The sequence below is a fragment of the Lytechinus variegatus genome, chromosome 4 (genome assembly GCF_018143015.1).
Source record: "Lytechinus variegatus isolate NC3 chromosome 4, Lvar_3.0, whole genome shotgun sequence".
NCBI classification, from domain to species: domain Eukaryota; kingdom Metazoa; phylum Echinodermata; class Echinoidea; order Temnopleuroida; family Toxopneustidae; genus Lytechinus; species Lytechinus variegatus.
The window spans coordinates 55,680,636-55,733,601 of record NC_054743.1 but is presented as its reverse complement, the minus strand read 5'-3'; the positions used below and the strand labels follow the sequence as shown (position 1 = coordinate 55,733,601).

Sequence of the window (52,966 nt, the reverse complement as noted above, 5' to 3'; positions counted from 1 at the left end):
GGATTAGAATATCCAATAGGCATCATTGCATGAACAGTTTAAATATATCCCTTGTGTAAAGCATTTGCAGTGTACATGTACTGCCATCGCACGTAGCATTCAGCCAATTAAAACAGTAATCAACTGTTACTTTAAATTCATTGAAATTCTGCATTGCATGACTATCTTAGCATAATATTTGGCTTTAAACTTGCTGACAAAGCACAATCAAGCTTCATCTGCCACGGTACCCCTTTCCTTTCCTGTATATAAATATCAGAAAATGTCTATTTTTTTGAAAATTCCCAACATTCTTTAAAATTCCAGTAAATTGCCAAGAATTCCCAAAATTCCCAATAATTTCCAGTTTATTCCCATGGAAAGTTTCCACTTCGAAAATTCCCAAGAATTTTGCAACCCGACACAGTGACCTTTATACACTCTAAAAAATGAAGTGCTGATTCAGCTCTTAAAGAGCGTGTATAGTGACTGCACTTCGGAGTGCTGATTTGTCTAGTTCAAATTTGCACTTCATTATTTAGAGTGTATTAAATTGGATTCAATTGGGCATATGAATATGAAACAGGCCCAAGTCCTCAGAACGTCATTTCGAGAAAAATGGGGAAAAATACTGGATATTTCATTTTGGGCAATTAATGTAGGCCTATATTTGACGAAATTACAGAACATCATAAAACAAATTGAAGTATCATATGACAAATTAAGTGTATATTTTTGAGGAACATTAATGTTCACGATATTTGTGGGTGGGTTCTTTTATCTGGTGAACTTGGCTTGCTTTACGAACTTGGGACATTCTTACATTCATATACGTGGTAGAATTCTGTAGTAAGTAGTAAAGGAATCAGAGAGGTCGCTATGATATGAATGTAAGAAAAGCCCATGTCCTGGACTTGGGCTTTTCTTATTCTCATACCAGATTTTTCCTCCTTTACTTAAGACATTTCTGAGATGATTTTAGATTTATCATTTATACACAAAATGAGTCATTGTAATAATTTCCCATATGTAACTCAATTTCACCAAAATCAGACTTGTGTTGTTTTTATATCCAGATAATATATTAAATTCCTTATTCTATTTCCATTCGAAAAATAATGCTAAGTAATATAAATCCGAAACAATGTTACAGATGAACATTCTTACTTCGCAAAAAAATGCAATTTAGCATATAAATGGAAATAAGGGGGGGGGGGGTAGCTCCACTAAAAGCAAACCTTGTAATGCGTGAATCCTCCTTGGAAATGAAAAAAAAATATTATAGACATATTTATGTATGCGTACATATTATAAAGGAAAAAAAAGAAATGAAACAGAAAGATGGAAATCAGATTTATGTAAACATATTTTAAATCACTGACCAAATAAAAAAGCTAGTCACACAAAGAGGTCTCCGCTGAGAAGGATATATTGCGCAATTAGAGAGGAGAAAAAGAAGAGAGAGTGAATTACAAGACAAAGAAGACAAGACATAACAAGATGCAGGACAAGACAGGATAAGAACATCATAAGTAAATAAGAAAAAAATTGAGGAACGCAAGTTGAGTGGGGATTATTTATTAGGACAGGTAATTTCGATTTAGCGTGTGTATAGTGAGTTCAGTAAATCATCGTGTACCATGCTGGGAATGTACTCATTAATAGGTTCACAACGTGATCAGATGAATATATTTCATCACTGACTAAAAAAAATCATGTTCGATTTCCAGATACCGCATTGTAAGCTAACGATGTATTCTTTGCATCATCAGATGGTCTCGTTATCATTATGGTCAAGTGATCAAGTTCTTTGTTGAATAGTCATTTAGGTTCATGAAGATTTCAACTATGTCTAAATAACCATGATAATGTAAGAAAGTAGCAGTAGCCATGCCAGGGGTGAAAGAATTTGGTTACTTTAGCTAATTTCAGGTATTTGTTTTGCCATTGATTTTCAGTTCGTATTTTTATTCCTGTCTAAAAAAAAGTATGGGAGATCATCTTAATTTCAACTCTTTTAAACACTCTAAACTTTAGTCAGCTCGTGTTATTTTTGACTACCCCCCCCCCCCCGAATGCAGATTTACAATGTGATTTCTCTGCTTAAGACTACGCGACCCAAAACACATATATTGCTTCATTATAAATATTCGAGGGCATACTTTCTATCAGAATATTTAATATAAGGAGATTAGATGGAAGAGCACAATGCAAGAATAAGATTTACTTTGCATACTATATTTGGTTGTATATCTGAAAAAAGGCAATGATGCTTGCCATATATCATGGCCAATTGTGAATGGAGACAGAAAATTCGTATATGAGAAACAAACACGACAAAAGACACCTAGCTAATTCCTCTGTATAAGAAACTTGAATCTGTTGAAAAAGTGGAATGTTTGATAAAACGAGGTCTTATGACTTACCCAACTGGGTTACCATGTTCTATCTCGACCTTTACCTTATGATCATCATCGGAATCAATACTAGAACGATCTAAACTCCAATCTAATCTCCAATCAGTCCCACATCGTATGAATCTAATAGTATTAACGTGTAGAGAAGAAATATTTTGTGTATCTTATATGGGGGAAGGCTGGTGTTTGGTGGGTCTGCTCTGGGGAACGCAAAGTAAAAACACCGGCAAAGGCGGAGACAAAACTGATAAGTTTAATTATTTGTTGCAGGGATTAGATTGTAACTACAAGGAAACTAGATTTACAACAAATGAAATGAAATAAAATGTTAGAGCAAGGTATTGTCGTCCTTAACCAGAAGCGCGCTTCCCCATGCATGCCCATTGCCCATGAACACAAAGTGAAATGTAAGACAACAAATCATTACGCTAATTCAAGTATGGAAACATTTGGTAGGATCTAAACTATGTTACATTATAATAATCATGTCAATACGTGGGGTTCCACATTGTAGACAGACATGCCAAAGAGGGATTTAATTTTAAAGTATCATAGCTTTTATCTCTATATGGTATAGAGCAGCATGGCGCATTTTCGGGTTTTTTGCTCTATGATGAGCATTTATTTTACGTTATACATGCACTGTATATGCATGATGTATTATATTCAAAAGTACATGTTTAACATTGTCACGGAGTTCCAAAAGGGGTTCTTATTATAATTTCAGGAAAAACCTACTCTCCACAATAAAGAATCAAACCTTGAAAAATTGAAAATGGTGCACCTATATATCAACCGATAAACGCTCGTCATGACCAAACGGAGTATCAAATAAACTGAATATATCATACCTTGCGCTCTTCAGAAGTTTGAGGTCGTCCGATGATCTGAAAGCTTGAATGATGTTTCTAACCTCACTATTACCGATGTTGAGATCTGTGAATGTGACCTTGACAAGCTGAAATGAGACTTTGTGAAGTGCATTGGGTAGTGAAGTGGGATCATCGTGGAGAGAAGCCGGTTCCCAAGCATACTCATATGTTTGAATGGTGAGCTCTGTCGCTGCTGGAAGATGGATCCTCTGGATGACGTCACATCTGATTGTGCGCCGTACCTGTATGGTGATCCTCTTCACATTGTCAAACATCGATCCACAATCCTGCCTTTCGTTTAGTGTCCTATCAGTAACGGTCAGATCACTCACATTTGAGCTCGTGTTGCAGTTACCCTACAATTGATGAACAACAATAATAAAATGAAGCTTGTGTACATGCCGTGCAAATACATTATTAAAGGAGACACTCGAAGAATCCAAAGTATTTTATAATGCCTTTTTGTGGTCATCATTGTAAAGGGGAAGTATTACTAATCAGATATATAACTTCACTTTTCAAAATAGTCATTAGAGTTTGCAGAAATCAGCTCTCAAAAATGATTTATTTTCATGCCATATTTCTGCCTTCCATCGGTCCTCTTGCGAGCTCCAGCTGAGTGACGTCACACAATGAGCGTGAGCAGCTGAGCTGACAGCAGCCCATTGAAGACGATCTTTCCAATCAGCGTTTTTTGCTCTTAGAATTGTTTATTCCTCACAAGATTGGTCTTGTTATATAGATAAAAGTTTGAATTTACTGAACAGTGAAATAAAGTGCACATTTAACGTATTTTGGTAACCGATATTTAGCTTAGAAAAAATGATTTTTTTCAAGAAATATATTTGAATAAACAAAGCATATTTTCACTTAGAAATCACACTTGCGACAAATTGATATTATAATCAATATAAAGCATAGACATTCTTCGTCACGACTGAAAAAAATTATGAAATTTCATTACGTAACAAAGTCAGGAACCACAAAATAACATGGCAATATCCATCGCGAAATGATTGAAATTGCAGTTGAATTGCCGAAACATGATTAGCCCACAGCGGCGAGCGGACTTTGTTTCACATATCTTAAAAGCCCATCTCGATGTAGGGAATGGTCTGTGGCCAAACGTATTGGCCATCGTTTTGTCGTGTGCGAGGACCCTGGTTCAAACCTCGGATTCATCTGGGTATTTTTTTTTTATTCCTTCTCGTCCCTACCCAGCTTTTTTTTCTTGTGAAATCCCATTCAGACCTGTATTTATCAAATCTTATTTAATTGCTGCTTTTGATTTTCAAGTTCTTGATTAGATTCTACTCTTATTTGGGATGGGAGGGGTACAGGATGAGTTAAAAGTCAAGTCCACATCAACTAAAAATTATTTGAATAGAGTAATTTCCCTTGCTGGTTTTACTCAAAACAGTCACAAAACAATGATATGCAAATTAGTGTTGTCACTCACATCACATTCGTTTCTAATTTTTTTGTGGCATTTTGTGTTTTAATTCTTTGCAGATTTGAGTATAGGAATTTCTTCATCCGAACACAATAGGTTACATTTACCGAACTGTAACTCTAAATGTTATTTGGAGGAATTAAAATCCCTCTGAAAATTTTTCAGAAAATAAATAGAAAATTAAATATCAAATCTACATGTCATGTAAATATATCAAACAACAAAATACAAAAGAACTTAGTGCGTGTGACATAACGGTTAGTGTAATTTGCACATCGACACAGATGAGCATTTCATCGTTTTATAAATTAGGCAAAATTTCTCAATGTTAGAGTAATAATTATATAAATTTGAATCAAAGTTTTTATGAAATTTCCTGCAATATCTTATTTTTCTTTAAATTCAAATGAATTTTTGATTGTGTGGACTTCTCCTTTACTCTTAATGTAGGGAATGCATAGCAATATTTATCCAGAAACAAAATTGTCTTAAAATATGCAAATCTGTAATTGGGCACATGTTCACTTTTCTTTCATCCAGGCCACTTCCTCACACCCACCAGGCTTACAGTCTTAGAACAAAAAAAAATGATGAACCATCACACAACAGCACACAACATTCAGTGCTTCACAATAAATATTTCACTTCTGTTCATACATGTACATGCAATAAATATTGTGGAAAACAAATAAAAGGCGTACCCATATTCAAATACCGTTTAAAAGGACAAATATATTATACCTTTCGAGAAAAATCAGCACGTTAGATATCTGATAACAAAACACAAATATGGGGCACTGCAAGAAACTTATGTTCCATTGCAAATCAAGCGTAAGTTTTAAATTCAAATTCAAGCGTAATAAGGTCGAGTTGCAATAGCAGTTCAACTACATGTACATGTTTGTCTTTAATCAAAGGACTTACCCTTGATTTGGGACGTGTGATTGATTAGAAAATTTCTTGCAAAATGCCCTAATAACATTAAAATTGTTTTTTCGTTTTAAGTTGTGTGTTCTTATTTTCGACAAGCTGTATTCCTCTCCAAGTCAATTTTTTAGTTCTCTCCAAAACTGTGCTCAAAATCGTTTCCAAGATCGATAAAGATAAATTTTCTGTTGCATCATTATCAGTCCAAAACTTGCACCGTAGCTCCTGGAAAGAGTGACGAAAAAATGGCTATATCCAAATCAGTAAGAGGACATGATGGAATCTCCCAGATTGAAGTAGCGAGCAGAGACCAGAAGTCACCAGAGTCAGCAAGTGTGCAGATCTGTGTGTAGAAGAGAGAAAAAATAAAGAAATAATTTAAATAATCAAATCAAAGTATGAATTTCATTATCTTGATGATTGACGACGTGCGGTGGCATGTAATTCCCGGTCAACAACAAATAATAGTAGGTTTAGACACCTGAAAAATTCCACTCAGAACACTGGTGCTCTACCTCAACGCTCAAGTGATGTTTGTGTAGGCCCCACTCTACTTACCGCTTAGCGGTAGTGAATCACTTGAGGTACGGTACTCTGTGTCATTACAAAGAGTGCATTTATCTTCATTGTTTTATGTTGAAGGCACTACGCATTCATATGTAGAAGCACTCTAATCAGAAAGAAACACCAGACTCTAGTTTTGGCCAGGAATCAGCATGATCAGGGTAACCACTGCTGTCTTGCTTCATGACATCGGCATTATGGTGATATAATTCTGTGTATCTGGATGTATACGATACAGGGCCCTCCTGAGCATAAACGCATTGGGTACTAGACCTGTGTATAATAAAAACTTAAACATTTGGCCTTATCGTGAAAACATTCGGCCTTATCGTGAAATTTGGTGTTTGTGCGCTCGTTGTGTACAAAGTCAATGGGAGTGGATCACCGCCGTTGACGAAATAAACGGCAGTGAATGGACTGGTGACAAAAACTACGATAATGCCAAACATTCCTCTGAAACAGCATATTTTCAGCCATGGTCCATGCCAGTGCTCATGCTCCTAAATAATTTAATCGCCTGAGTCCTGACCAGTTTATTTAGAAATCTGACTGAAGTCTTTGTGAAGAAAAATCTGCTGGAATTGTGCAAAAACATTATTTCTAAAATAAAGACTTTTTAATTTTAATAGTAGTCATGCCAAAATGCATGATTCTAAAATTATATCAGATCTGTATCTGTCATCTGACCTGAATGCATCGTCAGAACAAGTACAGACTACAGTTTCCAAACATGCTTACCTTGACTTTTGACTGGATCAAACAGTGCAGCGTTAAACCTGCATCGGCAGCAAGTGAGTGGGACCGTACAGCTTGGAATCAGAGCAACACAACGAAGACTGTCGAGTGGACAAAATCGGTCTTTCCAGTTCATAATTCAATAAAAATGGATAAAGTAACACAGTTCTGGTTCTCTTATAGTCTGAAGATGTCGAAATCGGATATCACAACACATGAAGAAAACGGTAAATTCGAAGAAAAATAGAGACCAGGAAGGTGTATCAGTGTATTATGCACAGAGAGATAGTGTGTAGTCGATCATGTGACGTCATTATTCTCGACTGTTTTCGATCGCGTGAATGTCTGCCTGGGGGCGGCTGGGGGGCTGAGAAGGGTCTCTATTAATTTCATTTCTTGCATTTCCACAACATCTGTAAGACTTTTTAGTGACATATTTGTGTATAAAAAGACAAGACCTTTCCATTCATATATAATTTGTCTATAATCATCACTTTCGTGAATTTTCTTTGTGTGTATCCTTTAAGACAACAGATGAATTATTGATCCACAAAGTCATGTAAAATGAACAATAGAATTTACACAACGGAGGAGAGAATGGAGAGAGAGAGATAAATTATTCAAAACACTAAAGATGAAAAATCATCCTTAACAAGTCATCAATGAAGTGTTTTCTTGTCAGTTTAATCATAATTAAACGAATGCATTAAAATTGATTCCTATTTTTCCTGCACCCATATTCAGAATATGCTTTCGAAACTGAAGGCTAAATTCACTTATAAACTAACATGTCTTGCAAATTATTTCATGAATAAGAACAGCGAACCTATAATTGCTCAGAAAATAAAGCGAGACAAATGAAAGAAATAGCATAGCACTGATGATTTCATCGAAATTTGATTTAAAATGAGAGCTTATGGCATAGATTTTTGTTTTGTTTTCACAAAACACACTTTGTGTAGCATACCGATATGCAAACGAGATAGTCGATGCTCCTAATTCACTATCCATTTCGTAATTTCTCGTTTTAAATAATATTTTTATTTTTACAGTAAACATGGTAAAGATACTCTACATCAAAACACAATGACGTTTCAACAATGGAAATTTACACTGTAAAAACTGCGGTGTTAAAACTGACACCAATTGGTGTTAATAGAGGACCACACCCTGAGGTGTTAAAATTACCCCCTAGAGATTAAGCATAACACCAAAGAGTGTAAATGTAACAAAAGGTGTTGTAATAACACCTATATGTGTAAAAACTAACACCACCAATTTGACACCGGTGTAAAATAGGTGGTGTGGTCCTCTAAGTACACCGGTTAACACCGCAGTTTTTGCCGTGTACTTGATTAGAGACAAATCAAATTTGTTTTACATGATGAGAAATATATCAAAATACAATTGTAAGTGGGTGACTTCATCGGTTTCCTCATCTGCTTGATAATTAAAATGTGTACATAACTATTTTATGAATTTGAGCAAAATCTCATTTGACATCCGGTTTTTGAACAAACTAGAAAGTTCTTTTTATTTTTATTTTCATTCAATGTAACCCTTCGAAGTGCAGCAAAATGGTACGCGGGCTCGGTATGGCTAACAACTCCACACCCTAGTACATTCATCAGTGTAATCACAATCTGTGGCTGAAAGTAATAAATATTTTGAGGGGCAGAGCGTGGAAAGAGAGGCAAAAAAAACAGCGATAGATAAGCAGCGAATAAATTTGTTTGCCTTTGTAATAAAGGAACAATCATGTTGTGATTTTCATCTGTAATTCGATGTTCATTTATTGCTATGCCGACGAATACATCTACATCTCTTTTTGAGCCTGATATGCCCCCTAGTGTATCAAGATTGTAGTTTAATCATAACAGCTGAAATCAAAATTAGAATTAAAAAAATAAACAAATCTAATTCACAGATCCCAATACAGAGGTAAGAAAACGAGAAATTGATTTATATAGAGGACCAGAACAAAAATGTCACGCACCACATTTTGGGAAAGTTTATCCTGCTAAAATATCCCGCATAACACACCTTTATTTAATCTGCTAAGTGTTAAACCTTAATCTGCATTACGAAGTGTAAGTGTTATATATCCAAAAGTAAATTTAGATAACAACTTTGCGTAATTGGGTAAAACTTACAGGCCTATTCGTCATGTGATACATATTTATCATGACTATACTAGTAATGCAGACGAGGTTAATGGGTCAATCAGTTTTAATACTCGATATGTTTTCAATAAAAATTTAGCTTTGATAAAAAGCTGTCCAAACCTCCGAAATTGTAAGTTTTCCATTGCATTAAAAAGCCCTCATCAAAAACACAATACGATTCGAAAATTAATAGGAAAAAACACATATATCTGATTGCATTATGCTTAAATCATCAGTTCATTATGTATCATTTGGTAGAGCTCAAGAATCAAATAAGGGGGCACTAATTCCTTACTCATTTGTTCTAGATTCTTTAACGAAAATGTAAACAATGGCCAAAAGACTTATACAATTTTCTACTGTTAACTATTAATCGACAATTGATATATTAACAATTCAGTAAAGATATGTACAATTTCACCTTACATGAGGCATCATTGCCCCATTAGACAAATTAATGGCAGCCGAATGACCAGCATGAACAAAAATCAGAACTTGTATTGTTTGCTTGTAAATGTAACTTTTTTTACATGTAAAAACCTCCTGACATATATTACCTTTGCAGATGATGCCATCGATGATGATGTTGAGTAGAAGTCATCATGATACCGACCGCAGAGTTTGAGGTTCTTCAGGTGATTCATCTTACAGATGAAGAGAGCGAGATCACGTGATGCAGACGGACGTTCACTGAGATTCTCTCTGAGATGAAGAATCTCAATCTGATATAATAGTAACATAAAGATGAAATCAAGGTTACAGTACATTAATTGGTAGACAGGAATGTGAATATTAAAATCCAAGTTATCATGAATATCACCCAGGAAACAACACACCAATCTAGTATGGCTGTAATCATGGTAATACAAAGTGATATCATAATATAAAATCTTAATCGAAATCGTGTTTTGCATAGCTGCTAACATACCACACTCCGTATTTTTGAAAGTATCACCCCGATTATTAACTGGAAGAAAATACACAATAAAAAAGGGTGAAATATATAGTCCTTCATTTAAAGCATAAATCTAACAAACTTCATTACTTACGCCATGAAAAATACCACATTAAAAACATACTGAAATTAATGATTTTCATACTACAGACTAATGCTAATATTGGACGAGTCTATCAACTTAAGCGACTTCAGTTCTGGATGTGTTTATCACATTATGTTTTATTTCACAGAAATGAAGCATATAGTGGCAAAGTGATATAAACTTTAAAAATAAAAGTTTTGACTGAAAAGTAGACGCAAATTTTACTTCTTGGGCCATTGTCTGAGGTACATTCATTACAAATCCTTATGCAAAAGGTAATTAGACAACATCATAATTTCATGAGATACGAATGCATATACATGTAAAGTTTCATTGAAACAAATGGAAAGAAACGAACCAGAGAGAAAAGAAACGAATTTTGTGTTCATCTTCCGTGCTCATGAACAATTCAAATGAAATGAGCTTTTTACCCTATACAGATTTTGGTTCATATTGGTAATGTAGAGAATGTGCTAAAAGAAATCTTTTTTCCCGATCGTTTTTAATTATTATTTTTTTTTACATCGATAGCACTAATCAAACATTTGCTGTTTTTTACATAATAAAGGACTGGACTAATGTTTGTCATTTCGAATATTGTATGCATCTTGATGGCTGTATATTAACTTTGAAATGACAAATTGCCTTTTTCATAAACCTTGCAAAATGTAACTAGATTTATTTTTTTTCAAAACACACAAAAAAGAAAGCTTTAAATCTAGATTATCATGATTAAAACGAAACCAAGGCGATCATGATTATATGCTTATCCCTAGACGCTTCAATAATTAGAAGGTAAAAATAGGTTTAAAGAGGCAAAAATATACCTTTCAGATAATGCTAAAGATTATTTTAACGTAATATTTTAGACATCACGTACATTACCAGACTGACGCGTCTGTCGTTATTTGTTCTTTCATCGTTTGTTTCTATTATATACGTACTTGTCAACAGGGGAAAAGACTAACAAGTAATGGTTCATTTCAATAAAAAAAATCAAATAAACCCCTACCTCCTGACCTTTGACAAACCTAAAATAAAAATGTTAATGGTCTAATATCATTCAAAAAGGAAAATGTAAAGTACATTGCGTCACCGAAAATAGGGACACCGGAATAAATGTATTTTTTGCCATTAGAATCGTAACTTCTCCTCATAAAATTAATGGAAAAATAATTATGCTTCAATTCTTTTATTTGATACCTCAACATTTATATAACGCATGCATGACTGAATTAAAACAATGGAAAATGGTGCTACGAATCTAATTTGCACGAGAAAAATTTGCAATTTTTAGTCAGTTTTTCTGGCTTTTACTATTTTAGAAAAAACAAATAATACATCGATCAGCCATCTTTTCCTCTTCCATATGAGACCAAAAGCGTAAAATATGATTGACGCAAGGTTAAGAAAAGGTTGGATAAAAACATGCTTGATTTTTACCTATTCAACGGATGGTTGGAAACATGGGCGGAAATCCAGGGGGACAGGGGGTACGTGTCCCCTCTACTCAAAATAGTAGGGGGACACAATATCAAATGTCCCCCTACTATTTTTGGTCTTTGGTGAGGCTAAGAGATATATCACTCAAAAAGGAATAAAACGTGCGTTTTGAGACGAGATGTCCTTTTTTTTGCTTGCTTGTCAAATACATTTTCGTCGAAATGACCTTAAATTTTAGGTAATAGCCTTTTCTTTTTTTTTTTTTGCTTGTCAAATTTTCCAGACCCTTGTCCCCCCCTACCTTTTGGGATAGATTTCCGCCCCTGGTTGGAAACAAGCATCCCTCCCCTCCACAAACACACACAAAACCGCAGACAATAGGCTAACGTTGAATGCTTCTCGGGCTGGGGAAAGAAAGCCCTTTTTTGTTGCAGGCTGGGTTATGTCACTATAAGATAGTGAAATTAAGATTATCATGACTGATTGATAGATTGACTGAATTTATTCTACTTCTCTTTCAATTCAAACGCAAACTACAATACAAAGTTAAGTAAAATATAAAAGAAAAGGGAATCCACTTTGAAGCAATTATGTCTGCTCATTTGGGTTCCCTGGAATAGCGGATTATGATGAACTTATAATAATTAAGAATGTTTAACAGAATAATATAATAATACAAACTGGGCCAAGCGCGTTATGCCTATACACAATGTTCGAACTACATATCGTTCCTCTGGTATATAACATTTGACAAATTTTAGTTGAAGAAATTTAATATCCTTATCGCTTCATACTGCAATAATTGGAAGAAAATAAGAAACTGAAAATATACCTTTGCAGACGATGCCAAGTATGCCAACGTTGAATAGAACTCGTCATGAGATGTCGGTCTGTAGTATTCATCACCAAGACAAAGTTCCCTGAGATGGGGCATCTTACAAATGAACTGAGCCAGATCACACGATGCAGACCGACGTTGACTGAGATTAATGTAATGGATGTCAAGACACTCAATCTGGAATAATAGTGACATAATGTTGAAAAAATACGTCATCAAACAAGGGTCTAATCATGCTAATTGAACCATTGAACTCTATTCTACATTCGGTTAAATGAACAAACCTGGATCATCGACTTATTGTGAATTACTCTTCGTCAATCACATAATGTTATGAGAATCACAGTAATTAGCTCTAACAGCGATGAATGGAAATATAATTATTCTTAATCATGATAATGTTTATCTAATCAAAGGCTGTCAATTTGGCATATTTCCTTTAATGAAAAAACCTGGTCGGTGTTACGTGAAGATTCATCATGCATTAAATAGGCAAGGTGATCCGGGTATTATGTATTCGTTATGCAACATTTGAAATTTCTAAAAAGACATTGAAAAAGACATCTAAGGTCATTTCATCTCGTAAAAAAATAATGGATATGTCGGCCTATATACTGCCTTCTTACAAATCGCTTATGTTTTTCAATATATTTATATTCATATTTCTATATCAGCTGGAAACTATTAAGATACCATCCTTTCTACCTTTGTCTCATCTTCTCTATGACTTTGCCAGTGTAAATATATTTCCTTGCAGTTTAAATGGTACCCCGGGGTGAAATAATTATATCTAAATAATGTGAAATTCAACGACCAAAAACTGTAAATTCCGGCAATATCTGATGTATAATTTAATTATTGAATTTCAATACTTATTATTTTGCGAAAACAGTCAATTACGCTGTCAGGAAGACAGTATGCAATTGTTGTGCTGATGATTTCAGTTCCCGGCTATCTTTTGTTATGATATCAATACAAAATTAAACATTTGGATATGGTATGTCTCACTTGCAACGAAACCAGTCGGAAAAATACAACAGTGTTGTTATAAAAATCTTATTTTTGTTCATTCACTGTTGACAATGCTTGAATTAATGTAATTCATACAATATAAAAATGATATTGAAATGTCATCATAAGCGTCTTCATCATGGTCATTGCATATTCATGAAGACATGTATTAAACTGCTTCACCAAATGTAATGCAATCTTCGTTATTCCATGTAGTTTAGATCAAATTATCAACATGTTATTTCTCTGAGTTTGCTTTATCAATTCAAATTATATTGCGTTCAGCATGAAACAAGGCCTTAATAAAGGAATAGAACATACAGGTTACCTTTATTGTGAGCCACTTAGGTTATATGTCATATTCATTTAAATTTCGATTAAATTTGAAGGTACAAGAATATTCAAATCGTTTGTTTTAAATAGAAGAAACAGCCTCCGAATATATTTGATGAAACAATTAACATTCGAATGGCACCTATAGGTTCATAGTTTATTATTTGAACGTAATATTTTAGACATTATGTACATTACTAGACGGATGCGTCTGTCGTTATTTGTTCTATTATTATTTAAGTACTTGTGAACAAGGGAAAAGAGTAAGAAATAATGGATCATTTCAATAAACAATCAAATAACCCTCTACCTCCTGACCTATGACATATCTGAAATAAAAATTATAATGGTCTTTAATTATTCAGGAGAGAAAATGTAAAGTACAGTGCGTCCCAGGAAAGAGGGATTAAGTATAAATAGCGGACTGGAGTGTGTGACTATAAGGACTATAAGTAGGAGAAATCAAAAATTTCATTATAGATTGATTGAATTCATTTTGCTGCTATTTCAATTCAAACACAACTTGAAATACAAACTTAAATAAAATATAAAGAACAAACAAGTGGAATGCCTCTGGCCGTCTCACCTGCATCACGTGATTTAATATAGCAGCAGTGCTGATTTTTGATAACTACTATAACTCACACAAGATGTTCAGTGATAATTGGTTACTCTTATTTCCACGTTTTATAAAGTTGACCAATACACTTATAGAGATATGATGGCAATTCAACAAATACCTCTAACGTGGCCAAAGTTCATCCACCTTAAATGACCTTTGACCTTGAGCATGTGACCTGAAACTCGCACGGGATGTTCAGTGATACTTGATTATTATAATTTCCCATAATAATTATTTCCAATAATAATGGTAATTCAACAGATAGCCCCGATTCGGCCAAAGTTCATTGACCCTAAATGACCTTTGGCCTTGGTCATGTGGCATGAAACCCATGCAGGATGTTTAGTGATACTTGATTAACCGTATGTATAAGTTTCATGAACTAAGTCTATATATTTTCTAAGTTATGATGACATTTCAAAAACTTAACCTTAGGTTAAGATTTTGATGTTGAGACCCCAAACATGGTCTAAGTTCATTGACCCTACATGACCTTTGACCTTAGTCATGTGACATGACATTCAGGCAGGATGTTGGGTAATACTTGTAAATTCTATAATCAAGTTTCATGAACTAGGTCCATATACTTTCTAAGTTATGCTGTCATTTCAAAAAACTTATCCTCAGGTTAAGACTTGGTATTGACGCCGCCGCCGTCGGGAAAAGCGGCCCCTATATAGCCTCACTCTACTATGCAGGTGAGACAAACAGAAAAGGAAATCAACTTTGAAGCCAAGTCTGCTTATGTCGGTTTCCTGGAATAACTACCGGATTAAAATGTAATTTTAAACTGTCAAAATGAAATCATGGTAATAGAAAAGAATGTTCAACAGAATAAAAAAATAATACAAATTGGGCAAAACGCTTTATGCCTATACACAAGGATGAAACTATAATAATATATCATTTCTCTGGTATAAAACATTAGACAAATTTCAGTTTGAATAGTGAATGTCCTTATCACTTCATACTGCACTAATTGGAAGAAAATGCTATGAAACATGAAGAGAACGACAATAAGAAACTGAAAATATACCTTTGCAGACAATGCTAAGGATGATAACGTTGAATAGAACTTGTCATGAAGTGAAGGACTGGTGGTTCCATATCTATCCCCGAGATGAAGTTCCCTGAGATTAGGCATCATACAAATGAACTGAGCCAGATCACGTGATGCAGACTGACGTTGACTGAGATCAATGCCATTGATATCAAGACACTCAATCTGGAATAATAGTGACATAATGTTGAAATAAAAATACGTCATCAAACAAGGGTCTGACTAACCCATTGAACTCTATTCTACATTCGGTTAAATGAACAAACCTGGATCATCGACTTATTGTGAATTATTCTTCGTCGATCACAAAATGTTATGAAAATCACAGCAATTAGCTCTAACAACGATGAATGGAAATATAATTATTCTTAATCATGATAATGTTTATCTAATCAAAGGCTGTTAATTTGCCATATTTCCTATAATGAAAAAACCTGGTCGGTGTTACGTGAAGATTCATCATTCATTAAATAGGCATGGTGATCCGGGTATCATGTATTCGTTATGCAACATTTGAAATTTCTAAAAAGACATTGAAAAAGACATCTAAGGTCATTTCATCTCGTAAAAAAATAATGGATATGTCGGCCTATATACTGCCTTCTTACAAATCGCTTATGTTTTTCAATATATTTATATTCATATTTCTATATCAGCTGGAAACTATTAAGATACCATCCTTTCTACCTTTGTCTCATCTTCTCTATGACTTTGCCAGTGTAAATATATTTCCTTGCAGTTTAAATGGTACCCCGGGATGAAATAATTATATCTAAATAATGTGAAATTCAACGACCAAAAACTGTAAATTCCGGCAATATCTGATGCATAATTTAATCATTGAATTTCAATACTTATTATTTTGCGAAAACAGTCAATTACGCTGTCAGGAAGACAGTATGCAATTGTTGTGCAGATGATTTCAGTTCCCGGCTTTCTTTTGTTATGATATCAATACAAAATTAAACATTTGGATATGGTATGTCCCACTTGCAACGAAACCAGTCGGAAAAATACAACAGTGTTGTAATAAAAATCTTATTTTTGTTCATTCACTGTTGACAATGCTTGAATTAATGTAATTTCATACAATATAAAAATGATATTGAAATGTCATCATAAGCGTCTTAATCATGATCATTGCATATTCATGAAGACATGTATTAAACTGCTTCACCAAATGTAAAGCAATCTTCGTTATTCCATGTAGTTTAGATCAAATTATCAACATGTGATTTCTCTGAGTTTGCTTTATCAATTCAAATTATATTGCGTTCAGCATGAAACAAGGCCTTAATAAAGGAATAGAACATACAGGTTACCTTTATTGTGAGCCACTTAGGTTATATGTCATATTCATTTAAATTTCGATTAAATTTGAAGGCTCAATGATATTCAAATCGCTTGTTTTAAATTAGAAGAAACAGCCTCCGAATATATTTGATGAAACAATTAACATTCGAATGGCACCTATAGGTTCATAGTTTATTATTTGAACGTAATATTTTAGACATTATGTACATTACTAGACGGATGCGTCTGTCGTTATTTGTTCTATTATTATTTAAGTACTTGTGAACAAGGGAAAAGAGTAAGAAATAATGGTTCATTTCAATAAACAATCAAATAACCCTCTACCTCCTGACCTATGACATATCTGAAATAAAAATTATAATGGTCTTTAATTATTCAGGAGAGAAAATGTAAAGTACAGTGCGTCCCAGGAAAGAGGGATTAAGTATAATTAGCGGACTGGAGTGTGTGACTATAAGGACTATAAGTAGGAGAAATCAAAAATTTCATTATAGATTGATTGAATTCATTTTGCTGCTATTTCAATTCAAACACAACTTGAAATACAAACTTAAATAAAATATAAAGAACAAACAAGTGGAATGCCTCTGGCCGTCTCACCTGCATCACGTGATTTAATAATAGCAGCAGTGCTGATTTTTGATAACTACTATAACTCACACAAGATGTTCAGTGATAATTGGTTACTCTTATTTCCACGTTTTATAAAGTTGACCAATACACTTATAGAGATATGATGGCAATTCAACAAATACCTCTAACGTGGCCAAAGTTCATCCACCTTAAATGACCTTTGACCTTGAGCATGTGACCTGAAACTCGCACGGGATGTTCAGTGATACTTGATTATTATAATTTCCCATAATAATTATTTCCAATAATAATGGTAATTCAACAGATAGCCCCGATTCGGCCAAAGTTCATTGACCCTAAATGACCTTTGGCCTTGGTCATGTGGCATGAAACCCATGCAGGATGTTTAGTGATACTTGATTAACCGTATGTATAAGTTTCATGAACTAAGTCTATATATTTTCTAAGTTATGATGACATTTCAAAAACTTAACCTTAGGTTAAGATTTTGATGTTGAGACCCCAAACATGGTCTAAGTTCATTGACCCTACATGACCTTTGACCTTAGTCATGTGACATGACATTCAGGCAGGATGTTGGGTAATACTTGTAAATTCTATAATCAAGTTTCATGAACTAGGTCCATATACTTTCTAAGTTATGCTGTCATTTCAAAAAACTTATCCTCAGGTTAAGACTTGGTATTGACGCCGCCGCCGTCGGGAAAAGCGGCCCCTATATAGCCTCACTCTACTATGCAGGTGAGACAAACAGAAAAGGAAATCAACTTTGAAGCCAAGTCTGCTTATGTCGGTTTCCTGGAATAACTACCGGATTAAAATGTAATTTTAAACTGTCAAAATGAAATCATGGTAATAGAAAAGAATGTTCAACAGAATAAAAAATAATACAAATTGGGCAAAACGCTTTATGCCTATACACAAGGATGAAACTATAATAATATATCATTTCTCTGGTATAAAACATTAGACAAATTTCAGTTTGAATAGTGAATGTCCTTATCACTTCATACTGCACTAATTGGAAGAAAATGCTATGAAACATGAAGAGAACGACAATAAGAAACTGAAAATATACCTTTGCAGACAATGCTAAGGATGATAACGTTGAATAGAACTTGTCATGAAGTGAAGGACTGGTGGTTCCATATCTATCCCCGAGATGAAGTTCCCTGAGATTAGGCATCATACAAATGAACTGAGCCAGATGACGTGATGCAGACTGACGTTGACTGAGATCAATGCCATTGATATCAAGACACTCAATCTGGAATAATAGTGACATAATGTTGAAATAAAAATACGTCATCAAACAAGGGTCTGACTAACCCATTGAACTCTATTCTACATTCGGTTAAATGAACAAACCTGGATCATCGACTTATTGTGAATTATTCTTCGTCGATCACAAAATGTTATGAAAATCACAGCAATTAGCTCTAACAACGATGAATGGAAATATAATTATTCTTAATCATGATAATGTTTATCTAATCAAAGGCTGTTAATTTGCCATATTTCCTTTAATGAAAAAACCTGGTCGGTGTTACGTGAAGATTCATCATTCATTAAATAGGCATGGTGATCCGGGTATCATGTATTCGTTATGCAACATTTGAAATTTCTAAAAAGACATTGAAAAAGACATCTAAGGTCATTTCATCTCGTAAAAAAATAATGGATATGTCGGCCTATATACTGCCTTCTTACAAATCGCTTATGTTTTTCAATATATTTATATTCATATTTCTATATCAGCTGGAAAATATTAAGATACCATCCTTTCTACCTTTGTCTCATCTTCTCTATGACTTTGCCAGTGTAAATATATTTCCTTGCAGTTTAAATGGTACCCCGGGGTGAAATAATTATATCTAAATAATGTGAAATTCAACGACCAAAAACTGTAAATTCCGGCAATATCTGATGTATAATTTAATCATTGAATTTCAATACTTATTATTTTGCGAAAACAGTCAATTACGCTGTCAGGAAGACAGTATGCAATTGTTGTGCAGATGATTTCAGTTCCCGGCTTTCTTTTGTTATGATATCAATACAAAATTAAACATTTGGATATGGTATGTCCCACTTGCAACGAAACCAGTCGGAAAAATACAACAGTGTTGTAATAAAAATCTTATTTTTGTTCATTCACTGTTGACAATGCTTGAATTAATGTAATTTCATACAATATAAAAATGATATTGAAATGTCATCATAAGCGTCTTAATCATGGTCATTACATATTCAGTGGAAAGACATGTATTAAACTGCTTCACCAAATGTAAAGCAATCTTCCTTATTCCATGTAGTTTAGATCAAATTATCAACATGTGATTTCTCTGAGTTTGCTTTATCAATTCAAATTATATTGCGTTCAGCGTGAAACAAGGCCTTAATAAAGGAATAGAACATACAGGTTACCTTTATTGTGAGCCACTTAGATTATATGTCATATTCATTTAAATTTCGATTAAATTTGAAGGTACAAGGATATTCAAATCGCTTGTTTTAAATTAGAAGAAACAGCCTCCGAATATATTTGATGAAACAACGTTCGAATGGCACCTACAGGTTCATAGTTTATTATTTGAACGTAATATGTTAGACATTATGTACATTACTAGACGGACGCGTCTGTCGTTATTTGTTCTATTATCATTTACGCACTTGTGAACAAGGGAAAAGAGTAAAAAAATAATGGTTCATTTCAATAAACAATCAAATAACCCTCTACCTCCTGACCTATGACATATCTGAAATAAAAATTATAATGGTCTTTAATCAATCAGGAGAGAACATGTAAAGTACAGTACGTCCAAGGAAAGAGGGATTAAGTATAATTAGCGGACTGGAGTGTGTGACTATAAGGACTATAAGAAGGTGAAATCAAGAATATCATTATAGATTGATTGAATTCATTTTGCTGCTATTTCAATTCAAACACAAATTGAAATACAAACTTAAATAAAATATAAAGAACAAACAAGTGGAATGCCTCTGGCCGTCTCACCTGCATCACGTGATTTAATATAGCAGCAGTGTTGATTTTTGATAACTACTATAACTCACACAAGATGTTCAGTGATAATTGGTTACTCTTATTTCCACGTTTTATAAAGTTGACCAATACAATTATAGAGATATGATGGCAATTCAACAGATACCTCTAACGTGGCCAAAGTTCATCGACCTTAAATGACCTTTGACCTTAATCATGTGACCTGAAACTCGCACGGGATGTTCAGTGATACTTGATTATTATTATTTCTAAGTTTCATGAATCAGATCCATAAATTTTCAGTTATGGTAATTCAACAGATAGCCCAAATTCGGCCAAAGTTCATTGACCATAAATGACCTGTGGCCTTGATCATGTGGCGTGAAACCCATGCAAGATGTTCAGTGATACTTGATTAACCTTATGTATAAGTTTCATGAACTCAATCTATATATTTTCTAAGTTATGCTGTCATTTCAAAAAACTTAACCTCAGGTTAAGACTTGGTATTGACGCCGCCGCCATCGAAAAAAGCAGGTGAGACAAAAAGAAAAGGAAATCAACTTTGAAGCAAAGTCTGCTTATCTCGGTTTCCTGGAATAACTACCGGATTGAAATTAAAATTTCAAACTGTTAAAATGAAATCATGGTAATAGAAAAGAATGTTCAACAGAATAAAAAAATAATACAAATTGGGCAAAACGCTTTATGCCTTTACACAATGATGAAACTATAATAATATATCATTCCTCTGGTATAAAACATTAGACAAATTTCAGTTTGAGAATGTGAATATCCTCATCACTTCATAATGCACTAATTGGAAGAAAATGCTATAAAACATGAAGAGAACGAAACTAAGAAACTGAAAATATACCTTGGCAGACGATGCTAAGGATGATAACGTTGAATAGAACTCTTCATGAAGTGAGGGACTGGTGGTTCCATATCTATCCCCGAGATGAAGTTCCCTGAGATGAGGCATCTTACAAATGAACTGAGCCAGATCACGTGATGTAGACTGACGTTGACTGAGATCAATGTACTTGATATTAAGACGCTCAATCTGCAATAATCGTGGCATAATGTTGAAATGAAAATACGTCATCAAACAAGGGTCTGACTAAACCATTAAACTCTATTCTACATTTGATTAAAGAACAATTAATTATAACCACTATAAATAGGTACATTGTAAATAAATGAAAAGCATTAGAAAAGAAGACATGGGAAATGATAAAGACGGCAATGGGAGGTAGACAGAGAAAGGTGAGTAAAGGGAAAAGGGTCATCAAAAGGGGATATAGATAAAAAAAAATACAGAGAGAAGATTGGGCCAGAGAGATGAAGAAATTTTAGCAAATATCAAAAACAAAAACAAATAAAAGCACGTGGAGACTGTATAAGTCTTTCTTGTAACAAAATAAGTTGCAAGTATACAGTGCGTATCAAAAAAGTTTACACGTGGAAACAAATCCTGTAAAATCACACATTTGTAATATTCTGAAGATTTTTCCACATCTTTACATTGGTTAAGCTAATAACGATATAACTGTCGAAAAAATTCAGTGTCTTCTATGGGACAAACACGCTGGGAAAATACAGAATAATAAAATAATACAAATTTGGTCAAACGCTTTATGCCCATACACAATGTTCAAATCATAATGATACATCTTTCCTCTAGTATATAACATTAGAAAATTTTCAGTTTGAGAAAGTGAATGTCTTTATCACTTCATACTGCACTAAAAAAATGCTAAGAAACACGAAGAGAACGAAAATAAGAAACTGAAAATATACCTTGGCAGACGATGCTAAGGATGATAACGTTGAATAGAACTCTTCATGAAGTGAGGGACTGGTGATTCCATATCTATCCCCGAGATGAAGTTCCCTCAGATGAGGCATCTTACAAATGAACTGAGCCAGATCACGTGATGCAGACTGACGTTGACTGAGATCAATGTACTCGATATCAAGATGCTCAATCTGGAATAATAGTGACATAATGTTGAAATAAAAATACGTTATCAAACAAGGGTCTGACTAATTTTATTGAACTCTATTCTACATTCGATTAAAGAACAAACATGGATCATCGAATCATTGAAAATTACTCTTGGTCGTTCACATAATGTTATGAAAATCACATTAATTTGCCCTAAAGCCTCCAACAACTATATGATAAATGAAAGGGATTTTTTTAATCATGCTATATTTGCTGGTGTAATCGAAGGCTGTTAATTTGCTCTTTATTCTTATTGATAAAAAGAAATATGGTTGAATTTCATAAGTAAAGCAGCCAAGCAGGCTGCCATAAATGCAGTATGCAATAGTTGTGGTGATGACTTCAGTTCCCAGCTTTCCTTTGACATAACATGATATCTAATCAATTCAAAATTGAAACATGTGGATTCAATTCAATTCAAACAATGGTTTATTAAACTTGCCCCGCATCCAAAGGCTGAATAAAAAACATGTGTCCAATTTACAATGACAGAATAATACTTACAGTACAAACATGAAGTGATATAATTTGAATGTAATTACTAGCATTTTTATCATAACACAAGGAAATAAATTGTTGAAAAAAAATCATACATTGTATTAAATATTTTAATGTTAAGTACGCACATTTAATTATAACCACTAGAAAGAGGCACATTGGACATATATGGAAATTATTAGAAACGAAAAAGAGATGGGAAATAATAAAGACGGCAAAGGGAGACAGACAGAGAAAAGGTGAGTAAAGTGAAAGGGTAATTAAAAGGATATATAGATAGATATAGATATAGATAGATAGATAGATAGAACATAAAGAGAGAAGATTGGGCCAGAAAGACGAAGAAAATTGTGGCAAAGATTCAAAACAAAGCAAACAAAATCACGTGGATGCTGTATATGTCTTTCTTGTAAACAAAATTAGTTGGAAATATACAGTGCGTATAAAAAAATACTCTTAGAAAAAAATCCTGTAAAATTAGACATTTGTAATATCCTGAATATTTTTGCCACATCTTAACATTGGTACAGAATACAGATACATTTAAGCAAATTACGATATAACTGTCAGAAAATATTTCGGCTTGAGTAAGCACCACTTACCTTTGAAAAAGTTAGTGAAAAATTATTTGCACAAGACTTTAAAATAGTTAGGTGAATAAGTGTAGACCATAATAATGAAGAAGAAAAAAAAATGATTTGAAGATATCTTTTACTATTTTTAACTTAACTAGTTTTATTGCCCAAAACACTTCAAAGGGCTTATACTATCACTCGGGTCGCGTGCGAAATCGCTTGGGTTTTGGATTTCTGGCGGGTTTTTTTTATTTCGACGCGATTTTTTTTCCCATCGGTGTCTTCAATGGAACAAACACTCTGGGAAAAGAAAATGAAATTGAAATTCGAGTTTCGTTTTAAACCGGCAAGTGCCTTAAATGATATATTACATGATTTCCTTTTTTTCTGTTTAACATATAGACGGGTCAATATACGACTTAACGCGGCCTTACCCGGAACAAATTGCAACAAATGATTTTTCAACGGTGTTCTGTACTATTCGACCTCAGGAATAATATACTAAAAATCTACCAAAACCGCATCCGGGAAAGTGGTTAGTTTTACAAGATGGCGTCCAGGATGGCCGCCATTCACTGAAAATGGATACAACTGACACATTATCCAACCTATAATCCTATTTCGGTTCATATTCCATGGTATGGGAGGGGGTTATACATTGATTAAGGGTAGAATGAATTATACATGTAGGCCCTCCAGTGTACCAGGCAAATCCAAGATGGCACCCGAAATGTTGCCGTAGGCTGAAAATCCACAATTCATCTAAATTATTTTATTTTATTCAGGGGTTTTAAGGGTTATATGCACATTGAAGCAAGTTACAAGGAAAGCTAGTGGTCCAGTATGTTCAACAATCCAAGATGGCTTCCAAAAAGGGAGTCGAAAATGGCTGTTGCTACTGAAAAAAAACCTACATACTTTGCTAAAGGTCCAGAAATATGATTGTTTGTGTCTATACCATGGATAAATGGGTTAAATAATACATTGTGACAAGTTACAAGCAAAATCAGTGGTCTGGTATGTGCAAAAATCCCCGATGGACTCCAAAAATTGATTCTGAAATGGCTACTAATACTTAAGCGGACATAGCTCATTTCATTTTGGCATGGGATATGTGATTTTGATGTCTAAACCACTGGTTTCAAGGTTCAAATAATATACAAGGATTAGTTTCATAGACGGCCAATGGTCTGGTATGTCCAAAAATCGAAGATGGAGTCCAAAATTGATCTAATCTTAAAAATAGGCTACTGATACTTAAAGCAGACGTAGCTTATTTCATATCGGCCTGGGAGATGTGATTTTGGTGTCTAAACCACTAGTTTCAAGGATCAATTAATACATTAGTGCAAGTTACGAGGACAGTCGGTCGCCTGGTCGGTAAAAAATAAATCTTAGTTGGCTTCCAAAAATTGATTCTAAATTGACTGTTGCTATTTAAAGCGGACATAGCTCATATTGGCCTGGGAGATGCAGTTTTGGTGTCTAAACCACTGGGTTAAGGGCCAAATAATACATTAGCACCCTTTTTACACAGGCTAAAATTCCTTAACCCCGTACTATAGGTGGGGCTAAATGGCAATTTAGCCCCACCTATAGTACGGGGTTAAGCTTAGCCCACTTTCTTTTTACACAGCATTTTTGCAAAGTGTGCTAACCCCACCTTTAGTACGGGATTATTTGGCCCTGCAAAAAGCAGGGTTATCCCACCAATTGCGGTGCTAAGAGCAATAGTACGGGGTTAAGATGATTTATTTTCTAACAGTAAATTTAAGCACTCATTTAATACACGTAATAAGAATAACGCTATCTTGCCACATTGTCGTATATATCTCACACAGCGTAACTCCATCATCTTTAAATGTAGTAAGTTATGGAATGCTCTTACATCTGAAATAAAAAATATACATTCACAATATGCTTTTAAATCTAAATATAGAAAAATTATTTTATCTGCATATTGATTCTACAAAACCTTCACAAACATTTTTTATTAATGTGTGTGTGTGTGTTTTTGTGTGTGTGTCTGTTGTTTGTAGTCTGGTTGTAATTGACCCATTGTAGATTTGATTGTTCTTTAAGTTCTTGATTTACCATGTCATAATGTATATTTTGTATGTAAAGGGATCACTGTTTAGCAAGCCATAGGCTTTTGTTGTGATACCCATATACATTTTATTGTATATATGTGCTTTGTATTTTATGAATTATTAATAAATTGAATTGAAATTGAATTGAAGATCGCATGTGTAAAACAAAAGTGGGCTAAGCTTAACCCCGTACTATATATAGGTGGGGCTAAATGGCAATTTGGCCCCACCTATCGTACAGGATTAAGGAAATTGTAGCGTGTGTAAAAAGTGTACGAGTGAAGTACTTGTACTACGAATGATCGACAAAAACCACTAGTCCGGGGTTAGCGAGTTTCGTGTGTGAAAAGCAAGCATTTCTTATCCGGGGTTAGCAATAACAATTTGGCATGCGTGAAGAGGAAAAAAATAGTACGAAGTTAAGGATAGTATGGGGTTAGCGATAGTCCGGGGTTAAGAAAATCCTGTGTAAAAAGGGCATTTCCTTTTAAGGCCAGTCATTTGTCTGGTATGACCAAAAATCCAATATGGCTTCCAAAACTTTTGCGTGCTGGAGTCTGTGACTATAAGAAGGTGAATTAAGAATATCATGATAGATTGACTGAATTCGTTCTGCTTCTCTTTCAATTCAAACATAAAATACAATACAAACTTAGGTAAAATATAAAGGACATAAAAGAAAATGAAATTCAATTTGAAGCAGAGTCTGCTTATCTCGGTTTCCTGGAATAACTAACGGATTATAATATAACTTTAAAAGTAAATCAAGGTAATGGTTAAAAATGTTCCACAGAATAATAAAATAATATAAATTGGGCCAAACACTTTATGCCTATACACAATGTTCAAACCATAATGATATATCATTACTCTGGTATATAACATTAGACAAAATTCAGTTTTAAAAAGTGAAAATTCTCATCACCTTATACTGCATCAACTGGAGAAAAATGCTATGAAACTTGAAGAGAACGAAAATAAAAAAAATAAAAAGATACCTTTGCAGACGATGCTAATGATGACAACGTTGAATAGAACTCGTCATGAGGCGAGGGACTGATGTTTCTGTATGTATCACCGAGATGAAGTTCCCTGAGATGAGGCATCTTACAAATGAACTGAGCGAGATCACACGATGCAGACTGACGTTGACTGAGATCAAAGTAATTGATAATAAGACGCTCAATCTGGAATAATAGTAACGTGATGAAGCAACAAAAATACATCATCAAACAAGGGCCTGACTAAACCATTGAACTCTATTCTACATTCGATTAAAGAACAAACATGGATCATCGAATCATTGGAAATAACTGTTGGTCGTTCACATAATGTTATGAAAATCACAGCAATTTGCTCTAAAGCCTCTACCAACTTTAAATGAAAGGAAAATAATTGTTTTATTCATGCTATATTTGGTTATGTAATCGAAGGCTGTGAATTTGCCCTTTATATCTTATTAATAAAAAGAAATATAGTTGAAATTCATAATTAAGCTTTATTTTGTGAAAACGGTCAAAAGCACGCTGCCATGAATGCAGTATGCAATATTTGTGCTAATGACTTCAGTTCCCAGCTTTCCTTGGACATAACATGATATCCAATCAATTCAAATTTGAAACATGTGAATTCAATTCAATTCGAAAATGGTTTATTAAACACGCCTTGCATCCAAAGGCTGAATAAAAAACATGTGTCCAATTTACAATGACAGAATAATACTTACAGTACAAGCATGAAATTATATAAATTGAATGCAATTACTAGCATATTTATCATAACACAAGGAAATAAATTGTTGAAAAAAAGCATACATTGTATTAAATATTTGAATATTAAGTACGCATATTTAATTATAACCACTAGAAAGAGGCACATTGGACATAAATGGAAATTATTAGAAAAGAAGAGATGGGAAATAATAAAGACGGCAAAGGGAGACAGACAGAGAAAAGGTGAGTAAAATGAAAGGGTAATTAAAAGGATATATAGATAGAACATAAAGAGAGAAGATTGGGCCAGAAAGACGAAGAAAATTGTGGCAAAGATTCAAAACAAAGCAAACAAAATTACGTAGATGCTGTATATGTCTTTCTTGTAACAAAATTAGTTGCAAATATACAGTGCGTATAAAAAATACTCTTAAAAAAATCCTGTAAAATTAGACATTTGTAATATCCTTAAGATTTTTGCCACATCTTAACATTGGTACAGATACATTTAAGCAAATTACGATGTAACTGTCAAAAAATATTTCGGCTTGAGTAAGCACCACTTACCTTTGAAAAGTTAGTGATAAATTATTTGCACAAGACTTTAAAATAGTTAGGCGAATAAGTGTAGACCTTAATAATGAAGAAGAAAAAAATTGAATTGAAGATATCTTTTACTATTTTTAACTTAACTTGTTTTATTGCCCAAAATACTTCAAAGGGCTTATACTAACAGGGCCGTCGCCAGGGGGGGTGCGGAGGGTGCGAACGCACCCCCCTTCAGAACAAAAAAAACCGGAGGGGGGGGGGTAGTGATACTTGAGGGCTCTTTTGAAAAAGATCTGGCCGGCGGGCTATATAACTGCATGAAATTGAGTTAATACGTTGTTTTTTGTGTTTTTGTGTTTTTTTTCATAAAAAGCACCCCCCCCCCCTAGAAAAAAGCTGGTGACGGCCCTGGACTAATCACAATTGTTGCGCGCGAAATCGCTTGGGTTTTGGATTTCTGGCGTGTTTTTTTTTAATTTCGACTCAATTTTTTTTCCCATCGGTGTCTTCAACGGGACAAACACTCTGGGAAAAGAAAATGAAATTGAAATTCGAGTTTCGTTTTAAACTGGCAAGTGCCTTAAATGGTATTACATGATTTCTGTTTTTTTTCTGTTTAACATGTAGACGGGTCAATATACGACCGAACGCGTCCTTACCCGGAACAAATTGCAACAAATAATTTTTCAACGGTGTTCTGTACTATTCGACCTCAGGAATAATATACCAAAAATCTACCAAAATCCGCATCCGGGAAAGTGGTTAGTTTAACAAGATGTCGTCCAGGATAGCCGTCATTCACTGAAAATGGATACAACTGACACATTATCCAACCTAGAATCCTACTACGGTTTATATTCCATGGTCGGGGGGGGGATGTTGCACCCACAAATGTAATAACGCCCACAAATGTAATAACACTTTACCCACAAATGTAATAATTTTTGATCGCCCACAAATGTAATAACGACTTTACCCACAAATGTAATAAATTTGAAGGGATTTTTGGCGAATCCGTTCTTAACTAAAATCCTATAGTAATGCGTTCATATAGCACAAAAGTGCAAAGTCTTTTTTTCAGACCGGGTTAATAAAACATCAAAGTACAAGTCCCAAGTCTTTTTTTCCAGACCCGGTTGTTTCAAAAACTATAATATAAATCCAAAGTCTTTTTTCCAGACCCGGTTGTTTAAAAAAATATAATAAAAGTCCAAAGTCTTTTTCCAGACCCGGTTGTTTCAAAAATTGTGATATAAATCCAAAGTCTTTTTTCCAGACCCGGTTGTTTCAAGAATTTTAATAAGTCCAAAGTCTTTTTTCCAGACCCAGTTATTTCAAAATTTATAATATAAGTCCAAACTAAGATACAATAATGATATTCCTGTGGAAAAAATGGGAATCGAGCTTAGTCTTTTCTCCAGACCCAGTTAATTAAAACTGGTGGAATTAATGTCTTTGTTGTGTTTTAACTTATACGGTGTATATTGTGAATATGTGCACTAAGAGTAACTTGAGAATCAAGCGTAGTCTTTTCTCCAGACCCGGTTACCTGTTATCTAAACATTATGAACAACAGTTTAAAAACAGTATAACGACCCAATAATCTTATTAATGCTGGATATAGCGTTGTCTTTCAGCCCGACCATTTTTTTCTTCAAAAAACACATGCTAATAGTAAGAATTAAAAAAAATCAAAGTCTAAGACCAAACAAACCTTCAACCTAAGAACCTGTATTAAAGAGGCTTAGAATGTTGTCTTTATTCCAGACCTAAAAGAGTTACGAAAAAAATCTTCTAACATAAGACCTTATATTCTTATTCTCCTGGAATAACACGAGTTTTAAAACGTACTCTTTCCTCCAGACCCGGCTATTAAAAAAAGTAACTGAAAAACTTCAAATCTAAGACCAAATTTCCAAAGTTTCACCCAGTAAAAATATATCTTTTTTAAAATAATACTACTACCCCTACAAAACATTGTAATAACGCGTGGGTAAAGCAGATATCCTTTCTCCAGACTTGGTTACTATTTGAAAAATAAAATAGTTTTTACAAATATTCTAAAACGAATACCCAATAATCTAATTACTGTGGAACAACATGAAGACCGATTGTCGAAGATCGACTTTCCTCCAGACACAATTATTTCAGGAATAAAAAATCAATAAAACTCAACCCCCCGACAACGAATCTAAGAACCAACAATCCTCCAAATTAAGACCATGCATGTAGAAAAGTACATGTTTAGAGCGTTGTCTTTATTCCAGACCCGGTGATTTAAACATGATTTAAACAATCCTAAAAACAAAAGACTCATATTCTTATTCTTATGGAATAACACGAGTATTATGCTTAGTCTTTCGTCTGGACCCGGTTATTTAAAAGATAAAGAAATATTGAAAAAAATGACAGCTGAGACCAATATTCAAAATTAAACCCACTTAAAATGCTTGGGCTTAGAGTGTTGCCTTTACCCCTCATATATTATAACTTTTGAAACGACCGGGTCTGAAAAAAAAGACTTTGGACTTGCATTATAATTTTTTAATTAACCGGGTCTGGAAAAAAGACTTTCGACGTATATTATAAATATACTACTGGCGCAAATATTCACTACTGAATGACACGCGCCGTATAAGCCAAAACAACAACAACAACAACAATTTTGAAACAACCGGTCTGGTAAAAAGACTTTGGACGTATATTATAATTTTGAAAAACCGGGTCTGGAAAAAGACTTGGACTTGTACTGTAATATTTCATTAACCGGGTCTGGAAAAAAGACTTTCGACGTATATTATAAATATATTACTGGCGCAAATATTCACTACTGAATGACACGCGCCGTATAAGCCAAAACAACAACAACAACAACAATTTTGAAACAACCGGTCTGGTAAAAAGACTTTGGACGTATATTATAATTTTGAAAAACCGGGTCTGGATAAAGACTTGGACTTGTACTGTAATATTTCATTAACCGGGTCTGGAAAAAATACTTTGAACTTTTGTGCTATATGAACGCATTACTATAGGATATTAGTTTAGAACGAATTCGCCAAAAATCACTTCAAATTTATTACATTTGTGGGTAAAGTCATTATTGCATTTGTGTGTAATGTGCATTATTACATTTGTGGGTAAAGTGTTATTACATTTGTGGGCGTTATTACATTTGTGGGTAAAGTGTTATTACATTTGTGGGCGATCAAAAATTATTACATTTGTGGGTAAAGTGTTATTACATTTGTGGGCGTTATTACATTTGTGGGTAAAGTGTTATTACATTTGTGGGCGTTATTACATTTGTGGGCGATTATTACATTTGTGGGTGTAACAGGGGGTAAACATTGATTTAGGGTAGAATGAATAATAGGCCCTCCAGTGTACCAGGCAAATCCAAGATGGCACCCGAAATGCTGCCGTGGGCTGAAAATCAACAATTCATCTAAATTATTTTATTTCATTCAGGGGTTTTGAGGGTTATATGTACATTTAAGCAAGTTACAAGGAAAGCTAGTGGTCTGGTGTGTCCAAAAATCCAAAATGGATTCGAAAAATGGAGTTTAAAATGGCTGTTGATAATTAAAATGGACATAGTTCATTTGATATCCGCATGGGATATAATAATTTTGGTGACTAGACGATGATTTCAAAGGTCAAAAAAGACATTGAGACTAGTTACAAGGACAGTCAGTGGTCCAGTATGTTCAACAATCCAAGATGGCTCCAAAAAGGGAGTCGAAAATGGCTGTGGCTACTGAAAAAAAAACCTACATACTTTGCTAAAGGTCCAGAAATATGATTGTTTGTGTCTATACCATGGATAAATGGGTCAAATAATACATTGGGACAAGTTACAAGCAAAGTCAGTGGTCTGGTATGTGCAAAAATCCCCGATGGACTCCAAAAATTGATTCTGAAATGGCTACTAATACTTAAGCGGACATAGCTCATTTCATTTTGGCATGGGATATGTGATTTTGATGTCTAAACCACTGGTTTCAAGGGTCAAATAATATACAAGGATAAGTTTCATGGACAGTCAATGGTCTGGTATGTCCAAAAATCGAAGATGGAGTCCAAAATTGATCTGATCTTAAAAATAGGCTACTGATACTTAAAGCAGACGTAGCTTATTTCATATCGGCCTGGGAGATGTGATTTTGGTGTCTAAACCACTAGTTTGAAGGATCAATTAATACATTAGTGCAAGTTACGAGGACAGTCGGTCGCCTGGTCGGTAAAAAAAATCTAAGTTGGCTTCCAAAAATTGATTCTAAATTGACTGCTGCTACTTAAAGCCGACATAGCTTATTTCATATTGGCCTGGGAGATGCGATGTTGGTGTCTAAACCACTGGTTAAAGGGCCAAAATAATACATTAGGACATGTTTTAAGGCCAGTCATTTATCTGGTATGACCAAAAATCCAATATGGCTTCCAAAACTTTTGCGTGCTGGAGTCTGTGACTATAAGAAGGTGAATTAAGAATATCATGATAGATTGACTGAATTCGTTCTGCTTCTCTTTCAATTCAAACATAAAATACAATACAAACTTAAGTAAAATATAAAGGACATAAAAGAAAATGAAATTCAATTTGAAGCAGAGTCTCCTTATCTCGGTTTCCTGGAATAACTAACGGATTATAATATAACTTTAAAAGTAAATCAAGGTAATGGTTAAAAATGTTCCACAGAATAATAAAATAATACAAATTGGGCCAAACACTTTATGCCTACACAATGTTCAAACCATAAAGATATATCATTCCTCTGGTATATAACAATAGACAAAATTCAGTTTTAAAAAGTGAAAATTCTCATCACCTTATACTGCATCAACTGGAGAAAAATGCTATGACACTTGAAGAGAACGAAAATAAAAAACTAAAAAGATACCTTTGCAGACGATGCTAATGATGACAACGTTGAATAGAACTCGTCATGAAGCGAGGGACTGGTGTTTCTGTATGCATCACCGAGATGAAGTTCCCTGAGATGAGGCATCTTACAAATGAACTGAGCGAGATCACGCGATGCAGACTGACGTTGACTGAGCTTAATGTCATCGATATCAAGACGCTCAATCTGGAATAATGGTGACATAATGTTGAAATAAAAATACGTTATCAAACAAGGGTCTGACTAAACCATTGAACTCTATTCTACATTCGATTAAAGAACAAACATGGATCATCGAATCGTTGGCAATAACTCTTGGTCGTTCACGTAATGTTATGAAAATCACAGTAATTTGCTCTAAAGCATCTAACAACTATAAATGAAAGGAAAATTATTGTTTTATTCATGCTGTATTTGCTTGTGTAATCGAAGGCTGTGAATTTGCCCTTTATATCTTATTAATATAAAGAAATATGGTTGAAATTCATAATTAAGCTTTATTTTGTGAAAACGGTCAAAAGCACGCTGCCATGAATGCAGTATGCAATAGTTGTGCTGATGACTTCAGTTCCCAACTTTCCTTTGACATAACATGATATCCAATCAATTCCAAATTGAAACATGTGGATTCAATTCAATTAAATGCAAAATGGTTTATTAAGACATGCCTCGCAGCCAAAGGCGGAATTAAAAATAAACCTGTGTCCAATCTACAATGACAGAATAATACTTACAGTACAAACATGAAATGATATAATTTGAATACAATTACTAGTACTTCATATCGAGATACAATGAAATGAATTGTTGGGGAAAAAATCATCTATGGATTTAACATTTACATGTTAAGTACGCAAAAATGTTGTATAACCAATACAAAGAGGCACATTGTACATAAATGGAAAGTAAAAGAAAAGAAGAGATGGGAAACGATAGAGACGGCAAAGAGAGGCAGACAGAGAAAAGGTGAGTAAAGGAAAAGGCTAATTAAAAGAAGATACAAAGAGAGGATTGGGCCAGAAAGATGAAAAAAGGTAGTGGGAAAGATTAAAAACAAAAACAAACAAAAGCACGTTGATGTTGTATATGTCTCTCTTGTAACAAAATTAGTTGCAATAATATTTATCTCACGATTACTGAAGTGTTGTTAAAAAAACAATTGTCCTTTCGCGGTTGACATTATTTTCAAAAACGTAATTTCAAACAACAAAAAATGCTAAGTGAGGATTTGACATGAGCATACGCGTCATGTTTATTGCATATTCATTGAAGACATGCCTCAAACTGTTTCATCAAATATAATGCAGGCTTCGTCATTCCCGGTCTGGTTATATACTCAAATTGTGCTCTTTGTCTGAATTTGCTTTATCTATATATTGCATTCAGCGCTAAGTACGACGACAATGAAGGATCCGATTAAACAGGTTACCCTAATCGGTCAGTTTGTTTTCATGTCAATAAATGTCGATTTCATTTGAACGTACAAACATGTTCAAATTGCTTTTTAAACCCAAGAAGAGACAGACTCCAAATAGATTTGATGAAACAATTCGAATGGTACTTCCATGTTCATAGTTTACTATTTCAATGAAGTATTAAAGCATTATGCACATTACTAGAGGGACACGTTTGTCATTGTTTGAATTGTCCTTGTTTAATAAAACAATATCAGAGGGGCACATATATGCACACTTTTCAACACAGGAAAAGGGACAGGGGCGGATCCAGCTTTCGCCAATAGGGGGGGGGGGCCGAAAAATATTTTGATCAACATTTTTCTCGATTGGCCGCTACAATCTGGCTTTTTTGTTAGTTTTTCAGGGGGTAGTCCTAACTAAAGACTGAAGTTTTAAGTATATGTTAGTTTATATTGCTATAAACAATATAAGGTAAATCTCACGTGATCTTATATATAAAGCGAGCGCGAAGCGCGAGCTAAAAATCTTTGATATGTTATGTCCTTATAACTGAAGATTATGAGCAACGGTTCCTACATTTTGGGTTCGTTTCAATAAACAATTAAAGTAAAATAGAAATGGTATCCAGAGACGAAATGTAACATGTTTTATCGAAAAATATGCTGCATGGGCGAAGTTTTATTACTGATTTTTATTTTCTACATTATTTTTTCTACGGATACATTCTGGATTTCAACATCTTAAAGATTTGTTTGTTTTTCCTCATCAAAGAAGTGTGCCACTTGATTCTTTACCCTAAAGATTTGGGAAGAAAATATATAGATATGCCAGAAACCTTTTTTCCTCATTTATAGCTAAGGGGATATTAAACAGTTGATTGTGTACGAAGTAGCGCGTTTAAAGTTAATATGAATACAGACCTTTTGAAACTAAAATTACCATTCAAAATATTCGGAAATCACACCGAACATTCATCAATTTAACGCGTTTGATTATTTTGATTTCATTTAAAGTCGTAGAAAAAACATTAAACATGTTAAAGATTTTGGTTGAATTTGTACAAGGCTTTTCTATCATGACTCCAGCAATTGGTTTTTTACAATGTGAAAAGTGTTGAGAATATTTGCTTCATTCTTTTATATTTCTGATCCATTAAGCTCTTTCATAGAAATTAAACAGATTGATTCTTCCAATAATTGTTGCATACAGTTTGTAAGCCTGGATATAAATTAGAGATAGTTTCGGGTATTTGACGCCCTCTACAGTGCGCATCAATGAAACATTTACAATTTGAAAAAGTCCTGGGAATTGAAAACTATACAACTTGGGGATATTTTATATTTTGCACATACTTCTTGAGTTTGGGTCTCATCTATCAAATGAAAGTAAACATTTTGACAGAATGATACACCTCAGTAAACACTGTCCATTTTTTAAAGCTCGCAGAAACCGGTTTGCGCAGAAATGCACGCTGTCAATGAAATGAGGCGAAGACAAACTCTGTGTTTGGATTTGTTAGCCAATTGAAATAAAACTTAAGCATTTAATGATTTTGTAACGGTTTATGCCACCCAATTTTAATCCTAAGTAAGCACAACCTTTTCCTTTTTTGTGCCAGTCAGATCTGAGGACATAACTAAAAAGTTTACCCCAGCATTTTTTCCCCAACTTTTTTTTCAAAAAAGGGGGTTATTTTTTTTTTACACTTTCCCCAATAGTAGACTTGTTAACTGCAAACAAAGGGGTGAACGCTGCATTTTTTAGTACAAATGTCCCACTTGGCACAAATGTTCCTCGAGTCAAAAGAAAAAGATTCATCCAAAGAGACACGCTGTATTTATGCAGATAAGCAAGTAATTTGCATAAATTTGCATATTATGTCTATATTTAAAAACAAGTAATTCAGAATATATATTTCACCAGAACTGCCCTAAAATTGGAAATATAGACTTAGGGTAAGACAGGGAAGAAAACTGTCATAAAATAATTGGGATATCCTTGTTTATAATTAAGTATTTTTTCCAAGAATCCTGAACTGTTTTATAAATAACAGCAATTAATACAAAATGTCAACATTCTGCATGAAAGAGAATATATTAGCGAAAACATCGATATGCTTCATGACAGTATTAGTGTCTTAATAAATTCCATCGGCTTCTCGTATCGCTTTTTTGGTGTGTCTGCCACACCGTAATCTGTGCTATATACGGGCAAAATGCATTTCGGTATCGGTAAAACACTATTAAGTTTGTTTTATTTGTTTCTCATTTGTTTCACTTGGAAAATTTACAGGAGACATTGCTTTGCTGGTTACTGCTTAAATGAAGCTCTGGCACACGAATCATGACGAATGTACCCCACCTCAATCCATATTTCAACTTTGTTAAAATATATGTCTTTTGGAGACCCCGAAGTGGCAAAACTGCATTCCCCCGCGACATTCCCGCTACTTTACAAAACCAGATTGACTTGTATTATCGACTTGGAAAAGGCAGATGTGGCGTAACTACGGGGGGGGGGGGGCATGGGGGGCACGTGCCGCCCCCCCCCCCCCCCCAATCGGCTGACCCCCCAAAAAAACGGGGAGAAGGAGAAAAAGAGGGAGAAAAGAAGATAAACGTATAGTGGGGAAAAAAGATATATTGTTCATTATAATGTCATATTACATCGTAATTATGTTATGTTATATTACATAAAAAACATTTTTTCATAATTTTACGACACATAATTTGCTCAGGGCCTATGTCTTCATTGTTCCTTGTGCTCGCATTGTCTGTTTAACGAGTATATATATATATATATATATATATATATATATATATATATATATATATATATACTAAATCCTCCCGTTTTCAAGTCAATATACAGCATACTGTCAAATATATTTCCTCGCACTTCGAGTTATTATTGTTTTATGTACAATAGTATGCTTCTTTTTCATGACTACTCAACGTGATTGCCCCATTTTAAGGTCTTAATATAAAACTTTTCCTTCGCAAGAGTGGATTGGTGAAATATGTCTGCTCTCCATGAATTCTTAGAATCAGTCCTTAAAATTTCTCTTTTCTGATCTGAATATCAAAATTTTCAGCTCACGCTTCGCGCTAGCATCATATGGTAAGTGAATTACGTATGGTCTTCAATTCCTACAAACAATGCCCCTCTTCGGGTCTGAATATCCTAAATTTTCAGATTTGATTAGTGAGATGGGTATGTTAATCATGATTACAAGTGCATTATGTGCATGTTTAGATGTAATTCTAACAAAATCAGCAAGCGCTTATTGGCACTCGCATTAGATGGCTATGGTGAGATGTGTATACTCTTAATGGATTCCTAAAATATAGTCCTTAAAATCTTCCTGTTTAGGGTCAATATTTACATAGATTTCATAGTTTACATAGGTATCATGATTACAAAAGATTAATTATAGTGTCCCTTTTTAGGTCTGAATATCAAAAATGTTAAGCTTGCGCTTCGCGCTCGCATTATTTGACCAATGAAATACATATCCGTTTAATGACACTGTCCTTAAAGTGACTCTATTAGGTCAGTATACCTGGCAACTGAGCTGGTCCCCCCCCCCATGCCATGACCCACGGTACGCCACTGGTATCAGACATCAGTTAACATGTTTCCTGAAGATAGTTTTGTTATTATTACTTAAGCCTACGTCCACGGGAGCCCTCCGAATTTACTCCATCCCCTCTATGTATTTCGACACTAAATAAAAAATATCGTGTTTAAAAGCCACCGGCAAGGCAAATTGCGTTTTTTATATAATAAAGCAACTTTTATATCTATATTTCATATTTATCTTTATCAATATTATTATTAATGTTATTATTATTATCATTATTATTATTGTCCTGCAGTTTGTAATAATGCTCTAGCACAGTAAATGCTATAACCCAACAGGAGCATGCCTAGGATACCCTTTTCCCTTTTGGTTTTATGTATTCAAAAATAGTTTATTGTCTTTAGAACTCTTAAAAGATTACTTTTGTTTGTATTGATATCTTGGAATAGATTGAAAAGAAAATACTCTATAGACCAATTTCACGGCCGGTTTATGTATTTGGCCCTCTATCGGCGACGCCATTGCTGCGGTGGGCAAGTGCGCTGACCGCGATTGGCTTTGTGTACAAATTCAATGAAAGATTACAGATAAGCTCTGATATTGTGTCATTAACTTCATCATAAATCAATAAAATAAAGCATGGACACCTGGGTAGACGATGTAAGACAATGGCCATATCTGACCGATGATGGTATGATGAATTTTTTGCACTTTGGCTGCTTTTTCCCCTTAGTTTTGTCAGTAAAAGTGAGTTGACGATGACCAAGAATCGCTGTTGGTTTTCATCAGGGAGCTCACTTTTTGTTGCTAGTAAATTGTGTTAGAGTAGCGGGAGAGTGAACGAGACATAGAGTGATGAGAGAGGGGGAGAGAGTATGTGTGAGAGGAGGGGGATAGTGAGAGGGGAGAGGGGAATAGTGAGAAAGGGGGGGGGGGGGCTAGCGAGAGAGTGTGTGAGAGAGGGAGAGAGAGGGATAGTGTAATACAAAGAAGGGGATAGTGAGAGGGAGAGAGAGAGAGAGAGAGGGATAGCATGAGAGAGAGAGAGGGACTGATATTTCCATCTAAGCATGATCAAATAAATCCCCCCTCCCCCCACAAAAAAACCACCACCACCACATTTTATGCAGCCCTATAAGTATCCAAAAGGAGGGGGCAAGGCAAGAGAATAAAACAGAGAGGAAGGAGAAAGGAGGAAGGGGAAGAGAGATCCACTGGCGACGCATTCCTTCATCACGGCCTGGAAACCTATGCAGGGAGTACGGCTTCACACACAAACAGGCTTCATGAGTCCAAGGCGAGTGAATTTCACATTCACTTTGCTTCCAATCCTGAAGCTTTCTCCATTGTTGTGGCAATTGAACACAGCACAGCTGCGACCTGAACTTCTCCGATTAATGCTCATTGTGAATCTTACAAGAGTAGTAAAGGTGTACGTATAGTCACATAACTAATCCCTATTGTTCTAAACAATAGAAATATGAATTATGAATATTCTATTGTTGTAAACAATAGAATATGAAATATTAATAAAGTTATGGAAATATGAAATATGATTATGAATTATGAAAATATGAAATATGATTATGAATTATGGAAATATGGATTAAAATTAAAACAATAGGATTATAAATTATGGATTATAAAGTATGGAAATATGGATCGATAATTATGGAAATATGGATCAATATGGATTATACCTTAAAACAATAGCGATATGGATTAAAACCTAAAAACAATAGCGATATGAATTAAAACAATAGCGATATGGTTTAAAACGTTAAAACAATAAGAATATGGATTAAAAAGTTAAAACAATAAGAATATGGAATAATTATTGAGTGACGTCATAGATTTGAGACGCCTCGAAAACAAATGACGTCACCAGTGTGATGTAAGACAAATGACGTCATAGAGTGACGAAACATGAAAAACAAATGACGTCACAAGTGTGACGTAAGACAAATGACGTCATAGAGTGACGAAGCATGAAAAACAAATGACGTCATATCATCAGGCAGAACAAGAAATAAGTAAAGAAATAGAATTCAACAAGTCCTGACAAGTGTGACGCCATAGAATGGCGAAATGAACGTGCAATACCAATGACGTCATAGAGAATTGCACAACACCGATGAAATCATATCTATAAATAACCATTAAAACAAGAAGAAAGTAAAAGACACATCCAAACAAGTCTGGACCATGTCAAGATAGAACTAAATATAGTAACTTACAGCTTTATAGTGGGGTCAGAAAACGTATAAAAGGGGTTATTGGTATCGTGAAACTTCATTGCGAAACTGCTCTCTATAATTGACCAACACACATGATACAAGATGACCGAAACTCCGGAAGAATGGTGTCGAGATATGCAGACGACGGTAGAAAAGGTCGAACTCATGATGCTGACGGAGTACCTGATGATCGTAGAGACGCAGTGGAGCCTCAAAAACCAGCCCGACGACATATCGAGCTACCTTCCATCATCCGACCCACAACACATGGTACATCAGACAGTCAGCTACCTGGACCCTCAGAAGGTGGAGCAGTTTTACCCACACGTAGCCCGAGTCCTCTGGTTGAAACCGGACCAGGTCGATTGCAGACTGTACATGGAACATCTTCAATTCATCCTGAAAGGAGAGACGGAGGAGGAATTGGAGGCAAGGAGAAAGAACATAGCACGCCATCTGGAAGGAATCGAACCGGCAGTGCAGATAGTTTACCGAGCCATGAATGTCGACAGGGGATTTCCCCCGATGACACCCCCTTTGCTCTGATAGAAGGGATTGTGTTGGAGCTGAATCCTGAAATGACGGAGAAGAAGCTGTCTAAACTAGTGAACATCTGTCAAAGAATAAAGCGACATGGCGACTTCCAGCGTCTGTCAACCACACGTCTACGAGAGACCGACGATCTCCAGTTATTTGTTCATATACTACTCTCCGAGAGTCTGGAAAGAAAGGACCATCCTCATCTATTATCCAGGGCTCTGGCAACGCTATGTTACTTCGAGAAGGTCTACAACGGGACAGGCATATCGACAGCGAAGAAACAGGAACTCTACTCATTCTTTGTCAAAGGACTGGCGACATACGAAATTCCTTGGAACGACACTACACCCGAGTCACTGTATGGACTAGTACCGTGGTTGCTTCTTAGAACGACTCTACATTCCATTTTGTACATTTATAGCATGATGTGATATAGACTTGTTGGTTGTTGTTTTGTATGATACATGTATATAGTTTGTTCGTAATAATAATAACAATGATAATAATAACTTCAGAAACCAACAAAGAAACGTGTAGCTACGTCATTATTTGGGCAGTATATAGAAATGTGCGTGTGTAGTTGAATAGAAGAGTGAGTAACCAATCATTTATAACCTAGTGTTTGTGAAAAATAAGTCATTGATAAGAGAAGCTGGATTGCCGTGAACAACAAATTATGAAGAAGTTGGAGAGAGCTTTGAGAGAGATTTATTACAATCCAGAACACGGTGCAGGCTTTGGAAGTGTGATAAAATTATGGAGGGCTGTGAGAGAACATGGATTCCCAAATGTCGAAGTGAAAAAGGTGAAAGAATGGTTACAACATCAGGATGCATACACTTTGCATACACCTGCAAGAAAGAAATTTAAAAGAAATCGTGTGAAAGTGCGAGGGATAGATGAAATTTGGGAAGCTGATTTGATCGATTTAAATAATTTAACCAAATTTAACAAGGGATATCGATATATTCTAACGTGTATCGACGTTCTATCTAAATATGCATGGGCCATACCCCCTCAAAACAAAATCCTCCGATGACATCATACACGGTTTCAAACAAATCTTGAAACAAAGTCGAGTCCCTATTATGTTACACACGGACAAAGGAAAGGAATTTTTAAACAAGAAATTTCAAGATTTCCTGAAAGAACAAAATATTCAATTTTTCACCACAGAAAACAGCATTAAATGTGCTGTAGCGGAACGTTTTAACCGTACTCTCATGACTAGGGTATACAGGTATTTAACTTTTAACAATTCTTATCGATACATCGATGTATTGCAGGAAATCATGCGAGGGTACAATGGGGCTGTTCACTCGAGCATCGGTATGAAGCCCAAAGAAGTGACAATCGAGAATCAAAAACGTGCTTTAAAAGCGTTGTTTGGAACAAAAACAAAGAAAAAAGTTAAAAGGAAAAAGAAGATGAAATATGCAGTGGGTGACCAGGTACGTATCAGTAAAAACAAACTGAGGTTTGAAAAGGGGTATGCGAGTAACTGGTCGGAAGAAATTTTTACTATCAGCAAATGCATTGGGAGGATACCACCGGTATACAAACTGAAGGATTACAACGGAGAGGAACTATTGGGTACTTTTTACGAATACGAACTTCAAAAGGTTAGGAAAGATAAACACGCCAAATATTTGATAGAAAAGGTGTTGAAAACAAGGACTCGTAAGGGTAAAAAACAATACCTGGTACGTTGGAAGGGTTATGGGAAAGAATTCGACAGTTGGGAGAGCAGGATAGAAAAGAGATAAAGACGCATAACATCGCAAGAAAAGGTCAAATCGTGTTTCGAACAGGGTTGTGTTTGGTCTTCATCATGAGCTCCCAATTTTACGTCACTTTACCGAGCAATAGCTCTATGAATATTTATCCTGACAACAAAACATGTCGTTACACGACGAAACTTCATACACCTATTTCCCTCACGGAAAATTTCGAGGTAGGGCTCGCTGAACTCCAATTCCAGAAGAGCTGGAATATAATCAACGAAGAAAATAATGTAATTACTGTTCATCGTAATGATGCAAATTCCAATAACCCCAACACGGTGAAATCGATTACATTACCATCGGGTTATTATAATTCGGGAGAAGAATTAATCATGGTGATCAATGCTGTCATGGATAGACGTATACGGTCTTCCGTTGGTTTCTTTTATAAACATACAATGAGAAAGTGTTACATACAAATTGGAGAAGGAACGGCGGTGATGATACCCTGTAATCTAGCGAGAATGATGGGTTTTGACGGGGAATGTTATCTTACAGAATCTACGTTAAGCCCTCTACCGATGGACGTTCACATGTTCTTCCACACATTTTATGTTTATTCAGATATTGTGCAACATCAATATGTAGGGGATGCATCCGTACCTCTTTTGAGAACAGTAGCTGTCATTCCTAACAAAGAGTCGGATAACATCATTTGCACTTACAATTCCCCTCATTACGTTCCTTTAAAGCTGTATCAATTTGAAACTATAGATATTATATTAACGAATGAAACTGGTGAAGTCGTGCCATTTGAAAGAGGGAAGGTGATCGTGAAGCTTCATTTTAGGGAACGCGCGTCCTCCTTGTGAAAACGATTGTTTGTATAAAACTGTAATGATACATCAACGTAGACGACCCTCCATGTTAAAAAATAAAATGCATATTTATCAACGCCAAATAGGCTATGGTATTCCAGTTTTTAAAGGAGCTGTCATGCAACGAGGACATGGGTTGGGCAGTTTGGTAAAGGGTTTATTTAGATCGGCTGCCCCGCTTTTAAAAAGGGGGGCCATGGCACTGGGTAAGGAGGCAATGAGTACAGGCATGAACATCGTTCAAGATACCCTCAACGGTGAAAATATTAAAAAGGCGACCAGGAAGAATGTGACGAAAGCCGGGAAGCGACTGGCATCCAAAACAATGGGCAGGATCAAGACGACACTAGGAGGAACGCAGACAGGAGGGAATCGTAGGTTGATCTTCAGAGAAGTTAAAAGAAAGAAGCAAGCAAGGAAAAGGACCATTCGGTCAAAAAACCCTCCAGCGAAAAGACGTCGGGTACCAGACATCTTTGATCAGTAATTCATTCTACCAATCTGCATAACAACGTTTTCATCATGGCTAAATTACACGACAAGAGTGATGCCTGTTGTAAATCCGAATTGGATCTTTTTACCATTCCTAGTACACAAATGAGTATTCTCAAAGGACCTTGGGTTGAATATCATCCTGTCAGTACCATCACAGATGCAGCTCCTATTGAATTCAACGTAGGCGGAACTGCGGAAGAATACGTAGATCTTTCTCAAACCATGATTCAAGTGACAACCAAGATCGTCAACCCAGACAACTCACCTCTCGGTGCAGATGCGCAGGTTGGACCTGTCAATTTATTTTTACCTTCGCTTTTCAGTCAGGTAGATGTAATGCTCAATGAAAAATTGGTATCCCAACCTTCGAACACCTACCCTTATCGAGCCTTATTGGAAACATTGTTACACTACGGAGGTGAAACAAAAACATCCCAGCTTACACAACAATTGTACTACAAAGACGAGGCGGGTAAAATGGACATCGTCAATCCTTTAGATGGGGAAACAAACAAGGGACTAAAAAAACGACATACGTTTATAGCTGGAAGTAAACTTCTCTCTATGATAGGACCTGTATACGCCGATTGTTCTTTCAGGAAAGGCTTTTACTCCCTGGAGTCGATTTAAAACTCAAATTCAACCGTAGCAAGGACTCGTTCTGTCTCCTATCATCCGACGTAAATCCAAAGTACAAAGTGGTCATTGATAAGGCTGCCCTCTACGTCAGGAGAGTGAAAGTCAACCCATCGGTGATGATCTCACACGCTAAAACATTGGAAAAATCAACCGCAAAGTATCCCGTGAACAAAGTAGATGTCCGTTCCTTCTCGATCCCAGCCGGTAACATGTCAGTGAGCAAGGACAATTTATTTCTTGGCCAACTCCCCAACCGAATCATCGTCGGTTTCGTAGACAACGATGCCTACAATGGATCCTATTCCAAAAATCCTTATAACTTCAAACATCTTAATCTCAACTTCATTGGGGTTACTATCGACGGAGAAACAATACCTATGAGACCTCTTCGTCCAAATTACGTTGAAGGACCAGGACAGAATTTTCTACAAGCTTACAATTCACTCTTTATGGGTTGTGGGCGTATGTTTACGGATAAAGGATTGGACATTGACAGAGAAGACTATTCAAAGGGATACACGTTGTATGCTTTTGACCTGACTCCAGATCTATCGGATGGATGTCACCTTAACCTCGTTAAACAAGGCAACCTACGACTCGAGCTCCAGTTTGATACACCTTTGACAAAAACTGCAAACTGTATCGTCTTATCCGAAGCACAAGGGCTCATCCAGATTGACAGAAGCAGAAACATCATCTACGATCACCAAGGATAACCCTCTAATTCTATTAAATAAAATGGATACTCAGCAGATCGACTACATATTGAAGCATCATCCCTCCACACGCCCGTATTACAGAGGAACGTGCGCATTGGACCAATTACCCAGGGAGATAGACAAGAAAAGACAATGCTACGTTGTAAACACAGACCCAAGCAGTAAAGCGGGCTCACATTGGACCGCTTTTTTTTCAAGAGGGTTATGGGGAATTTTTTGACTCTTATGGGAACGAACCTTCATTTTATAGCCCTACATTTACCAATTTTCTTCAAGGAAACACCGTGTCATGGGTTCATAATAAAAAACGGGTGCAAGGGGTTAATTCTACAGTGTGTGGGCAATATTGTATATATTATATCATAAAAAGATGCCAGGGGCAAGGACTTAATCGTGTACTAAGTGTATTTGGTAAAGATTATAGACAAAATGATAAAAAAATCAACGACTGGTGTAATCGAAGTTTTGGTTCCTCGTTCTCCTTACAAGACCCGTCTTTGGTTTTTAGACAAGTGGCCCAAAGTTTGGGTATTTAATCGTCTTTATAGCCGTGATAATTTATGTTTTTTTTTTAATTTTATTATTATTTCTTTATAACCTTTTTTTTGTCTATTCAATCTCCTTATATCGGATAATTAATGCTTTAATTTAACTAGTTTTTTTATTCAGTGAATCCCCCTTTTCATTTGAAAATTTATGTTTTAATTTCTTTACTTTTATCTAACAATATTATTGATACCACAATTGACCCCTCTATTATCCATCGCCGTCTTTAACGGTGAAGGTCATTTTAACTGTCCTCCCTTTAAAGCGTAATTTTCTTCATTTCCATAAATTTTATCGTCTCCCACACCATTTCACACTGTATGTTTATTCATTCTCATTTGTTTACCCCTATTCCTCTCGCACCGTTATATACATACTATTCATACCCTCAGTCACCGTCATAACTTCTATTAATACGCACTATTCGTATTCTCACACACCGTTATGTATGCACTATACGTATTCTCACACACCGTTATGTACACACTATACGTATTCTAAGACACCGTTATACACTATTCATACTCTCAGACACCGTTATACACTATTCATACTCTCAGACACCGTTATACACAAGCACATGCAAACTACAACCTACTCGCATTTTCTTTCATTCTTTTTTCTTCAACCTCCAAACTTCAATGGAAAATCCAATCTTTTATTACCCCTCGTATTCTTACCTTCTTCACTAATACCTCGTGTAACGGTATAACTCTTTTATTCATTTTCCCTCGCGCTCTACATACTGTATAACATTTTTAAAGAACAAGACTGTAGATTAAATACAATAGGCTAGAAGAAATTTAAGATATTGAATGTAACAACGTGTGTATGTGCTTTAATTACATTTAAATAAATCGTTTGTCAATGAAATTTCATTTTTCCACACTGTGCATTATTTACAAGTTTGTCATCAAAACCATGTGAAAGAAGGAAGAGAGCAAAATGAAATGAAGAGAGGGAGAGAGAGAGAGAAATGAAGAAAGGGAGAAATAATGTGAATGGAGAGAGAGAGAAGAAAAACGATATTGAGATAATGAAATGTCTTAAAACTAGGGGTATAATAAATCAAATAAAAATATACACGTCAACCTACTATCACTAAAAATCCATGTAAAGTGATACAATGAAAATAATTGAATATGACACGTGAAAAAACAATTTCACTTATACAAGTCTACTTATCAAAGTAGCGATAGAACGATACATTCATTCAAATTACTGACGATCGAAGCATGATATCAATTTGTACATCTCGTTCATTTCTTCAATATGTTCATTTCTTCATTTTGTTCATTTCTTCATATTGTTCATTTCTTCATTTTGTTCATTTCTACAATCTATTCAAATTACATAACGTCTGTTTTTTACAAATGAAAAAAAAAATAAAGACCAATACTTGCGATGTAGAATTAATTCGCATTCTTTTAAACATTTTTTGTATGTTTGAAGAAATGTTATCGTCCCCCATAATGATAAAAATCGTTATCTCAGGTAATGTTATCGAGACGAAGGTTGACAACTATACTGGCTTTCCATGTGAAAATACACAGTATTTATAAGGGATGTTCCGCTGATGGAATATCTTTGTGACCATAGGGTAATGTGTTTTCATCTTGCAGACGGACCCTTTTCGTGAACACAACTCTGTAATCCTTTTTTGAGTCAACAGTGTGAATCGTTTTGGATTTCCCATCCCTTATAATTCTTTTTTCTTTGATAGTGATTGATTCACCAGGCTCACCTTGAATCAATTCTTTTAGGCTATCATGGTTGATTACCATGGAGTTTGCGGCATTTAAGGTAAAACCCCGCACTTTGCACACGGTTTTACCTTTATTGGTCCGATAACTATAGTTTTTCGGACCACCGCAAAGCCATGTTTGAATGTATTCAAGATGAGTGGGATCAATTTCATCAGTGAGATCGCCAAGATAGTCCCCAGTTTGGGGATCATTGTGTTCATGAGAAGGATCCGTCCTGAAGACGACACTATCGGTATCCATGTATAATACCCTATCACCTAATTGTTCTAATACAGAATACAGTTTAAGTCGCGCTAGTGCAGTCGTGAAACTGGCTATCACGATGTTGGTATTTAAGTTCTGCGTAACGAATCCCGTTGCTTGTGTGTAATGCAGCTCGATGGAGTCTTCGTTATGAACGATCAAATCTTTAACTTCTACACCATCATCTCTAAAGTATTTCAACAATTCATCCGTAGTTTTCACAAACACCGTTTTCTTCATGTTCTCCCTTTCTGCAAATTTACCCCAAAGGACATTCAGATTGTTTTTCGCTATAGCCCTCAAACCAGGATTTTTGGTTATCTTAGCGGGATCGAGTAGAATACCTTCGTGAGTGAAATAATCTTTGACATAGTTTTCACGATCTTCAGGGGTTTTCACGTGGGCGGGATAACCCGAAGACTCTTGTTTGATACGCATGAATGCATCGATGTATGAAGAAAAAAGTCCTCCAGTCCGTGTGGTCTTATCATAGACAGTAAACCGATCGTAATGCCAAACTTCAATCATCTTTAAATTGGTATAACCCATCTCTACAGCCTTTTTTAGCTCTTCACTAACCCAGACGCCTTCCAACTCTCTTTCCCTATCTGAATGGTTACACTTTTGTTGATTCAATGAATCGGCGCACGATCGACAGAGGGGAAATGTAAGCTTACCACCAGACCTGTATGGTAGCACGGGGTGGTAGAGATCGTTCGGGGGTGTTATTTTACATTTTACCAAACCGTAAATACGGTCGAGGGATGGAAAGTTAGACAAAATAATCCTTGGATGACCTAGAGGGTATTTTGAGAATTTATTTATGTATGGATATAAACTAGTGAAGTCATAATAGAGAATTCTTTCTCCAGGTTTGGCTTCGTAAAACAACGAACAGCCATCAGTGCGCCCCCCATAAAATGACTCTCGGGGATTGAGGGGGTGTTGGAACTTGTCTTTAAGATGTTTGACTATTTCTATTACTTCGGGGTTTTCCCTTTCTAGTTTCCATTCATGACCCCACGTATGATGGACGATGTATCCAGCACTTCGCAGGAGGTCCATTCTACACATGGTTTCCTTGTACAAATCCCTCATTGTCTTTCCTACCATCAAATTCATTTGTTCATCGTTTACGAAACATTTTGGACACCCATGATAAAAGCATCCTAAAAATTCCCACACGTGTTTTTCTCCCCCATTTCACAGTATCCGTCCACATATCTCCCGTGCACCATACGTTCTCCCCCATTGAAAGCATGTTGTATGTCTATGCCTTTGGTTATGGTTTCGTGGTGGAGCCATTCCCCCGCACTGATCGATTGTTTTTTCGCACTGGTGTAACCATCCTGTGGAATTAAACCAATTTTACCTGGTTGTAGGTAATTGGTTCTATAGAGTAGGTTGCAAGCGCTGGGTAGTGTAAGAGATTTCAGAAAAGGGTCAATGCCTTTGGGATTAGTCGGAGTAGTCGTGAGTGCTTTAAAGTGACCGCGGAACACTTTGCAACTTTGATGTAATATCTGCACGTCACTAATGCAATACTCGCGTAATTCCTTCTTCATATCAAATACATAGCCCTCTTCGTTCAGTTCACGGTACCATGCGGAGAAGACTTCCTGATCCCTTTTCATCATACTGTCAAACCCATAGTACATTTTGTCGGGCAGGGGACCAATGTAGTTGGCATTATCACGCTTGTTAAAAAAATGGGGGAAGTACCCCTTCTTCAACTCTTTCAGTCCAAAAGTTTTCGGCAATTTACCAAGCGCCATCTGAAAAAAATTCAATGAATCTTTGATCACGATAGTAGGGTCTGATGTTTTGAGTTGAATGATTTTACCACCGTTCAAAATGACCTGAGGTGTAATGCCTTTGGAAACCAAATGGTTGAGCAAGAAATATGTATCGTAAGCTTTGGCATTGTGAGCGATGGCGATTGAATGATTGTTATCTTCGCTAAATAACCATGAAGAAAAGTCACTTAATGTATCATTGCCTTCGAATGTAATTTGTCTGTTTTCAGGTGGACCACAACGCGGAAAGTTGCGGTTGGGACTGTCGTCATCCATACATCGAGTACACTCCCATGACGCATGCACAAAATTTGGTACGTGTAACCCTGTTTCCTGGGTACACTCGAAGTCAAAAAAGATTTATTTCTTTACAGGAGGCTCTTTCTCTTTCTTATCTGTTTTTGGTGATTGGGAATTGTCCTCTTCGGATGTTTGATTCTTTTTTGATTTTTTGTTCACGTAATAGGGACTCTCTTTGGTCACCTTCATGTAACACTTATGAACCCTACCATCTACATACTCTTTACAAGTTTTACAGTAAATATCTGAACAGTTATGATTTTTGGGGTCCCCATCGAGAGCATCCAAATCAAAGACTCTTTCACAGTCGCGGCATTTGAATTTACGTTGACAAGCCGTTTGACCTTCAAATAGAGTAACACTATGAAGTTCGAAACAACGTTCTGTAATGAATGTGATTCCACATTTTTTACACACTATGGGAGATGGCAGGCCGTCATGACACTTATTACCGCGATCGCAAGTTGTCGATTGACAATCGATACACATACGACAACACTCGTGAAAGCGTGGATCGCGGTAAGTTTCATGACACTCGTTACAGAAGTGGAAAGCACACAAAAACGCCTCGGGATTCGTTACGACATTGTAGTGTTTATTTGTAAGATAGAGGTAAATGGGTGTTCCCTTTGTTGGACCCGCATATATCAACGCCTCACTTCGTCTACCCCTATAGATCATCAATCGGTATTTTGGAGACAACACTTTCTGGAAAGCGTCAAATTGTGTTGAATCCACAATACCTGGTTCTATGCCAGCTTTCATATGCAGTTCTTTTGCCATTTTGAGCAATTGTTTGCTGGGAGGTCGTTGCTTGTTTCTAGTCCATGTACGGTATCTCTCATCTCTTTCCGCATGCAATTGAGCGATAACCACTGCTTTCGCAAAACACATGTTATCAGTGGCAGGCGGTATCGTTATAATTGAACGCTTTTTCAATGCAGCCATTTTGGATTCGATACCGTCGAACTTTCTAGCACGACCTCCCGCAGGGTTTACTACATGGTGTACACGGATCGTAAATCCACACTCTAAGAAGAAGTGCTGATTACTATTCAACACCTCTTCGATACGTGCAAGGATAAGTTCAATATCGAAATCCCTCACCAAGGCCCAGGGAAATGCTATAGGTATAGTCAATTGTTCAGAGACAAGAACGAGACGAATGTAATCCCTTGGTTCGGTATCTTTCAGTATGGTACGTTTGAGTTTTTCGAGAGAAGACCTGATATTATCCAAGACTTTTTCAATTGAGACGTTCTTTTCTATTTTGCTTTTATAATCGTACCATACCTCCCGAACACCAAATCGTTTGGAGATCCTTTGATCTACATATTCCCATTCGGGGGTGGAAGATAGTTCAGGTGGAGTAGAAAAGGGTTCGCCAAAATATTCATCCTCAAGCTCGTTTTCCGAGTCTGACATGACTTGACTTTCATTGTGACGATTGGTTTTGGTTTTTCTTTTACCTCCCTGTTTTTCAACACTAGTTTTACTGTTGGTAACCTCTTCTTGTTTCTTGTTTTTTTCTAGCGATACTTTTCATCTCGTTCTCATCTCTATGTTTTCTCTTCTGCCCACCCACCTGATATATCGAGCACGTGTCCATGTCCTCCTCGTCTGAGGATGCATAGTAATTAACATGCGGTGGGGGTGGAGAATTTGATTCGTAGCTAGTCCCTTGACCCTGGTGATGGGATGGCCCTGAAACATCTTGTACGTTTACATTACCCACATCTCTCGATTTATCCCTAACAGTACAAGTATTGATAAGAATTGTTAAAAGTTAAATACCTGTATACCCTAGTCATGAGAGTACGGTTAAAACGTTCCGCTACAGCACATTTAATGCTGTTTTCTGTGGTGAAAAATTGAATATTTTGTTCTTTCAGGAAATCTTGAAATTTCTTGTTTAAAAATTCCTTTCCTTTGTCCGTGTGTAACATAATAGGGACTCGACTTTGTTTCAAGATTTGTTTGAAACCGTGTATGATGTCATCGGAGGATTTTGTTTTGAGGGGGTATGGCCCATGCATACTTAGATAGAACGTCGATACACGTTAGAATATATCGATATCCCTTGTTAAATTTGGTTAAATTATTTAAATCGATCAAATCAGCTTCCCAAATTTCATCTATCCCTCGCACTTTCACACGATTTCTTTTAAATTTCTTTCTTGCAGGTGTATGCAAAGTGTATGCATCCTGATGTTGTAACCATTCTTTCACCTTTTTCACTTCGACATTTGGGAATCCATGTTCTCTCACAGCCCTCCATACTTTTATCACACTTCCAAAGCCTGCACCGTGTTCTGGATTGTAATAAATCTCTCTCAAAGCTCTCTCCAACTTCTTCATAATTTGTTGTTCACGGCAATCCAGCTTCTCTTATCAATGACTTATTTTTCACAAACACTAGGTTATAAATGATTGGTTACTCACTCTTCTATTCAACTACACACGCACATTTCTATACACTGCCCAAATAATGACGTAGCTACACGTTTCTTTGTTGGTTTCTGAAGTTAGTATTATCATTGTTATTATTATTACGAACAAACTATATACATGTATAATACAAAACAACAACCAACAAGTCTATATCACATCATGCTATAAATGTACAAAATGGAATGTAGAGTCGTTCTAAGAAGCAACCACGGTACTAGTCCATACAGTGACTCGGGTGTAGTGTCGTTCCAAGGAATTTCGTATGTCGCCAGTCCTTTGACAAAGAATGAGTAGAGTTCCTGTTTCTTCGCTGTCGATATGCCTCTCCCGTTGTAGACCTTCTCGAAGTAACATAGCGCTGCCAGAGCCCTGGATAATAGATGAGGATGGTCCTTTCTTTCCAGACTCTCGGAGAGTAGTATATGAACAAATAACTGGATATCGTCGGTCTCTCGTAGACGTGTGGTTGACAGACGCTGGAAGTCGCCATGTCGCTTTATTCTTTGACAGATGTTCACTAGTTTAGACAGCTTCTTCTCCGTCATTTCAGGATTCAGCTCCAACACAATCCCTTCTATCAGAGCAAAGGGGGTGTCATCGGGGGAAATCCCCTGTCGACATTCATGGCTCGGTAAACTATCTGCACTGCCGGTTCGATTCCTTCCAGATGGCGTGCTATGTTCTTTCTCCTTGCCTCCAATTCCTCCTCCGTCTCTCCTTTCAGGATGAATTGAAGATGTTCCATGTACAGTCTGCAATCGACCTGGTCCGGTTTCAACCAGAGGACTCGGGCTACGTGTGGGTAAAACTGCTCCACCTTCTGAGGGTCCAGGTAGCTGACTGTCTGATGTACCATGTGTTGTGGGTCGGATGATGGAAGGTAGCTCGATATGTCGTCGGGCTGGTTTTTGAGGCTCC

At 35.7% G+C, this 52,966-nt stretch overlaps 3 protein-coding genes across 3 annotated transcripts; 1 reads left to right on the top strand and 2 right to left on the bottom strand.

Moving 5' to 3' along the window:
• Nucleotides 1-3,180: 3,180 nt before the first annotated feature.
• LOC121413079 lies at nucleotides 3,181-32,917 on the bottom strand. The gene is made up of 9 exons (XM_041605843.1): nucleotides 32,711-32,917; nucleotides 26,544-26,732; nucleotides 22,175-22,363; nucleotides 21,249-21,437; nucleotides 18,446-18,634; nucleotides 15,436-15,624; nucleotides 12,428-12,610; nucleotides 9,670-9,834; nucleotides 3,181-3,624 (listed from the first exon to the last, which is right to left on the bottom strand). Exons 1-9 carry the CDS (start codon nucleotides 32,915-32,917, stop codon nucleotides 3,181-3,183), a joined length of 1,944 nt encoding a protein of 647 aa, XP_041461777.1.
• Nucleotides 32,918-43,615: 10,698 nt separating this feature from the next.
• On the top strand, nucleotides 43,616-44,943 carry LOC121413078 (uncharacterized protein F54H12.2-like). Its single transcript, XM_041605841.1, has 2 exons — nucleotides 43,616-43,873; nucleotides 44,188-44,943. The coding sequence occupies exons 1-2, from the start codon at nucleotides 43,616-43,618 to the stop codon at nucleotides 44,941-44,943; spliced, it is 1,014 nt and encodes a 337-aa protein (XP_041461775.1).
• A 3,727-nt stretch (nucleotides 44,944-48,670) lies between these two features.
• On the bottom strand, nucleotides 48,671-51,022 carry LOC121413077. Its single transcript, XM_041605840.1, has 2 exons — nucleotides 50,891-51,022; nucleotides 48,671-49,276 (listed from the first exon to the last, which is right to left on the bottom strand). Exons 1-2 carry the CDS (start codon nucleotides 51,020-51,022, stop codon nucleotides 48,671-48,673), a joined length of 738 nt encoding a protein of 245 aa, XP_041461774.1.
• Nucleotides 51,023-52,966: the final 1,944 nt, after the last annotated feature.

Bases quoted from the DNA above. Each gene is read 5' to 3' on its own strand.
- LOC121413078 (XM_041605841.1), top strand. From the start codon at position 43,616: ATGGCTAAATTACACGACAAGAGTGATGCCTGTTGTAAATCCGAATTG. The intron at 43,874-44,187 runs GTTGGACCTGTC...TTGTTCTTTCAG, and splicing joins CTCTCGGTGCAGATGCGCAG to GAAAGGCTTTTACTCCCTGG.
- LOC121413077 (XM_041605840.1), bottom strand. From the start codon at position 51,022: ATGTCAGACTCGGAAAACGAGCTTGAGGATGAATATTTTGGCGAACCC. The intron at 49,277-50,890 runs GTATGGTACGAT...AATTTTTTTCAG, and splicing joins AACGATTTGGTGTTCGGGAG to ATGGCGCTTGGTAAATTGCC.
- LOC121413079 (XM_041605843.1), bottom strand. From the start codon at position 32,917: ATGTCACCATTATTCCAGATTGAGCGTCTTGATATCGATGACATTAAG. The intron at 26,733-32,710 runs GTATCTTTTTAG...CTATTATTCCAG, and splicing joins CATTAGCATCGTCTGCAAAG to ATTGAGCGTCTTATTATCAA. The intron at 15,625-18,445 runs GTATATTTTCAG...CTATTATTCCAG, and splicing joins CCTTAGCATTGTCTGCAAAG to ATTGAGTGTCTTGATATCAA.